Source organism: Molothrus ater, unplaced genomic scaffold, assembly GCF_012460135.2.
Source record: "Molothrus ater isolate BHLD 08-10-18 breed brown headed cowbird unplaced genomic scaffold, BPBGC_Mater_1.1 matUn_MA505, whole genome shotgun sequence".
Lineage (NCBI taxonomy): Eukaryota > Metazoa > Chordata > Aves > Passeriformes > Icteridae > Molothrus > Molothrus ater.
In genome coordinates, this window is record NW_023416570.1 from 244,939 (window position 1) to 316,305 (window position 71,367).

Consider the following 71,367-nt stretch of genomic DNA (forward strand, 5'->3'; position numbering starts at 1 on the left):
CATAAAACACAAAAGACAAGTGACACAATACACACCAGGACTGCTCTGCCCTGCGCACCTCAGCACTGTGATCCAAAGTCAGGCTTTGCTTTTATGGGGCCTAAGGGGCCGCTCCAGGGACACCGCCACCTCCAAAGGGGAAACAAAAACCCCTCCCAGTAATTCCCAAACCAGCACCCTGCTTTCATCCCCTCTGTGGGTCGTGGCCCTCTACTTATCTCTCGCACATCTGGGGATGCCGGTCTCGGGTGCGAAGAAAGGCCACCTCGTCAGCCGGGAAGCTCCTGCTGGCACCGGGCTGGTGTCTCTTAGACAGCTGTATTAAAGAAAACCAAACATCAGTGCCCAATCTCGGCAGCCCATCGGCCAAAACCCCACAAGTCTGCTACTCACCGTGCTCCTAAGAACGCTCAGCTGCTCGGGCCACACGCTTCGGGCACGCTCGGAGACCGAGGCCGTCGTCACAGGGGGTGCCTGGGTTAAGAGGAGATGAGGTGATTTGGCATGGCTGAAACCTGAGTGGACCCTCGCTCCTCCTCCCTACTTCCCCGACTCACCCCAACTCCTTGGCAGGTGCCCAAGGTCACCTGGATGGCACCTTTAAATAGAAAAGTTCTGGGCTTCATCACCAGGTCCTGTAACGCATCCACAGGGCTCACACGTGCAGGGAACCCGGTGCATCGGCCGGCTGGTGACGGGGGCTCGGCAGGCTCCGAGTGGATTGCCTAAACCACAAAAAAAGAGAATGGAAACTTAGAGCTGCACCAGACACTGAGAGCTGAGCAATAACAACTACTTCACTCCACTGCTCACCTTGACTGCTGGTACCCAGATTTACTTCCTAAAAAGAAAGACAAAGAACAGAGCTGTAACAGAGTCACCACAAACACTTCTGCTGCAGAGATAAACGGTGCCTCACCTGGTTGGGGGAAACCACTGACCCAGGATGGGGCCCTCTGGCACACATTTAATCCATCTGAATCTGAAAAAAAAAGTTAGGACAAGTTATCCTGCAACAGTCTGGCTCTTAAGAGCTCCAGATATCCTGTGTCCATCTACAAATCCCACCTAGAGTCCAACTACACCCCACATTACAAAGTCCAGGTCCCCGGGACTTCTCATATTGCACCACGCTATGCGGCAGGGCAGAGCAGCTCCGGCACAAATGTGTGTGCGCACACCCGTGACACAGGACAGACAGGACATGACAAACAACGGGGACACAACACGGACAGAAATCTCCTGGCAAGGAAAATGGCTGCGAGGACTGAGAGAATGCAAAAGGAGATGACCGAGACCGATGGTGAGCTGATGAGGCTCAGAGAAACCTGGAGGAAGAAGATGCTAACTGAATGATTTATTCCAAGAACTGCAAAGATGGATGCCCGAGAATCCTACGGCCAGAAGCCTCTACCTGCCCTCACGTTCTTTCAAGTCCAAGTCCGCCATAATGGATCCTGGCGGGGCATAGCTGTCCATACAGCTCAGAACAAGACCTGAAAAGACATCCGACCGGATGCTTCTAAAGAGACAAGAGAGTCTGATGCCTGTCTGAGATCCCGAGTCAAAAGTTCTATGGCCTGGGTGCCAGGCCGAGGAATGCAGAGAGCACAGATGCTAACAATGATGCCAGGGTTTCTGACAGGCCCCTCAAAGGGCTCAGGGAAAAGACATGACATATGCAAACAACACATAATACACAAAAGACAAGTGACACGATACACACCAGGACTGCTCTGCCCTGCGCACCTCAGCACTGTGATCCAAAGTCAGGCTTTGCTTTTATGGGGCCTAAGGGGCCGCTTCAGGGACACCGCCACCTCCAAAGGGGAAACAAAAACCCCTCCCAGTAATTCCCAAACCAGCACCCTGCTTTCATCCCCTCTGTGGGTCGTGGCCCTCTACTTATCTCTCGCACAGCTGGGGATGCCGGTCTCGGGTGTGAAGAAAGGCCGCCTCGTCAGCCGGGAAGCTCCTGCTGGCACCGGGCTGGTGTCTCTTAGACAGCTGTATTAAAGAAAACCAAACATCAGTGCCCAATCTCGGCAGCCCATCGGCCAAAACCCCACAAGTCTGCTACTCACCGTGCTCCTAAGAACGCTCAGCTGCTCGGGCCACACGCTTCGGGCACCCTCGGAGACCGAGGCCGTCGTCACAGGGGGTGCCTGGGCTAAGAGGAGATGAGGTGATTTGGCATGGCTGAAACCTGAGTGGACCCTCGCTCCTCCTCCCTACTTCCCCGACTCACCCCAACTCCTTGGCAGCTGCTGAAGGCCACCTGGATGGCACCTTGAAATAGAAAAGTTCTGGGCTTCATCACCAGGTCCTGTAACGCATCCACAGGGCTCACACGTGCAGGGAACCCGGTGCATCGGCCGGCTGGTGACGGGGGCTCGGCAGGCTCCGAGTGGATTGCCTAAACCACAAAAAAAGAGAATGGAGACTTAGAGCTGCACCAGACACTGAGAGCTGAGCAATAACAACTACTTCTCTCCACTGCTCACCTTGACTGCTGGTACCCAGATTTACTTCCTAAAAAGAAAGACAAAGAACAGAGCTGTAACAGAGTCACCACAAACACTTCTGCTGCAGAGATAAACGGTGCCTCACCAGGTTGGGGGAAACCACTGACCCAGGATGGGGCCCTCTGGCACACATTTAATCCATCTGAATCTGAAAAAAAAAGTTAGGACAAGTTATCCTGCAACAGTCTGGCTCTTAAGAGCTCCAGATATCCTGTGTCCATCTACAAATCCCACCTAGAGTCCAACTACACCCCACATTACAAAGTCCAGGTCCCCGGGACTTGTCATATTGCACCACGCTATGCGGCAGGGCAGAGCAGCTCCGGCACAAATGTGTGTGCGCACACCCGTGACACAGGACAGACAGGACATGACAAACAACGGGGACACAACACGGACAGAAATCTCCTGGCAAGGAAAATGGCTGCGAGGACTGAGAGAATGCAAAAGGAGATGACCGAGACCGAGGGTGAGCTGATGAGGCTCAGAGAAACCTGGAGGAAGAAGATGCTAACTGAATGATTTATTCCAAGAACTGCAAAGATGGATGCCCGAGAATCCTACGGCCAGAAGCCTCTACCTGCCCTCACGTTCTTTCAAGTCCAAGTCCGCCATAATGGATCCTGGCGGGGCATAGCTGTCCATACAGCTCAGAACAAGACCTGAAAAGACATCCGACCGGATGCTTCTAAAGAGACAAGAGAGTCTGATGCCTGTCTGAGATCCCGAGTCAAAAGTTCTATGGCCTGGGTGCCAGGCCGAGGAATGCAGAGAGCACAGATGCTAACAATGATGCCAGGGTTTCTGACAGGCCCCTCAAAGGGCTCAGGGAAAAGACATGACATATGCAAACAACACATAAAACACAAAAGACAAGTGACACAATACACACCAGGACTGCTCTGCCCTGCGCACCTCAGCACTGTGATCCAAAGTCAGGCTTTGCTTTTATGGGGCCTAAGGGGCTGCTTCAGGGACACCGCCACCTCCAAAGGGGAAACAAAAACCCCTCCCAGTAATTCCCAAACCAGCACCCTGCTTTCATCCCCTCTGTGGGTCGTGGCCCTCTACTTATCTCTCGCACATCTGGGGATGCCGGTCTCGGGTGCGAAGAAAGGCCACCTCGTCAGCCGGGAAGCTCCTGCTGGCACCGGGCTGGTGTCTCTTAGACAGCTGTATTAAAGAAAACCAAACATCAGTGCCCAATCTCGGCAGCCCATCGGCCAAAACCCCACAAGTCTGCTACTCACCGTGCTCCTAAGAACGCTCAGCTGCTCGGGCCGCACGCTTCGGGCACGCTCGGAGACCGAAGCCGTCGTCACAGGGGGTGCCTGGGTTAAGAGGAGATGAGGTGATTTGGCATGGCTGAAACCTGAGGGGACCATCGCTCCTCCTCCCTATTTCCCCGACTCACCCCAACTCCTTGGCAGGTGCCCAAGGCCACCTGGATGGCACCTTGAAATAGAAAAGTTCTGGGCTTCATCACCAGGTCCTGTAACGCATCCACAGGGCTCACACGTGCAGGGAACCCGGTGCATCGGCCGGCTGGTGACGGGGGCTCGGCAGGCTCCGAGTGGATTGCCTAAACCACAAAAAAAGAGAATGGAAACTTAGAGCTGCACCAGACACTGAGAGCTGAGCAATAACAACTACTTCTCTCCACTGCTCACCTTGACTGCTGGTATCCAGATTTACTTCCTAAAAAGAAAGACAAAGAACAGAGCTGTAACAGAGTCACCACAAACACTTCTGCTGCAGAGATAAACGGTGCCTCACCTGGTTGGGGGAAACCACTGACCCAGGATGGGGCCCTCTGGCACACATTTAATCCATCTGAATCTGAAAAAAAAAGTTAGGACAAGTTATCCTGCAACAGTCTGGCTCTTAAGAGCTCCAGATATCCTGTGTCCATCTACAAATCCCACCTAGAGTCCAACTACACCCCACATTACAAAGTCCAGGTCCCCGGGACTTCTCATATTGCACCACGCTATGCGGCAGGGCAGAGCAGCTCCGGCACAAATGTGTGTGCGCACACCCGTGACACAGGACAGACAGGACATGACAAACAACGGGGACACAACACGGACAGAAATCTCCTGGCAAGGAAAATGGCTGCGAGGACTGAGAGAATGCAAAAGGAGATGACCGAGACCGAGGGTGAGCTGATGAGGCTCAGAGAAACCTGGAGGAAGAAGATGCTAACTGAATGATTTATTCCAAGAACTGCAAAGATGGATGCCCGAGAATCCTACGGCCAGAAGCCTCTACCTGCCCTCACGTTCTTTCAAGTCCAAGTCCGCCATAATGGATCCTGGCGGGGCATAGCTGTCCATACAGCTCAGAACAAGACCTGAAAAGACATCCGACCGGATGCTTCTAAAGAGACAAGAGAGTCTGATGCCTGTCTGAGATCCCGAGTCAAAAGTTCTATGGCCTGGGTGCCAGGCCGAGGAATGCAGAGAGCACAGATGCTAACAATGATGCCAGGGTTTCTGACAGGCCCCTCAAAGGGCTCAGGGAAAAGACATGACATATGCAAACAACACATAATACACAAAAGACAAGTGACACAATACACACCAGGACTGCTCTGCCCTGCGCACCTCAGCACTGTGATCCAAAGTCAGGCTTTGCTTTTATGGGGCCTAAGGGGCCGCTTCAGGGACACCGCCACCTCCAAAGTGGACTGAAAAACCCCTCCCAGTAATTCCCAAACCAGCACCCTGCTTTCATCCCCTCTGTGGGTCGTGGCCCTCTACTTATCTCTCGCACATCTGGGGATGCCGGTCTCGGGTGCGAAGAAAGGCCACCTCGTCAGCCGGGAAGCTCCTGCTGGCACCGGGCTGGTGTCTCTTAGACAGCTGTATTAAAGAAAACCAAACATCAGTGCCCAATCTCGGCAGCCCATCGGCCAAAACCCCACAAGTCTGCTACTCACCGTGCTCCTAAGAACGCTCAGCTGCTCGGGCCGCACGCTTCGGGCACGCTCGGAGACCGAGGCCGTCGTCACAGGGGGTGCCTGGGCTAAGAGGAGATGAGGTGATTTGGCATGGCTGAAACCTGAGGGGACCATCACTCCTCCTCCCTACTTCCCCGACTCACCCCAACTCCTTGGCAGGTGCCCAAGGCCACCTGGATGGCACCTTGAAATAGAAAAGTTCTGGGCTTCATCACCAGGTCCTGTAACGCATCCACAGGGCTCACACGTGCAGGGAACCCGGTGCATCGGCCGGCTGGTGACGGGGGCTCGGCAGGCTCCGAGTGGATTGCCTAAACCACAAAAAAAGAGAATGGAAACTTAGAGCTGCACCAGACACTGAGAGCTGAGCAATAACAACTACTTCTCTCCACTGCTCACCTTGACTGCTGGTACCCAGATTTACTTCCTAAAAAGAAAGACAAAGAACAGAGCTGTAAAAGAGTCACCACAAACACTTCTGCTGCAGAGATAAACGGTGCCTCACCTGGTTGGGGGAAACCACTGACCCAGGATGGGGCCCTCTGGCACACATTTAATCCATCTGAATCTGAAAAAAAAGTTAGGACAAGTTATCCTGCAACAGTCTGGCTCTTAAGAGCTCCAGATATCCTGTGTCCATCTACAAATCCCACCTAGAGTCCAACTACACCCCACATTACAAAGTCCAGGTCCCCGGGACTTCTCATATTGCACCACGCTATGCGGCAGGGCAGAGCAGCTCCGGCACAAATGTGTGTGCGCACACCCGTGACACAGGACAGACAGGACATGACAAACAACGGGGACACAACACGGACAGAAATCTCCTGGCAAGGAAAATGGCTGCGAGGACTGAGAGAATGCAAAAGGAGATGACCGAGACCGATGGTGAGCTGATGAGGCTCAGAGAAACCCGGAGGAAGAAGATGCTAACTGAATGATTTATTCCAAGAACTGCAAAGATGGATGCCCGAGAATCCTACGGCCAGAAGCCTCTACCTGCCCTCACGTTCTTTCAAGTCCAAGTCCGCCATAATGGATCCTGGCGGGGCATAGCTGTCCATACAGCTCAGAACAAGACCTGAAAAGACATCCGACCGGATGCTTCTAAAGAGACAAGAGAGTCTGATGCCTGTCTGAGATCCCGAGTCAAAAGTTCTATGGCCTGGGTGCCAGGCCGAGGAATGCAGAGAGCACAGATGCTAACAATGATGCCAGGGTTTCTGACAGGCCCCTCAAAGGGCTCAGGGAAAAGACATGACATATGCAAACAACACATAAAACACAAAAGACAAGTGACACAATACACACCAGGACTGCTCTGCCCTGCGCACCTCAGCACTGTGATCCAAAGTCAGGCTTTGCTTTTATGGGGCCTAAGGGGCCGCTTCAGGGACACCGCCACCTCCAAAGGGGAAACAAAAACCCCTCCCAGTAATTCCCAAACCAGCACCCTGCTTTCATCCCCTCTGTGGGTCGTGGCCCTCTACTTATCTCTCGCACAGCTGGGGATGCCGGTCTCGGGTGTGAAGAAAGGCCACCTCGTCAGCCGGGAAGCTCCTGCTGGCACCGGGCTGGTGTCTCTTAGACAGCTGTATTAAAGAAAACCAAACATCAGTGCCCAATCTCGGCAGCCCATCGGCCAAAACCCCACAAGTCTGCTACTCACCCTTCTCCAAAGAACGCTCAGCTGCTCGGGCCGCACGCTTCGGGCACGCTCGGAGACCGAGGCCGTCGTCACAGGGGGTGCCTGGGTTAAGAGGAGATGAGGTGATTTGGCATGGCTGAAACCTGAGGGGACCATCACTCCTCCTCCCTACTTCCCCGACTCACCCCAACTCCTTGGCAGGTGCTGAAGGCCACCTGGATGGCACCTTGAAATAGAAAAGTTCTGGGCTTCATCACCAGGTCCTGTAACGCATCCACAGGGCTCACACGTGCAGGGAACCCGGTGCATCGGCCGGCTGGTGACGGGGGCTCGGCAGGCTCCGAGTGGATTGCCTAAACCACAAAAAAAGAGAATGGAAACTTAGAGCTGCACCAGACACTGAGAGCTGAGCAATAACAACTACTTCTCTCCACTGCTCACCTTGACTGCTGGTACCCAGATTTACTTCCTAAAAAGAAAGACAAAGAACAGAGCTGTAACAGAGTCACCACAAACACTTCTGCTGCAGAGATAAACGGTGCCTCACCTGGTTGGGGGAAACCACTGACCCAGGATGGGGCCCTCTGGCACACATTTAATCCATCTGAATCTGAAAAAAAAGTTAGGACAAGTTATCCTGCAACAGTCTGGCTCTTAAGAGCTCCAGATATCCTGTGTCCATCTACAAATCCCACCTAGAGTCCAACTACACCCCACATTACAAAGTCCAGGTCCCCGGGACTTCTCATATTGCACCACGCTATGCGGCAGGGCAGAGCAGCTCCGGCACAAATGTGTGTGCGCACACCCGTGACACAGGACAGACAGGACATGACAAACAACGGGGACACAACACGGACAGAAATCTCCTGGCAAGGAAAATGGCTGCGAGGACTGAGAGAATGCAAAAGGAGATGACCGAGACCGAGGGTGAGCTGATGAGGCTCAGAGAAACCTGGAGGAAGAAGATGCTAACTGAATGATTTATTCCAAGAACTGCAAAGATGGATGCCCGAGAATCCTACGGCCAGAAGCCTCTACCTGCCCTCACGTTCTTTCAAGTCCTCGTCCGCCATAATGGATCCTGGCGGGACATAGCTGTCCATACAGCTCAGAACAAGACCTGAAAAGACATCCGACCGGATGCTTCTAAAGAGACAAGAGAGTCTGATGCCTGTCTGAGATCCCGAGTCAAAAGTTCTATGGCCTGGGTGCCAGGCCGAGGAATGCAGAGAGCACAGATGCTAACAATGATGCCAGGGTTTCTGACAGGCCCCTCAAAGGGCTCAGGGAAAAGACATGACATATGCAAACAACACATAAAACACAAAAGACAAGTGACACAATACACACCAGGACTGCTCTGCCCTGCGCACCTCAGCACTGTGATCCAAAGTCAGGCTTTGCTTTTATGGGGCCTAAGGGGCCGCTTCAGGGACACCGCCACCTCCAAAGTGGACTGAAAAACCCCTCCCAGTAATTCCCAAACCAGCACCCTGCTTTCATCCCCTCTGTGGGTCGTGGCCCTCTACTTATCTCTCGCACATCTGGGGATGCCGGTCTCGGGTGCGAAGAAAGGCCACCTCGTCAGCCGGGAAGCTCCTGCTGGCACCGGGCTGGTGTCTCTTAGACAGCTGTATTAAAGAAAACCAAACATCAGTGCCCAATCTCGGCAGCCCATCGGCCAAAACCCCACAAGTCTGCTACTCACCGTGCTCCTAAGAACGCTCAGCTGCTCGGGCCGCACGCTTCGGGCACGCTCGGAGACCGAGGCCGTCGTCACAGGGGGTGCCTGGGCTAAGAGGAGATGAGGTGATTTGGCATGGCTGAAACCTGAGGGGACCATCACTCCTCCTCCCTACTTCCCCGACTCACCCCAACTCCTTGGCAGGTGCCCAAGGCCACCTGGATGGCACCTTGAAATAGAAAAGTTCTGGGCTTCATCACCAGGTCCTGTAACGCATCCACAGGGCTCACACGTGCAGGGAACCCGGTGCATCGGCCGGCTGGTGACGGGGGCTCGGCAGGCTCCGAGTGGATTGCCTAAACCACAAAAAAAGAGAATGGAAACTTAGAGCTGCACCAGACACTGAGAGCTGAGCAATAACAACTACTTCTCTCCACTGCTCACCTTGACTGCTGGTACCCAGATTTACTTCCTAAAAAGAAAGACAAAGAACAGAGCTGTAAAAGAGTCACCACAAACACTTCTGCTGCAGAGATAAACGGTGCCTCACCTGGTTGGGGGAAACCACTGACCCAGGATGGGGCCCTCTGGCACACATTTAATCCATCTGAATCTGAAAAAAAAGTTAGGACAAGTTATCCTGCAACAGTCTGGCTCTTAAGAGCTCCAGATATCCTGTGTCCATCTACAAATCCCACCTAGAGTCCAACTACACCCCACATTACAAAGTCCAGGTCCCCGGGACTTCTCATATTGCACCACGCTATGCGGCAGGGCAGAGCAGCTCCGGCACAAATGTGTGTGCGCACACCCGTGACACAGGACAGACAGGACATGACAAACAACGGGGACACAACACGGACAGAAATCTCCTGGCAAGGAAAATGGCTGCGAGGACTGAGAGAATGCAAAAGGAGATGACCGAGACCGATGGTGAGCTGATGAGGCTCAGAGAAACCCGGAGGAAGAAGATGCTAACTGAATGATTTATTCCAAGAACTGCAAAGATGGATGCCCGAGAATCCTACGGCCAGAAGCCTCTACCTGCCCTCACGTTCTTTCAAGTCCAAGTCCGCCATAATGGATCCTGGCGGGGCATAGCTGTCCATACAGCTCAGAACAAGACCTGAAAAGACATCCGACCGGATGCTTCTAAAGAGACAAGAGAGTCTGATGCCTGTCTGAGATCCCGAGTCAAAAGTTCTATGGCCTGGGTGCCAGGCCGAGGAATGCAGAGAGCACAGATGCTAACAATGATGCCAGGGTTTCTGACAGGCCCCTCAAAGGGCTCAGGGAAAAGACATGACATATGCAAACAACACATAAAACACAAAAGACAAGTGACACAATACACACCAGGACTGCTCTGCCCTGCGCACCTCAGCACTGTGATCCAAAGTCAGGCTTTGCTTTTATGGGGCCTAAGGGGCCGCTTCAGGGACACCGCCACCTCCAAAGGGGAAACAAAAACCCCTCCCAGTAATTCCCAAACCAGCACCCTGCTTTCATCCCCTCTGTGGGTCGTGGCCCTCTACTTATCTCTCGCACAGCTGGGGATGCCGGTCTCGGGTGTGAAGAAAGGCCACCTCGTCAGCCGGGAAGCTCCTGCTGGCACCGGGCTGGTGTCTCTTAGACAGCTGTATTAAAGAAAACCAAACATCAGTGCCCAATCTCGGCAGCCCATCGGCCAAAACCCCACAAGTCTGCTACTCACCCTTCTCCAAAGAACGCTCAGCTGCTCGGGCCGCACGCTTCGGGCACGCTCGGAGACCGAGGCCGTCGTCACAGGGGGTGCCTGGGTTAAGAGGAGATGAGGTGATTTGGCATGGCTGAAACCTGAGGGGACCATCACTCCTCCTCCCTACTTCCCCGACTCACCCCAACTCCTTGGCAGGTGCCCAAGGCCACCTGGATGGCACCTTGAAATAGAAAAGTTCTGGGCTTCATCACCAGGTCCTGTAACGCATCCACAGGGCTCACACGTGCAGGGAACCCGGTGCATCGGCCGGCTGGTGACGGGGGCTCGGCAGGCTCCGAGTGGATTGCCTAAACCACAAAAAAAGAGAATGGAAACTTAGAGCTGCACCAGACACTGAGAGCTGAGCAATAACAACTACTTCTCTCCACTGCTCACCTTGACTGCTGGTACCCAGATTTACTTCCTAAAAAGAAAGACAAAGAACAGAGCTGTAACAGAGTCACCACAAACACTTCTGCTGCAGAGATAAACGGTGCCTCACCTGGTTGGGGGAAACCACTGACCCAGGATGGGGCCCTCTGGCACACATTTAATCCATCTGAATCTGAAAAAAAAGTTAGGACAAGTTATCCTGCAACAGTCTGGCTCTTAAGAGCTCCAGATATCCTGTGTCCATCTACAAATCCCACCTAGAGTCCAACTACACCCCACATTACAAAGTCCAGGTCCCCGGGACTTCTCATATTGCACCACGCTATGCGGCAGGGCAGAGCAGCTCCGGCACAAATGTGTGTGCGCACACCCGTGACACAGGACAGACAGGACATGACAAACAACGGGGACACAACACGGACAGAAATCTCCTGGCAAGGAAAATGGCTGCGAGGACTGAGAGAATGCAAAAGGAGATGACCGAGACCGAGGGTGAGCTGATGAGGCTCAGAGAAACCTGGAGGAAGAAGATGCTAACTGAATGATTTATTCCAAGAACTGCAAAGATGGATGCCCGAGAATCCTACGGCCAGAAGCCTCTACCTGCCCTCACGTTCTTTCAAGTCCTCGTCCGCCATAATGGATCCTGGCGGGACATAGCTGTCCATACAGCTCAGAACAAGACCTGAAAAGACATCCGACCGGATGCTTCTAAAGAGACAAGAGAGTCTGATGCCTGTCTGAGATCCCGAGTCAAAAGTTCTATGGCCTGGGTGCCAGGCCGAGGAATGCAGAGAGCACAGATGCTAACAATGATGCCAGGGTTTCTGACAGGCCCCTCAAAGGGCTCAGGGAAAAGACATGACATATGCAAACAACACATAAAACACAAAAGACAAGTGACACAATACACACCAGGACTGCTCTGCCCTGCGCACCTCAGCACTGTGATCCAAAGTCAGGCTTTGCTTTTATGGGGCCTAAGGGGCCGCTTCAGGGACACCGCCACCTCCAAAGGGGAAACAAAAACCCCTCCCAGTAATTCCCAAACCAGCACCCTGCTTTCATCCCCTCTGTGGGTCGTGGCCCTCTACTTATCTCTCGCACAGCTGGGGATGCCGGTCTCGGGTGTGAAGAAAGGCCACCTCGTCAGCCGGGAAGCTCCTGCTGGCACCAGGCTGGTGTCTCTTAGACAGCTGTATTAAAGAAAACCAAACATCAGTGCCCAATCTCGGCAGCCCATCGGCCAAAACCCCACAAGTCTGCTACTCACCGTGCTCCTAAGAACGCTCAGCTGCTCGGGCCGCACGCTTCGGGCACGCTCGGAGACCGAGGCCGTCGTCACAGGGGGTGCCTGGGTTAAGAGGAGATGAGGTGATTTGGCATGGCTGAAACCTGAGTGGACCCTCGCTCCTCCTCCCTACTTCCCCGACTCACCCCAACTCCTTGGCAGCTGCTGAAGGCCACCTGGATGGCACCTTGAAATAGAAAAGTTCTGGGCTTCATCACCAGGTCCTGTAACGCATCCACAGGGCTCACACGTGCAGGGAACCCGGTGCATCGGCCGGCTGGTGACGGGGGCTCGGCAGGCTCCGAGTGGATTGCCTAAACCACAAAAAAAGAGAATGGAAACTTAGAGCTGCACCAGACACTGAGAGCTGAGCAATAACAACTACTTCTCTCCACTGCTCACCTTGACTGCTGGTACCCAGATTTACTTCCTAAAAAGAAAGACAAAGAACAGAGCTGTAACAGAGTCACCACAAACACTTCTGCTGCAGAGATAAACGGTGCCTCACCAGGTTGGGGGAAACCACTGACCCAGGATGGGGCCCTCTGGCACACATTTAATCCATCTGAATCTGAAAAAAAAAGTTAGGACAAGTTATCCTGCAACAGTCTGGCTCTTAAGAGCTCCAGATATCCTGTGTCCATCTACAAATCCCACCTAGAGTCCAACTACACCCCACATTACAAAGTCCAGGTCCCCGGGACTTCTCATATTGCACCACGCTATGCGGCAGGGCAGAGCAGCTCCGGCACAAATGTGTGTGCGCACACCCGTGACACAGGACAGACAGGGCATGACAAACAACGGGGACACAACACGGACAGAAATCTCCTGGCAAGGAAAATGGCTGCGAGGACTGAGAGAATGCAAAAGGAGATGACCGAGACCGATGGTGAGCTGATGAGGCTCAGAGAAACCTGGAGGAAGAAGATGCTAACTGAATGATTTATTCCAAGAACTGCAAAGATGGATGCCCGAGAATCCTACGGCCAGAAGCCTCTACCTGCCCTCACGTTCTTTCAAGTCCAAGTCCGCCATAATGGATCCTGGCGGGGCATAGCTGTCCATACAGCTCAGAACAAGACCTGAAAAGACATCCGACCGGATGCTTCTAAAGAGACAAGAGAGTCTGATGCCTGTCTGAGATCCCGAGTCAAAAGTTCTATGGCCTGGGTGCCAGGCCGAGGAATGCAGAGAGCACAGATGCTAACAATGATGCCAGGGTTTCTGACAGGCCCCTCAAAGGGCTCAGGGAAAAGACATGACATATGCAAACAACACATAATACACAAAAGACAAGTGACACGATACACACCAGGACTGCTCTGCCCTGCGCACCTCAGCACTGTGATCCAAAGTCAGGCTTTGCTTTTATGGGGCCTAAGGGGCCGCTTCAGGGACACCGCCACCTCCGAAGGGGAAACAAAAACCCCTCCCAGTAATTCCCAAACCAGCACCCTGCTTTCATCCCCTCTGTGGGTTGTGGCCCTCTACTTATCTCTCGCACATCTGGGGATGCCGGTCTAAGGTGCGAACAAAGGCCACCTCGTCGGCCGGGAAGGTCCTGTTGGCACCGGGCTGGTGTCTCTCAGACAGCTGTATTAAAGAAAACCAAACATCAGTGCCCAATCTCGGCAGCCCATCGGCCAAAACCCCACAAGTCTGCTACTCACCGTGCTCCTAAGAACGCTCAGCTGCTCGGGCCGCACGCTTCGGGCACGCTCAGAGACCGAAGCCGTCGTCACAGGGGGTGCCTGGGTTAAGAGGAGATGAGGTGATTTGGCATGGCTGAAACCTGAGTGGACCCTCGCTCCTCCTCCCTATTTCCCCGACTCACCCCAACTCCTTGGCAGGTGCCCAAGGCCACCTGGATGGCACCTTGAAATAGAAAAGTTCTGGGCTTCATCACCAGGTCCTGTAACGCATCCACAGGGCTCACACGTGCAGGGAACCCGGTGCATCAGCCGGCTGGTGACGGGGGCTCGGCAGGCTCCGAGTGGATTGCCTAAACCACAAAAAAAGAGAATGGAAACTTAGAGCTGCACCAGACACTGAGAGCTGAGCAATAACAACTACTTCTCTCCACTGCTCACCTTGACTGCTGGTACCCAGATTTACTTCCTAAAAAGAAAGACAAAGAACAGAGCTGTAACAGAGTCACCACAAACACTTCTGCTGCAGAGATAAACGGTGCCTCACCTGGTTGGGGGAAACCACTGACCCAGGATGGGGCCCTCTGGCACACATTTAATCCATCTGAATCAGAAAAAAAAAGTTAGGACAAGTTATCCTGCAACAGTCTGGCTCTTAAGAGCTCCAGATATCCTGTGTCCATCTACAAATCCCACCTAGAGTCCAACTACACCCCACATTACAAAGTCCAGGTCCCCGGGACTTCTCATATTGCACCACGCTATGCGGCAGGGCAGAGCAGCTCCGGCACAAATGTGTGTGCGCACACCCGTGACACAGGACAGACAGGACATGACAAACAACGGGGACACAACACGGACAGAAATCTCCTGGCAAGGAAAATGGCTGCGAGGACTGAGAGAATGCAAAAGGAGATGACCGAGACCGATGGTGAGCTGATGAGGCTCAGAGAAACCTGGAGGAAGAAGATGCTAACTGAATGATTTATTCCAAGAACTGCAAAGATGGATGCCCGAGAATCCTACGGCCAGAAGCCTCTACCTGCCCTCACGTTCTTTCAAGTCCAAGTCCGCCATAATGGATCCTGGCGGGGCATAGCTGTCCATACAGCTCAGAACAAGACCTGAAAAGACATCCGACCGGATGCTTCTAAAGAGACAAGAGAGTCTGATGCCTGTCTGAGATCCCGAGTCAAAAGTTCTATGGCCTGGGTGCCAGGCCGAGGAATGCAGAGAGCACAGATGCTAACAATGATGCCAGGGTTTCTGACAGGCCCCTCAAAGGGCTCAGGGAAAAGACATGACATATGCAAACAACACATAATACACAAAAGACAAGTGACACGATACACACCAGGACTGCTCTGCCCTGCGCACCTCAGCACTGTGATCCAAAGTCAGGCTTTGCTTTTATGGGGCCTAAGGGGCCGCTTCAGGGACACCGCCACCTCCGAAGGGGAAACAAAAACCCCTCCCAGTAATTCCCAAACCAGCACCCTGCTTTCATCCCCTCTGTGGGTTGTGGCCCTCTACTTATCTCTCGCACATCTGGGGATGCCGGTCTAAGGTGCGAACAAAGGCCACCTCGTCGGCCGGGAAGGTCCTGTTGGCACCGGGCTGGTGTCTCTCAGACAGCTGTATTAAAGAAAACCAAACATCAGTGCCCAATCTCGGCAGCCCATCGGCCAAAACCCCACAAGTCTGCTACTCACCGTGCTCCTAAGAACGCTCAGCTGCTCGGGCCGCACGCTTCGGGCACGCTCAGAGACCGAAGCCGTCGTCACAGGGGGTGCCTGGGTTAAGAGGAGATGAGGTGATTTGGCATGGCTGAAACCTGAGTGGACCCTCGCTCCTCCTCCCTATTTCCCCGACTCACCCCAACTCCTTGGCAGGTGCCCAAGGCCACCTGGATGGCACCTTGAAATAGAAAAGTTCTGGGCTTCATCACCAGGTCCTGTAACGCATCCACAGGGCTCACACGTGCAGGGAACCCGGTGCATCAGCCGGCTGGTGACGGGGGCTCGGCAGGCTCCGAGTGGATTGCCTAAACCACAAAAAAAGAGAATGGAAACTTAGAGCTGCACCAGACACTGAGAGCTGAGCAATAACAACTACTTCTCTCCACTGCTCACCTTGACTGCTGGTACCCAGATTTACTTCCTAAAAAGAAAGACAAAGAACAGAGCTGTAACAGAGTCACCACAAACACTTCTGCTGCAGAGATAAACGGTGCCTCACCTGGTTGGGGGAAACCACTGACCCAGGATGGGGCCCTCTGGCACACATTTAATCCATCTGAATCAGAAAAAAAAAGTTAGGACAAGTTATCCTGCAACAGTCTGGCTCTTAAGAGCTCCAGATATCCTGTGTCCATCTACAAATCCCACCTAGAGTCCAACTACACCCCACATTACAAAGTCCAGGTCCCCGGGACTTCTCATATTGCACCACGCTATGCGGCAGGGCAGAGCAGCTCCGGCACAAATGTGTGTGCGCACACCCGTGACACAGGACAGACAGGACATGACAAACAACGGGGACACAACACGGACAGAAATCTCCTGGCAAGGAAAATGGCTGCGAGGACTGAGAGAATGCAAAAGGAGATGACCGAGACCGATGGTGAGCTGATGAGGCTCAGAGAAACCTGGAGGAAGAAGATGCTAACTGAATGATTTATTCCAAGAACTGCAAAGATGGATGCCCGAGAATCCTACGGCCAGAAGCCTCTACCTGCCCTCACGTTCTTTCAAGTCCAAGTCCGCCATAATGGATCCTGGCGGGGCATAGCTGTCCATACAGCTCAGAACAAGACCTGAAAAGACATCCGACCGGATGCTTCTAAAGAGACAAGAGAGTCTGATGCCTGTCTGAGATCCCGAGTCAAAAGTTCTATGGCCTGGGTGCCAGGCCGAGGAATGCAGAGAGCACAGATGCTAACAATGATGCCAGGGTTTCTGACAGGCCCCTCAAAGGGCTCAGGGAAAAGACATGACATATGCAAACAACACATAATACACAAAAGACAAGTGACACAATACACACCAGGACTGCTCTGCCCTGCGCACCTCAGCACTGTGATCCAAAGTCAGGCTTTGCTTTTATGGGGCCTAAGGGGCCGCTTCAGGGACACCGCCACCTCCGAAGGGGAAACAAAAACCCCTCCCAGTAATTCCCAAACCAGCACCCTGCTTTCATCCCCTCTGTGGGTTGTGGCCCTCTACTTATCTCTCGCACAGCTGGGGATGCCGGTCTAAGGTGCGAACAAAGGCCACCTCGTCGGCCGGGAAGGTCCTGCTGGCACCGGGCTGGTGTCTCTCAGACAGCTGTATTAAAGAAAACCAAACATCAGTGCCCAATCTCGGCAGCCCATCGGCCAAAACCCCACAAGTCTGCTACTCACCGTGCTCCTAAGAACGCTCAGCTGCTCGGGCCGCACGCTTCGGGCACGCTCAGAGACCGAAGCCGTCGTCACAGGGGGTGCCTGGGTTAAGAGGAGATGAGGTGATTTGGCATGGCTGAAACCTGAGTGGACCCTCGCTCCTCCTCCCTATTTCCCCGACTCACCCCAACTCCTTGGCAGGTGCCCAAGGCCACCTGGATGGCACCTTGAAATAGAAAAGTTCTGGGCTTCATCACCAGGTCCTGTAACGCATCCACAGGGCTCACACGTGCAGGGAACCCGGTGCATCGGCCGGCTGGTGACGGGGGCTCGGCAGGCTCCGAGTGGATTGCCTAAACCACAAAAAAAGAGAATGGAAACTTAGAGCTGCACCAGACACTGAGAGCTGAGCAATAACAACTACTTCTCTCCACTGCTCACCTTGACTGCTGGTACCCAGATTTACTTCCTAAAAAGAAAGACAAAGAACAGAGCTGTAACAGAGTCACCACAAACACTTCTGCTGCAGAGATAAACGGTGCCTCACCTGGTTGGGGGAAACCACTGACCCAGGATGGGGCCCTCTGGCACACATTTAATCCATCTGAATCTGAAAAAAAAAGTTAGGACAAGTTATCCTGCAACAGTCTGGCTCTTAAGAGCTCCAGATATCCTGTGTCCATCTACAAATCCCACCTAGAGTCCAACTACACCCCACATTACAAAGTCCAGGTCCCCGGGACTTCTCATATTGCACCACGCTATGCGGCAGGGCAGAGCAGCTCCGGCACAAATGTGTGTGCGCACACCCGTGACACAGGACAGACAGGACATGACAAACAACGGGGACACAACACGGACAGAAATCTCCTGGCAAGGAAAATGGCTGCGAGGACTGAGAGAATGCAAAAGGAGATGACCGAGACCGATGGTGAGCTGATGAGGCTCAGAGAAACCTGGAGGAAGAAGATGCTAACTGAATGATTTATTCCAAGAACTGCAAAGATGGATGCCCGAGAATCCTACGGCCAGAAGCCTCTACCTGCCCTCACGTTCTTTCAAGTCCAAGTCCGCCATAATGGATCCTGGCGGGACATAGCTGTCCATACAGCTCAGAACAAGACCTGAAAAGACATCCGACCGGATGCTTCTAAAGAGACAAGAGAGTCTGATGCCTGTCTGAGATCCCGAGTCAAAAGTTCTATGGCCTGGGTGCCAGGCCGAGGAATGCAGAGAGCACAGATGCTAACAATGATGCCAGGGTTTCTGACAGGCCCCTCAAAGGGCTCAGGGAAAAGACATGACATATGCAAACAACACATAATACACAAAAGACAAGTGACACAATACACACCAGGACTGCTCTGCCCTGCGCACCTCAGCACTGTGATCCAAAGTCAGGCTTTGCTTTTATGGGGTCTAAGGGGCCGCTTCAGGGACACCGCCACCTCCAAAGTGGACTGAAAAACCCCTCCCAGTAATTCCCAAACCAGCACCCTGCTTTCATCCCCTCTGTGGGTCGTGGCCCTCTACTTATCTCTCGCACATCTGGGGATGCCGGTCTCGGGTACGAAGAAAGGCCGCCTCGTCAGCCGGGAAGCTCCTGCTGGCACCGGGCTGGTGTCTCTCAGACAGCTGTATTAAAGAAAACCAAACATCAGTGCCCAATCTCGGCAGCCCATCGGCCAAAACCCCACAAGTCTGCTACTCACTGTGCTCCGAAGAACGCTCAGCTGCTCGGGCCACACGCTTCGGGCACGCTCGGAGACCGAGGCCGTCGTCACAGGGGGTGCCTGGGTTAAGAGGAGATGAGGTGATTTGGCATGGCTGAAACCTGAGGGGACCATCACTCCTCCTCCCTACTTCCCCGACTCACCCCAACTCCTTGGCAGGTGCCCAAGGCCACCTGGATGGCACCTTGAAATAGAAAAGTTCTGGGCTTCATCACCAGGTCCTGTAACGCATCCACAGGGCTCACACGTGCAGGGAACCCGGTGCATCGGCCGGCTGGTGACGGGGGCTCGGCAGGCTCCGAGTGGATTGCCTAAACCACAAAAAAAGAGAATGGAAACTTAGAGCTGCACCAGACACTGAGAGCTGAGCAATAACAACTACTTCTCTCCACTGCTCACCTTGACTGCTGGTACCCAGATTTACTTCCTAAAAAGAAAGACAAAGAACAGAGCTGTAACAGAGTCACCACAAACACTTCTGCTGCAGACACAAATGGTGCCTCACCTGGTTGGGGGAAACCACTGACCCAGGATGGGGCCCTCTGGCACACATTTAATCCATCTGAATCTGAAAAAAAAGTTAGGACAAGTTATCCTGCAACAGTCTGGCTCTTAAGAGCTCCAGATATCCTGTGTCCATCTACAAATCCCACCTAGAGTCCAACTACACCCCACATTACAAAGTCCAGGTCCCCGGGACTTCTCATATTGCACCAGGCTATGCGGCAGGGCAGAGCAGCTCCGGCACAAATGTGTGTGCGCACACCCGTGACACAGGACAGACAGGACATGACAAACAACGGGGACACAACACGGACAGAAATCTCCTGGCAAGGAAAATGGCTGCGAGGACTGAGAGAATGCAAAAGGAGATGACCGAGACCGAGGGTGAGCTGATGAGGCTCAGAGAAACCTGGAGGAAGAAGATGCTAACTGAATGATTTATTCCAAGAACTGCAAAGATGGATGCCCGAGAATCCTACGGCCAGAAGCCTCTACCTGCCCTCACGTTCTTTCAAGTCCAAGTCCGCCATAATGGATCCTGGCGGGGCATAGCTGTCCATACAGCTCAGAACAAGACCTGAAAAGACATCCGACCGGATGCTTCTAAAGAGACAAGAGAGTCTGATGCCTGTCTGAGATCCCGAGTCAAAAGTTCTATGGCCTGGGTGCCAGGCCGAGGAATGCAGAGAGCACAGATGCTAACAATGATGCCAGGGTTTCTGACAGGCCCCTCAAAGGGCTCAGGGAAAAGACATGACATATGCAAACAACACATAATACACAAAAGACAAGTGACACAATACACACCAGGACTGCTCTGCCCTGCGCACCTCAGCACTGTGATCCAAAGTCAGGCTTTGCTTTTATGGGGTCTAAGGGGCCGCTTCAGGGACACCGCCACCTCCAAAGTGGACTGAAAAACCCCTCCCAGTAATTCCCAAACCAGCACCCTGCTTTCATCCCCTCTGTGGGTCGTGGCCCTCTACTTATCTCTCGCACATCTGGGGATGCCGGTCTCGGGTGCGAAGAAAGGCCGCCTCGTCAGCCGGGAAGCTCCTGCTGGCACCGGGCTGGTGTCTCTTAGACAGCTGTATTAAAGAAAACCAAACATCAGTGCCCGATCTCGGCAGCCCATCGGCCAAAACCCCACAAGTCTGCTACTCACCCTTCTCCGAAGAACGCTCAGCTGCTCGGGCCGCACGCTTCGGGCACGCTCGGAGACCGAAGCCGTCGTCACAGAGGGTGCCTGGGTTAAGAGGAGATGAGGTGATTTGGCATGGCTGAAACCTGAGTGGACCCTCGCTCCTCCTCCCTACTTCCCCGACTCACTCCAACTCCTTGGCAGGTGGCCAAGGCCACCTAGATGGCACCTTGAAATAGAAAAGTTCTGGGCTTCATCACCAGGTCCTGTAACGCATCCACAGGGCTCACACGTGCAGGGAACCCGGTGCATCGGCCGGCTGGTGACGGGGGCTCGGCAGGCTCCGAGTGGATTGCCTAAACCACAAAAAAAGAGAATGGAAACTTAGAGCTGCACCAGACACTGAGAGCTGAGCAATAACAACTACTTCTCTCCACTGCTCACCTTGACTGCTGGTGTCTGGACTTACTTCCTAAAAAGAAAGACAAAGAACAGTGCTGTAACACAATCACCATTTACACTTCCTCAGCAGAGACAAATGGTGCCTCACCTGCTCGGGGGAATCCCCTCACCCAGGATGGGGGGCTCTGCCCTGGATTTTATCCTTCTGCACCTGAAAGAAAGTTAGGATGAAAGTCAAAGAGCTGCAGGATAACTTAAGAGCTCCAGATATCTTGTGTCCATCTACACATCGCACCTAGAGTCCAACTACACCCCACATTACAAACATCAAGTCCCCGGGACTTCTCCTACTGCACCAGGCTATGCGGCAGGGCAGAGCAGCTCCGGCACAAATGCGTGCGTACACCGGTGACACGGGATGGACGGGACGTGACAAACAATGGGCACGAGACACGGACGGAAATCCCTTGGAGAGGAAAATGGCTGCAAGGACTGAGAGAATGCAAAAGGAGATGATCGAGGTGAGACCGATGGTGAGATGGTGAGGCTCAGAGAACCCTGGAGGAAGAAGATCCTAACTGAATGATTTATTTCAAGAACTGCAAAGATGAATGCCCAGGAATCCTATGGTCAGAATCCTCTCCCTAACATCAGATTCTTACAAGTCCTAATCCACCATAATGGATCCTGGCAGGGCATAGCTATCCATACAGCTCAGAAAAAGACCTGACAAGACAAGACATCTGACTGGATGCTTCCAAAGAGAGAACTTTTGATTGCGGAGCTCAGACAGGTATCAGAATCGCATCTATGGCCTGGGTGCTGGGGCAAGGAATGCTGAGATCACAGATGCTAAGAATGATGCCAGGGTTTCTGCTAGGCCCCTCAAAGGCCTAAGGTAAAAGACCCGAGATATGCAAACAACACATAATGCACGATAGACAAGTGACACGATACACGTCGGGACTGCTCTGCCCTGTGCACCTCAGCACTGTGATCAAAAGTGAGACTTTCCTTTAATGGGCCTAAGGGCCCACTTCTTGGCTACCCTCATCTCCAGAGCTGACTCAACACCCCCCCCCCCCAGAGAGTCCCAACCCAGCACCCCACTTTCAGCCCCTATGTGGGTTGCAGCCCTCTACTTATCTCTCGGACGGGTGGGTGTGCCGATGCGTGTCAGCTTCAATAGGAAGCGGATGCACCGTCTGGGAAGTCCCTGCTGACACGGGCTATTGTTCTCTTAGTCTGCCAAGAGAAAGGAAACCAAACGTGAGTGCACGATCTTAGCAGCATGGCAGCCAAAACACGACAAGTCTGCTACTCACCCTTCTCCTAAGAATGCTCGGCTCCTCGGGCTGCACGCTTCGGGCTCGCTTGGAGGCCGACGCCGTTGTCGCAGGGTGCGCCTGGGTAAAGTGGAGACGAGGTGATTTGCCATTGCTGTGACCTGAGTTGAGCCTCCCCCCTCCTCCCTACCTCCTCCGCTCACCGCAACTCCTCGGCCGCTCCCGAGGGCTCCTCGGATGGGACCGTGAAATAGAAAATTTGAAGGCTTCATCATCACGGAGTCCTGTAATACTTCCATGGAGCTCATATTTGCAGGAAACCCGGTGCATCGGCCGGTTGGTGACAGGGGCCGGACATACGCCGAGTCGATTGCCTAAATTGCACAAACGAGAATGGATGCTTGTAGTTGCACCAGAGAGTGAGACTCGAGCAATAACCACTGCTTCTGTACGCTACTCAATGCTCACCTTGCCCACTCAGCCTTGACTGCTGCTCTCTGCTTTGACTTCCTAAAAAGAAAGACAAAGAACAGTGCTGTAACACAGACACCATTTACACTTCCTCGGCAGAGACAAATGGTGCCTCACCTGCTCGGGAGAAACCCCTCACCCGGGATGGGGCCCTCTGGCATAGATTTAATCTATCTGAATCTGAAAAAGAGTTAGGACAAAAGTCAAAGGGCTGCGGGATAACTTAAGAGCTCCAGATATCTTGTGTCCATCGACAAATCCCACCTAGAGTCCAACTACACCCCACATTACAAATTCCAAGTCCCCGGGACTTCTCCTGTTGCAGCAGGTTATGCGGCAGGGCAGAGCAGCTCCGGCACAAACGCGTGCAGACACCCGTGACACCGAACGCGACAAACCAGGGGACGTTAAACATGACACATTAGGCTTGTGGTGAGAGCCTCGAGGGGAAAAGGGAGAGATATCTGACCAAAGGGACCCCAAAGACACACTAGGTAACACGGTACACCAGACAACATGACGTGGACCGGAACTGCTCTGCCCTGCCCACCTGCACGCTGCCATCAAATGTGGAGTCTCTCCCTTGAGCTGTCCTAAGAGGCCTTTTGGAGAAGATTGCTTTTCCCTCTGCTAATTTTTCAATCTATCCCAAGAACTCCCAACCCTCTACTCTCCCATCTCTGGGCCGTGGCCCCTGACTTATCTTTTGGATGATCGGTGATGTGAATCCACGTTGCACCTGAAATGAGTCTGCCTCGGAGGGCCCCGTGATCGCCTCTTAGCCTCTCTCGGTCAGCTACAATAAAGAAAACCAAAACCAATGTATGAGTTATGTGGGCCAAATCCCAGCGAGTCAGCTACTTGCCCTCTCCTGAGTGTGCCTGGCTCCTTCAGGCTCCAGCTTCATCCTGATTCCAAGGGTGTGACCTTTATTATCAGTGGCACCTGGGTTAGAGAAAAGCAAAGTTAAATGGCATTCCTGTGAGTGCAGTGGATGACCTTGTGTGAGGAAGACATGGGAATGCCTCTGCTATGCTTCTGAAAAGCCTTGTGTGGGGGGGCCCTCAGATAAACACCCTTTCTCACCCTGCTGCCTGCAAACCCCCCTGCCCCCCAATAACTCCTAACGGGATACCTGCTCACCCTCCCTCTCCCAGTCACAACCCTCAACTCACCTGAAGCCTCAATCTCAAACATCATTTTTGACACTGGGCAGATGCCTCCTGTGACATGATGAATCTGCTGAAAGAAGTGCTGTGCTTGACACAACCTGGGATCTCTGGAAGCTGTGCACCTCCTAAAAACAATAAAAACACAAAACAAGAACAAAACCAGAAATTGCAAATGCGCTTTATCACCCCTAAACACAAAATCCGAAATCGTCACCTTAAATACTCCCTGTATTCCATGCTGTTTTCTTCACAGGATTTTCTCTGTTGCTTTAGATGCCCAGAAACACCTGCTGAAAACAGGCTGAGATAAGCTGAAAGAGCCTCTTCACTGAAGTAACAGGAGAGCTCTTACCCCAGCACATCCCAGAGAGGGAATGAAGCCCCTCAGCAAAGGCTGGGGTTAATATACCCCGATGGTGCCCACCTCCCATTCCCATGATGCCTGGGAAAAGGGAGGGGGCTAATCCCACCAAATATAAAAGCCCCCAGAGCAGCTGCAGCTGTTTGGCGCCTCTGACTCAAATTCAAAGGGAATAAAGGCCTTGTTATAGAAGAAAGCTCTTCAGAAAAATAGCAGTGCTTTCTTTTTTGACACAACTACTTGGAGCAGAAGAATAGAAAAATGGTAAAACATAAAGCATTGTGTTTAGGTAGCATACCTAGATAAATTGGGTAATTTGCTGTTAACTTACATAATTATTCTGTGTTTAACAAAAGCCATCTAATAAATTAACACCCAAAACTCCAGCAGCCCAGCTGGCCCTACCAAATCTCTCTGTTGATACATACAGTAAACAAAACCAAAATCCCAGTAATACCTACCAGAAGTCTAGGAAAGAAACCTCTTGAAATTAATCCTACCTCAAATACAAACCAACCCGTCCAGAAAGTGAGCTTCACTCAAAAAACTATTTACACAGAGTTAATAAGACCAAGAAATAAAACAACACACCATCTACCACCAACGAATACAACAGTGAAGGAAAAAACCCACGTTTTTTTCTTTTTTTTTAATTTCAACTAACTTCCTTTATTAGCTAGAACCAAAGATTTTGCCAGGGCTGTAACAACAACAACTTCTTTTTCTTCTTTTCCTTCTGGAATGTCCCTTCTCCTTCCCAAATTCCTTACAACTTCTGAGTTTAAATCCAAGCCAAAAGCAAAATTCGTGCACTTGTGAGTCCGGTGCTCCTGTCAGATTCTGTCTCACTCCACATCTTCTTACGCTTTCAGTCTGAACGCTGTCCTGCCCTGATGAGTTTGACAGAAGAATTGGCACATGTTAAGAGAGCATTTCCCTCCCTCCCTCCCTCCCTCCCTCCCCAGAGCTGGTTTCCTTAGTGCATTTCAATCGATCCCAAGCCCGCAATGATGCGCGCTCACCTCAAGGCTCACAGCAAGCACGCAGCAGCTCAGGCTGACTTGGCTCCAGGGCTCCGTGCCTTGGATAGCTGAGAAAACTTCCCATGAGCCTCTGTCCCAAGACATTGGAATGCAATTTCCCTGCGCATTTGGTGGCAGCTTTGGGTCCCTCTGGGGGACGGCACCCAGCGTGACCCCCGCCCCTCGCCCGCCCCCCACCTGCTCCTGCACCGCAGTGGGGCTCCCTCTCCTGGGCACCTTGGGGTGCCCCCAACGGCATCAGAGCCCCGAGTCTTCACCCCCCCCCCCCCCTTTTCCTGACCCCCAAAGAAGGCTCAGAACGAATCCGACTGCCCTGGACAGCAGCGCAGCGCTTCCCCCAAGCCCTTCCCACACGTGCATGGCCCCAGCAAGGGATTCTGCTGCAACAAGAAAGCGGGGGCAGCCCCCAGAAGGCTTGAGGTTCCTGCCCAGCCTCGCTGTCACGGGCCGGGGGCAGCGAGAGAGGGAGCGGCACAGACGGCGGGGACGGCCCGGCACAGGGCGGGGGCCGCTCTCAGCGCGATGCCGGCAAAGCCGCAGCTCCGGCGCTGTCGGCCGGGCTGCTTGAGCGGCACGGGGGGATCCGCCGAGAGCCTCCGGCCCCGCGCGGGGACTCCTGCAAGGGCCCAGGGCCGCCGGGCTCCGGCCCTCGGGGCTTTATTCTCCGGCAGCCCGAGCCCCGCGGCTGCGGGGCAAAGAAGGAAAGGGGGCACGGGAAGAGAGGAGCGAGAGCAGGGCATGAGAAAGGGCGGCGAGGGAGCTCGGGCTGCGCAGGAAAGCGGGACGGGAAGGGAGTAGCGGGCTAGGGACAGGACAGGAAGGAGCCGGGTTTGTGGGGGGAGAGGGAATGGGGGAAAGGGAGCGAGAGAAGGCGAATACGGGGAGAAGGAAGGAGGGCTAGAGAGAGGGACAGGCGGGGAAGCCCCCCAGAGCCCCGGCTGCACCCCGAGCCCGGCCCGGCGCCTCGCCCTGCCCGGGATGCTGCGCTCGGCGGAGCTCGGCTCGCTCCGGAGACGCTCGGCTCGAGTCGGCTCTTGTCGCCTCAACTCGGCTCTTGGCGCCTGCATTCGCCTCTTCGGCAGAGCTCGCCTCGCTTCGGCCCAACTCCCAGCCGCTCTGTGCCTTCGGCGCGCCTCGGCTCCGCTCGCCCCGGTTCGCTCGAGGCCGTCAGGGTCGGCCGCTCTCGCCTTGCTTCGGCCGAGCTCGTGCGATTCCCCCGAAGGCGGCGTCGTTCGGTTGTGTTTTTAGAAATATCTTTCTCTATCGATTGTATCTTTCTATAGTTAGATTTATATTTCTAGAATACTTCTATTAATCCAAATAAAAACCCCATCTCTAACCAAAAAAATACACGAAAACACCTTCTTTTAAACGGTATCGAAATATTTTTATACTTTGTATAGTTATACTCACATTTATATATATGGTTTCTTTTGATGCAATCTATTAATAATTATCTATAATAGCTATAAAATTCTAGACATGTATTTAAAGTATTATTTATATTATGTATCGTATCTACTGCTGCAACTGATTTTTTCTTCTAGTTTTAAACTTTATCTGTACGTATTTATGATATATTTCTAGACTTAGATTTCTACCTTCATATTCTTTGTATTTATCATTTTTATCATCAAAACCCTGCCTACTGACAAGTAAAAAAAACCGCTTTAACGATTTAAAAAATATTTTTATATTTATAATTTTCCTCTTTCTATTTATCATTTGCTCTCTAGTACGTGATAACATACCTGCTCCTGCACCGCAGTGGGGCTCCCTCTCCTGGGCACCTCGGGGTGCCCCCAACGGCATCAGAGCCCCGAGTCTTCACCCCCCCTTTTCCTCTAGTTAGAAACTACACTGGAACTTTTTTCTGGAAACAAAGACACGACCTAAATCCTCTCCCCATGTCCTAGACAGATAGATGTTCAGTTCTTAGTTGACTGGGCAGCAGTTTCTTCAATAGAACGAGAAACAATATGGAAACGTTTTAGCTACAAGCAAATAGGCAAATCTGAACAAGGTCCTGGTGGCCAGCCGCCGCAGTTATTTTGAAGCCATTTTTTAAACAATCAAGTACTGATCCCACAAAAAATAAAGCAAAAAGCTGACTACTGGCTAAGAAAGAAGGAAAAATTAACTTTTGACAACAACAACATTCCAAGGACACAGGCTTTTTTCCAATCTCATACCTTATTACTACCTCTCTTGGGAATTCTCATCGTGGATCCCAAAAGGAATAAATCCCTCAGCGTGTCCTAAAGCACCAAGGAGCTACCTACAAGTGAAGGTGGCTACTTTCAGTGCAGACACAGCTGATGACACAGCAGTAGCGCAGTTCTATGCTGCCCAGGGATAATACTGTCTCCTCTTCTCCAGCAGCTGACTCTCTCCTGCCATGGTTTCTGTAAATGCATCAGAGCACGACCTTAAACACAAACAGGCAAGAAAACACCATCAGAAGTCTTTCATTAAGCACTACAAGAAGGGTTCCAAGCAGAGACCAACAGAATTTCAAGGAAGCAGTATGCAATTAAACCACCTCAGACTCGTTCAAGTATCCGGCAGGTAGATGGAACCAAAATGGAACCATTCAGAAACGACAAAGAAAACCTCCCCAAGTATTTATACAGGAGTCCTTAACGTCAGAAATGGGATGACAGGTTATGTTCAGATAAGATGAATGTTTATTTGGATGTAGAAATAAACTTCTCTCATGGTCCTTTGCCAAAAAATAGAACCTACAAGTGAACACCTACACCTGCCTAAAAAGACCTAACGAGCCCCTGGCAGCCACCGGCATCAAAGCACAGGGGATGTTTCTAATCCAGGCTAAGGAGAACAATATCACCTTTTGTTCTCTCCAGTTTGTTTCCTCTGCAGTCCTATTTGCTTCTTATGATTTTTACACTCTCTGTATCTTCTCGGGCAGCGCTGAGTCTGACGACCGGGATACGAGACTCCTTCCCTGCCCTACGGAGAGAACCAGGAAAAAAAGTTAAAAAAAGAACAGGGCAGTTTGAAGTTAATACTTCCGACGAGAAGCAGCACCTGACAAACAGAGTGAACAAAGCGTGACACCTCCCTGGGGACAGAAGACTTACAAACTCTCCGGGATTTACAATCCTAGTAACCAAGCCCTTCAGCACAGCAGCCAAGTGTCCCATTAGGTGGTGCTGCACCAAGGAATGATCCGAGAGGTTCCAAAGAGTGAAACGCACGTTATTTTCCAAAGACGTAAAATCGTGCAAAATAACAAAACTACAATAGATCTAAACTACAGGGCAAGAGTACAAGTGTTAACTTGAGGAGCTGGAACCATCCAGGTGAGCAACTGCTAACTGGATCCTCAACAGAGTTTGAGGAACCCTCCAGGATACAGAAGGGTTTTCCCCAGCAATGTCACAGGCTGAGTTTTGATAGAAGTACACTTGCCAGATGCTCAGAAACGTCACCCATCCTCCTCCGGGTGTCCTGAGAGAGCTGCGAATGGCTCTCACGTGGTTTGAGCTGGTTCTGTAAGGGCTCAGGGTGAATTTCACCAGATGCAACCAAACTGGGCAACACCCAGTGGGACAGAAGGAACCCAAAGCTTGTTTTACCCAAAGCTTGGGTAAGCAGAGCTCCAGCAAATACTGAGGAAACGGACAGAACAGGGTAACAAATAATAAACATACCTTTTTTTTTTTTTTTTTTTTTTTTTTTCAGATGAGCAAAACAATTAAGGAGAAGGTGGAAAACTCACCATGACTGAACATTTCATCACCTGTAAGCTGACCATCCTTAGCATAGAGGATTCCAAATTTAAAATTCACCGATCCCTGGAAAATAAAACCAAATATTATTTGGTAAACAGTCAAACAGAAGACATAACAATTTGGGTCCTCTAATCTTTGCATACATCCTACACATCAGAACATACATTTTATACTATCTCCTACTACACGATAATTTACCTTTAAACTTTGATAGTATAGCATAAAACCATTAACTTAGATGGGTGATCAATTATTATTAAGTTGGTGCTTCAAGTTATTTTTGCTGTCAGGTTCAAAAAAACATTACTTCTTTTTACTGTAACGAGCAATTGATTTAGAAGTCATCAAAAGCCCATCAAAATACAAAGCTGTACTCACCGGACGGGTCTGTGAGCAAGAAGTAGTTAGGCTTGTACTCACCTCTTGCCCTTCAACAACCAATAAATCCTGTCAACAAAAACAGCATCTTTAGCCCCCTCCTATTAAAGATTCTACAAGGATGATGGTTTTATTTGTGTTTAGAAGTTTGGATTTGAAATGGCCAGTTCAATGGATAAAGTGACAGTTTAAGTAGTATTAGATTATTATTATTATTATTATTATTATTAGCTACTGGAAGAAACAAACCAGTAGTATCTATACTTAATTACTTCTATTTCCAGGAAATCATAAAGAAAAAGAACCAAACAAAAAAAAGTCACTTCCTACCTTTTGTATCTCAGGATGAAAAATGTCTCTTGGGCTCTTCTCCAGTTTCTCCAGACTCCTGGCACTGAAATGCAAATGAACGAGTGCTTTAGAGGAGGGCAAGTGCACATTCCAACCCCGAACCACCAACCGATTGCAGTTACAGCGCTTACAAAATGAATCGTTCCCAGAGCCTCTGGGAAATGGAACGGTTGGTGCAACTGCCATTTCTTCCCCAAAATACTAACTTCCAACACTTCCTAAACTTAGTTTGCATTTTAAAAACAGAAATTAGGGAGACTCAGGGTGGAGATCAGGTTGAAATTGATTTCCTTCTAAAGCACAGGGCTCTGTTCCATCACCCTTCACTTTGGCTCCACACAGAATCACGGGGAGCATTTTAGGAGGGCCCAAGAACCAATTCTATTTCTCTCTTTTTTCTAGTTCTCTCTCTTCCTAAATCATTCAAGGCAAGTCAAATGAAAAAGGACAAGTTCAGCATCAAATTCACACTTTTTCCCTTTGTCTGCTCAAGAACAGGCTTTTAAACCACTTCTTGCTGCCTTCAACGATTAAGACTTGCAAAACAGTTTCGCAAGTTTGATAGGTTTATCATAAAAACCACAGAACGCAAGCTCTGAATTACAGGAAAAGGTACACAGGCAAATATCTCAGCTGATGGTGGCTTATTTGTAAACACATACCTTAACGGAGATTGCACTGAGAATGTTTCAGTGGGACTCTAAGGGAAAAGTATTTTCTGAGTACCCTGTAAACAAGAAAAGCTAGGATATATTACAGGACATACCCACTTGTTCTGCATATTCAAATAGGATTATCAATAAAAACATTTAAGAAGGAAGAAAACCAAGGTAATTTTACTCAGCTATATTTGCTGCCGATTTAGAGAAAAAAAAAAAAAAAAAAAAGTCACGGGTGCTGCAAAGAAAAAAAAAAAGTGAACCAGAAACGCCTACAGTAGAACTTTAAAACAATTGCTTGGATAAAAGCAGCTCATGGAACATGAAGTAGAAAAAAAGCGAAACCAGTATCAGACCTGCCTATTTTCTTACCATTGCACAAGAAAAATCCGACAAGCGGTATAAAGTCACTGCCTAAAACCGATCCTAGGATGTAACCAAGAACAATTGAGGCATTTGCTAATCTAAACGGAAACCTCTTCCGGACCCTAGTGTCAAATCACACGTTTTGTCTTGCAGCAGCTCGAGGCTGGAGAGCATTTCTCCTGGGGGTCGGGAGGGTAGGGGCACAAGGGGCTGAGTTTGCGGATCGCACCTGTGCCAGCAGAAGGATCCAGCCCGCGCGCTCCTTGCGCTCGCCATTCTCCGGGCCATCGCTGTGTTTTACTGCTCAGCGATGCCGCTCCATCTGTTTGCGTGGAAGAAAGAGCCACGAGCACTGAGGCACTCAGCAGCCGTGTCATTCCAGCCGCTCGTCCGCCCCCGCCCGCAGCAGCGGCAGCAGCCCGAGGGACACGGCTGCAGCTCGGCGGCTCCCGCGCCTCCGCCAGCCGCCGCACAGTGACCGCGGCAGCGCCCGGCGCCGCTCGCCCGGGGCGGCTCCTGCAGCTCCCGGCCCGCGGCAGCAAAGCACCGCCTGGCGCTCCGCCATCGGCGGGCGGCAGCGCGCCCCGCCCGAGCTGAGCCCCCGCCACCGGGACCGCTGAGCGAGGCCGAGGCACCGGGCGGACGCCCCTTCCGCGCCGCTCGGCTCCGTGCGGGCGGCCGGCCGGAGGCTTCGCCCCTCCAGCGTCGCTGCCGCGGCTCCGTCCCGCGCGGGAGAGGCGCCGGGAGCACCCCGCGCCCGGCGCGCGGCCGCCTCGGCCCGCCAGCCATTCATATGGCGCGTCGGCCGTTGCGTCAGACGCCGCGCTTTACGGCCGCAGGGCCTGCCGGGAGTTGTAGTCTCGGACTGACAGCCACCGCTCCGTTTTCCGCCACCGGGAGCTGCGGTCCCGCCGGGGGATCAAACGGCTCCTTCGCTCCTGGGCGCGGAAGCACCTTAGGAAGCACCGCCCCTCCCGAATGTCCTTTCTTTTCCACTCCAACTCTTTTTTCTTTTTTTCACCCCCTTTTCCACTTTCGCTCTTTCTTTTTCACTCTCACCCTTTTCCTTTTTCATTTTTTTTTCTTCCTTTCTCTTCCTTCTTTTTTTTTTTTCTTCCTTTCCTTTTTCCTTTTCTTTCTTTCTGTCTGTCTTTCTCTCTCTCGTTCTTTCTTTCTCTGGCTCTCTTCCTGTCTCTCTCTCTCTCTCTCTCTCTCTCTCTCTTTCTTTCTTTCTTTCTTTCTTTCTTTCTTTCTCTCTTTCTCTCTTTCTCTGGCTCTCTTCCTGTCTCTCTCTTTCTCTCATTCTGTCTGTCTTTCTGTCTTTCTCTCTGTCTCTCCTTCTTTCTCTCTTTCTCTCATTCTGTCTGTCTTTCTGTCTTTCTCTCTGTCTCTCCTTCTTTCTCTCTTTCTCTCATTCTGTCTGTCTTTCTGTCTTTCTCTCTCTCTCTCCTTCTTTCTCTCTTTCTCTCATTCTGTCTGTCTTTCTGTCTTTCTCTCTCTCTCCTTCTTTCTCTCTTTCTCTCATTCTGTCTGTCTTTCTGTCTTTCTCTCTCCTTCTTTCTCTCTTTCTCTCATTCTGTCTGTCTTTCTGTCTTTCTCTCTGTCTCTCCTTCTTTCTCTCTTTCTCTCATTCTGTCTGTCTTTCTGTCTTTCTCTCTGTCTCTCCTTCTTTCTCTCTTTCTCTCATTCTGTCTGTCTTTCTGTCTTTCTCTCTCTCTCCTTCTTTCTCTCTTTCTCTCATTCTGTCTGTCTTTCTGTCTTTCTCTCTCCTTCTTTCTCTCTTTCTCTCATTCTGTCTGTCTTTCTGTCTTTCTCTCTCCTTCTTTCTCTCTTTCTCTCATTCTGTCTGTCTTTCTGTCTTTCTCTCTGTCTCTCCTTCTTTCTCTCTTTCTCTCATTCTGTCTGTCTTTCTGTCTTTCTCTCTGTCTCTCCTTCTTTCTCTCTTTCTCTCATTCTGTCTGTCTTTCTGTCTTTCTCTCTGTCTCTCCTTCTTTCTCTCTTTCTCTCATTCTGTCTGTCTTTCTGTCTTTCTCTCTGTCTCTCCTTCTTTCTCTCTTTCTCTCATTCTGTCTGTCTTTCTGTCTTTCTCTCTGTCTCTCCTTCTTTCTCTCTTTCTCTCATTCTGTCTGTCTTTCTGTCTTTCTCTCTGTCTCTCCTTCTTTCTCTCTTTCTCTCATTCTGTCTGTCTTTCTGTCTTTCTCTCTGTCTCTCCTTCTTTCTCTCTTTCTCTCATTCTGTCTGTCTTTCTGTCTTTCTCTCTGTCTCTCCTTCTTTCTCTCTTTCTCTCATTCTGTCTGTCTTTCTGTCTTTCTCTCTCTCTCCTTCTTTCTCTCTTTCTCTCATTCTGTCTGTCTTTCTGTCTTTCTCTCTGTCTCTCCTTCTTTCTCTCTTTCTCTCATTCTGTCTGTCTTTCTGTCTTTCTCTCTCTCTCCTTCTTTCTCTCTTTCTCTCATTCTGTCTGTCTTTCTGTCTTTCTCTCTGTCTCTCCTTCTTTCTCTCTTTCTCTCATTCTGTCTGTCTTTCTGTCTTTCTCTCTCTCTCCTTCTTTCTCTCTTTCTCTCATTCTGTCTGTCTTTCTGTCTTTCTCTCTGTCTCTCCTTCTTTCTCTCTTTCTCTCATTCTGTCTGTCTTTCTGTCTTTCTCTCTCTCTCCTTCTTTCTCTCTTTCTCTCATTCTGTCTGTCTTTCTGTCTTTCTCTCTGTCTCTCCTTCTTTCTCTCTTTCTCTCATTCTGTCTGTCTTTCTTTCTCTCTGTCTCTCCTTCTTTCTCTCTTTCTCTCATTCTGTCTGTCTTTCTGTCTTTCTCTCTGTCTCTCCTTCTTTCTCTCTTTCTCTCATTCTGTCTGTCTTTCTGTCTTTCTCTCTTTCTCTCATTCTGTCTTTCTCTCTGTCTCTCCTTCTTTCTCTCTTTCTCTCATTCTGTCTGTCTTTCTCTCTGTCTCTCCTTCTTTCTCTCTTTCTCTCATTCTGTCTGTCTTTCTGTCTTTCTCTCTGTCTCTCCTTCTTTCTCTCTTTCTCTCATTCTGTCTGTCTTTCTGTCTTTCTCTCTGTCTCTCCTTCTTTCTCTCTTTCTCTCATTCTGTCTGTCTTTCTGTCTTTCTCTCTGTCTCTCCTTCTTTCTCTCTTTCTCTCATTCTGTCTGTCTTTCTGTCTTTCTCTCTGTCTCTCCTTCTTTCTCTCTTTCTCTCATTCTGTCTGTCTTTCTGTCTTTCTCTCTGTCTCTCCTTCTTTCTCTCTTTCTCTCATTCTGTCTCTCTTTCTGTCTTTCTCCCTGTCTCTCTTTCTTTCTCTCTGTCTCTCTGTCTTTCTCCCTGTCTCTCTTTCTTTCTCTCTGTCTCTCTTTCTTTCTCTCTTTCTCTCATTCTGTCTCTCATTCTGTCTCTCTTTCTTTCTCTCTTTCTCTCTCACTCTTTCTTTCTTTCTCTCTTTTTCTCTCTCTATTTCTAATCTTGGCTTTCCATTCTAGCTTTAGAATAAAAAAGCAGCAGTAGAAACATTCAGGCTACCGGGGAGTGCAAAAAACCCCAAAACGGTAATGATTTTAGGAAAACTATTTCCTCCATGGGAGCCTGAAATTTTCTACAGCTGCAGGTGACATAGAGCTTTTATTTCTTCTTCTAGATAGTTGATACTTAATACTCTATTTCTACAGCGCCCCCTGCCGTCTGCATGGGCGCACTGCAGGCACAGCGCCCCCTGCCGTCTGCATGGGCGCACTGCAGGCAGAGTGCCGCCTAATGACGTCACCTCGTCAACACGGCGCCCCGCCCCGGCCACGCCCCCAGCGCCCCTTGGAAAGACCCCAAGGCGTAGGCGTTTTGCCAGCTGCCTGATCAAAATGCCGACACCCACCTCGAGCCCTAGAAACGATTTCCCGCGACGCCGAACCCTGCAGGCGAACCGGAATGCCATCATCGCAATCGAAACGCCACAGAAAATCTCGTCGGGGCCGCGGCGGCGTCGGTGTTCTGTGCAGGCAGTCCGGATAGACACACCGGGGTCCTCCGGTTTCCCGCCCTTTTGGCCGCCATGTTGAGAAGGTCAAACAAACTCCCGCGACATTGGTGACGCGCCACTCCCAACATGGCGGCCGTGGGAGGACCCCCCTCGGCCGAGAGAGGCGGTTACTCAGATGCCGGTCAGAAAACCGCCGAAATACGCCCGCCCGCCGCGCCGCTGACCGCACAGCCCGACTCGAGTACACCTAAAACGCCACAAAAATTCCGCCGGCGCCGCGGCGGCGTCGGTGCTCCGTGCAGGCAGTCCGGATAGACACACCGGGGTCCTCCGGTTTCCCGCCCTTTGGGCCGCCATTTTTAGAAGGTCAAACAAACTCCGCCACGCGCCACGCCCAAGAGGGCTGCCTGGCGGCGGCGGGCTGCAGTACCGCGCTCTGCCCACAAGGCGGCAGCACTGCCGCCCACCCCAGCCGGAGGCGCCGCGCGCCTTGGGGCTGCGGGCAGCCAAGGCGGCAAAAAAGAACAGGGGCGATTCCCCCCCGCAAAAAACTCCTCTAAAAATAAATGCCAAAAACCTGCCTCTTACCAAACAAGAACCAAATAAGCCCCCTTTCTTTCAAGCCTTCTTGAAATAAATTTTATAGTTCTAGTTTTCCTAGTTCTATTCACACGCATATTTATACCGGACATTGATGTGTTACGTCGTTTATACAATCTATTATGCCTATTCCTATTATCTGTATTTATTCATATTTTGTGGTTTTATCAATATCATTATATATTGATTGCATATTTCTATACTTTGATTTAGATTTCTATCATACTTTTATTATTCCAAAAAAAATCCCATCTCTAACCAAACAAATACCAAAAAACCCTTCTTTTAAACTATATTGAAATCGTTTTATATTTATAGCTTGCATAATTATATTCACTTTTATAGTCACAGTTTATACCGATGCATTCTCTTCATAATTACATATCACATATATATTATTCCCATCATATAGATAAATTATTATTTTTATTATGTACCAAATCTACTGCTACAACTTTTTTCTAATATTTTCAATTTTTATATCCATCTTGATGTATTCATGAGATATTTTTACAAGTAGATTTCTACCTTTCTATCATTTGTATTTGTAGTTTTTATCATAAAAACCCTGCTTTTGCCAAGTAAAAAACAAAACCTTCCTTTCTTTTAAACTACTTTTAATAATATTGTTGTATTTACATTTACCATATCTATAATGTTTTAGATATTATATCATAGTGATGTACTAGATTTATGGCTATTTCCTATAATAGATCATAATAAGATATATACAGTATCACTTGTATTACGTGTTGTATGGATTTATGTCACTTTAGATTTACAATCCTTTAATAATTTTATATATATATATCTGCATAGATTCGCAACACATTTCTATATTTAAAATTTCCTTTGAGCTGTGTTTATATTTATCATCTCTATTGATATATCTATAAACATACACAACGCTCTATTAAAAAATACAATATCTTATTGGAATATATCATGACTTATGTTACCTGTTAAATTTTAAATATAGATCGAATAGATCAAAATAAAAGTTTATTCCCATTTCTGCACATCTACTTGTTTTGTTTAAAGATAGCTATCCTTAGAATTTTACATTTAAAATCCAATTCCTAAATACAAGGACAAAACAAACAGCATCGAATTCCCACCAATGTCTTCCAAAACCATCAAGATACCTCCACCAGCCAAACAACTGCCAGCGAAAAAAACACACAACACTCTTTTCACTGACAGTTCTCATCACATCAGAAAAATGGAACCAAACGAAAAGAAAACCCTGGAGAAACACACGCAGCAAATCACAAAAGCCTCTAAAAAAACCCAAACCAACTCGCTCAACTCCAATCAGTGCCACTGACCCTGAACGTCATTTTAAAAACTAACCAAAATTCTACATCTACACTAACTCAAAGAATAAGCAATACTCTGTCAAAAGAACTTTAGAAAGCGAACTAATGAACGAAATAGAAAAAAAAAAACCAAAAAATCTCAACCACTAAAACATAAGAAAATAACTACCCAAATTAAAAAAAAACAAAACAAAACAAAACAACAAAACAACAAAAACAAACAACTACTTAAAAAGACCCACCATATAAATACCCACGTTCCCAAAAATAAAACTGATCAACAACCACCAAATACGTCGAAGGACAACAAAAAACGAAAAGAAAAAAAAAAGAAAGGAAAAAACCAAAAGAAAATACATTTGTAAAACAAAAGTCCCCCAAACCAAATCAACTTTAATTTACAACAAAAAAATTATTCCCAGCTGAAGAATAAACGCATAGAGCCTCATTCGATCAAAATAAAAATACCACCCAGAAATAAACACAAAGCCTAAAGAGAAACGTAACCATTAACAATATCTCCCAAATGATCCCGTAACAATACAACATACACTACAATCAAACAAACCAAATCAATAAAAGCCCTGGAAGACGATAAACACGAACGCAATTAGAGAGATTTTAAAAACCCCGCTGCTATTAACGACACGACGCCACCTCGAACCCACCGAAACAAACGCTACACGCCCACGCTAATAAAAGCCACCGCGACAGAATTAAAATCCGAGCCGCTGCTTCGCGCAACGACCCGTAGAAACCATTGCACGCCTTTAAAAACAGAATAGCCCGGCAAAAAAAAATATCCGACTACAGAACTCGATTCAAACCAAACCTTTATCGTCACCACCTGAACCGAGAACCGTACCGGTCAGGAAGAACGCCAGAGCCCTTAGCGCACACCCACTGCGACCCACACAAAACCGTGCGATCGATCCCTACAGAGCACCTCCGAACCACGACACCCAAGAACTTGCGGCAGCCGAACCCCGCGCTGCCGGCCCCGGACGGAGCGCGGCTCCCGGCGGCAAAGCGGCTCCTCCGGCGCGCAGGGGCGGCGCCGCCCCGGAGACCCCCCCGCCCCCGCCCGCTCCCCCTGCCCGGGGGACCCCGGCGGCGCCCGAGCCCCGCGCCCGGAGCGGACAGAGCGGCGGGCACCGGCCGGGCCGGCGCAGCAGCGCCCGCGCTGCCTCTGCCGCCCTCGGCCGGCCCGGCGCCAGCCGCCCTCGGCTCCGCACGGCGGCTCGCACCGGCAGAGCGGCTCGGCCGCTGCCGCGCCAAATTCCCCGTGCGCCTCGGCAACCGCCCGGGCCGGGCCGGCAGCGCTCCCGAGCGGCAACGCTCCGGGCCGGGCCGCGGCCACAAGAAGCGCCCTCAAATGCAGCGGCACAGCCCCGACTGCAGCCCTGCAAACGCTGCCAGAGCTGCGGCTTCCCGCAACTGAACCCCGAAACTGACGCCGCGGGCGGCGCTCACCTCGCTTCAACAAGGGCAAAGAAATGGGTTCTCCCCTTCAAGTTCATCCCCTGGGAGAGCAGAAAAGAAGGGGCTTTCCTCCAATGAAATCCTTCAAGCCGTGTGGAAAGGGGGATTTGGACCTCAATTCAAACCCTTGCAAAGGAGGGACACCAGCGCTGTCCCCTCCATTTAAACCTTAGGATGATGAAAATGGGCTGGCTGCCTTCAAATCAAACCCCTCAGATGACAACAATACTTTGCCCATTCCCGTTCAAATGGAACGCAGGGATTCCCTGTCACCCCTGGGATACCCCTAACAGCCGGGAAAAGGCAGGTTTTCCTTCAATCAACACCCTTCGAACCGCAGGTGAAGGCGGATCCCTCCCAGTTCGAACACAGACAATATTAGGAGAGTAGCTGCTTGCCTCTCCTTCTTTTGTCTTCACAAGCTCCGTTTTTGGTCCTGGGGAACCGGGGAGGGGGGACTGCCAAGATCAAATCGAAAAGGGAAAGGACCAAAGTCCCCGCTCCAAATCCACACGCGCTCACCCGTTCGGCTGCTGCTTCCCGGCACAAAGATTCGTCCCTCGGCACCTCCTTGAAGCGATGCTCCGCGTCTCCAAGCGCGCATCCAGCTGTTCGCCCAGATGCTGCGAGAAGCTCTCGCAGTCCTTCCATGAGACAGCCCCGGGAGCCCCCCATGAACCCCTCTTCTCAGCAGCTCCATGCAAAAGGGAGCTGAGGCGAAGCCTCCCCCTAAAATTGCCTCCCCCCCCCCCCCCCCCCCCCCCCCCCCCCGGCAGGAGCCGGCCCCTCATCATCCTCACAGCTCACACCTGGGGCTGCTTCGAGCCCCTCATCATCCTCACAGCTCACACCTGGCGCTGATGCCACTCTCCAACAGCGCCTCTCCCCGTCCAGCACACAGCCCGCTTCTCACAGACACAGAGCCAACAGACATCTGCTCCGGGTGCTGGCTGTTCTTAGTCCGTCTGCTTCCACAATTCAGACACGGACGTGCGCTGATGGCACTGAGGGAAAGCATTCCAGTGCACAAAACTGTCATTCTGGTAGCACGCTTTGAGACGCCTTCAGAAAAAGCAGAATCAGCGCCACCTCCTAAGAGCCCTGCTGAGGAACCCCGCCCTCCTTGGGACACCCAATGCAGCAGTGGAAAAAGACAATAGAAATACAGCAGCCTTTCAAGAAAGCCTTCACACAGTAATAGTGGGACCCGGTCACATTTCTTCTTTCCTTGCTCTCTGGAATGACATCAATACGAAGTACAAAACCCACACGAAACCCAAGGCAGAGCTGGGATTTTACACGTCTTCCTTTTGGCTCTCGGGATGACAAGCGCCTCTTCCGGGACTGCGACACGATTTGGGCGCTGGCAGAGAACGGAGGCAAAAGGTGCCAGAGAGCCCCTTCTATCGCCTTCAGCCCCTGCAGCTGTTCTGAGGGTTCCAGGGCACAGCTCGGTCCGTTCCTAGATCAAAACCTCACGGCAATATCTTCAGAACTACTACCCATCTCCAGTCGGAAACTTCTACATTCCTGGAAACAAATGAGTGCGTAGAGAGGGTTTCTCCCCAGCTGAGTTTAGAGACCAATTCCTATTCTTTAGCAATACCTAGAAAACCGAACGCCTTGCCAGGTTTTAGCATCCTACACCCACTCACCCCTCCCTCCCTGTGCATTTGGTGGCAGCTTTGGGTCCCTCTGGGGGACGGCACCCAGCGTGACCCCCGCCCCTCGCCCGCCCCCCACCTGCTCCTGCACCGCAGTGGGGCTCCCTCTCCTGGGCACCTTGGGGTGCCCCCAACGGCATCAGAGCCCCGAGTCTTCACCCCCCCCCCCCCCCCTTTTCCTGACCCCCAAAGAAGGCTCAGAACGAATCCGACTGCCCTGGACAGCAGCGCAGCGCTTCCCCCAAGCCCTTCCCACACGTGCATGGCCCCAGCAAGGGATTCTGCTGCAACAAGAAAGCGGGGGCAGCCCCCAGAAGGCTTGAGGTTCCTGCCCAGCCTCGCTGTCACGGGCCGGGGGCAGCGAGAGAGGGAGCGGCACAGACGGCGGGGACGGCCCGGCACAGGGCGGGGGCCGCTCTCAGCGCGATGCCGGCAAAGCCGCAGCTCCGGCGCTGTCGGCCGGGCTGCTTGAGCGGCACGGGGGGATCCGCCGAGAGCCTCCGGCCCCGCGCGGGGACTCCTGCAAGGGCCCAGGGCCGCCGGGCTCCGGCCCTCGGGGCTTTATTCTCCGGCAGCCCGAGCCCCGCGGCTGCGGGGCAAAGAAGGAAAGGGGGCACGGGAAGAGAGGAGCGAGAGCAGGGCATGAGAAAGGGCGGCGAGGGAGCTCGGGCTGCGCAGGAAAGCGGGACGGGAAGGGAAAGCCCGGGACGAGGGTACAGGGAGGCTGGGCAGAGGAAGGAGAGAGGGGGAACAGAAGGGAGTAGCGGGCTAGGGACAGGACAGGAAGGAGCCGGGTTTGTGGGGGGAGAGGGAATGGGGGAAAGGGAGCGAGAGAAGGCGAATACGGGGAGAAGGAAGGAGGGCTAGAGAGAGGGACAGGCGGGGAAGCCCCCCAGAGCCCCGGCTGCACCCCGAGCCCGGCCCGGCGCCTCGCCCTGCCCGGGATGCTGCGCTCGGCGGAGCTCGGCTCGCTCCGGAGACGCTCGGCTCGAGTCGGCTCTTGTCGCCTCAACTCGGCTCTTGGCGCCTGCATTCGCCTCTTCGGCAGAGCTCGCCTCGCTTCGGCCCAACTCCCAGCCGCTCTGTGCCTTCGGCGCGCCTCGGCTCCGCTCGCCCCGGTTCGCTCGAGGCCGTCAGGGTCGGCCGCTCTCGCCTTGCTTCGGCCGAGCTCGTGCGATTCCCCCGAAGGCGGCGTCGTTCGGTTGTGTTTTTAGAAATATCTTTCTCTATCGATTGTATCTTTCTATAGTTAGATTTATATTTCTAGAATACTTCTATTAATCCAAATAAAAACCCCATCTCTAACCAAAAAAATACACGAAAACACCTTCTTTTAAACGGTATCGAAATATTTTTATACTTTGTATAGTTATACTCACATTTATATATATGGTTTCTTTTGATGCAATCTATTAATAATTATCTATAATATCTATAAAATTCTAGACATGTATTTAAAGTATTATTTATATTATGTATCGTATCTACTGCTGCAACTGATTTTTTCTTCTAGTTTTAAACTTTATCTGTACGTATTTATGATATATTTCTAGACTTAGATTTCTACCTTCATATTCTTTGTATTTATCATTTTTATCATCAAAACCCTGCCTACTGACAAGTAAAAAAAAACGCTTTCTTTAACGATTTAAAAAATATTTTTATATTTATAATTTTCCTATTTCTATTTATCATTTGCTCTCTAGTACGTGATAACATACCTGCTCCTGCACCGCAGTGGGGCTCCCTCTCCTGGGCACCTCGGGGTGCCCCCAACGGCATCAGAGCCCCGAGTCTTCACCCCCCCTTTTCCTCTAGTTAGAAACTACACTGGAACTTTTTTCTGGAAACAAAGACACGACCTAAATCCTCTCCCCATGTCCTAGACAGATAGATGTTCAGTTCTTAGTTGACTGGGCAGCAGTTTCTTCAATAGAACGAGAAACAATATGGAAACGTTTTAGCTACAAGCAAATAGGCAAATCTGAACAAGGTCCTGGTGGCCAGCCGCTGCAGTTATTTTGAAGCCATTTTTTAAACAATCAAGTACTGATCCCACAAAAAATAAAGCAAAAAGCTGACTACTGGCTAAGAAAGAAGGAAAAATTAACTTTTGACGACAACAACAACATTCCAAGGACACAGGCTTTTTTCCAATCTCATACCTTATTACTACCTCTCTTGGGAATTCTCATCGTGGATCCCAAAAGGAATAAATCCCTCAGCGTGTCCTAAAGCACCAAGGAGCTACCTACAAGTGAAGGTGGCTACTTTCAGTGCAGACACAGCTGATGACACAGCAGTAGCGCAGTTCTATGCTGCCCAGGGATAATACTGTCTCCTCTTCTCCAGCAGCTGACTCTCTCCTGCCATGGTTTCTGTAAATGCATCAGAGCACGACCTTAAACACAAACAGGCAAGAAAACACCATCAGAAGTCTTGCATTGAGCACTACAAGAAGGGTTCCAAGCAGAGACCAACAGAATTTCAAGGAAGCAGTATGCAATTAAACCACCTCAGACTCGTTCAAGTATCCGGCAGGTAGATGGAACCAAAATGGAACCATTCAGAAACGACAAAGAAAACCTCCCCAAGTATTTATACAGGAGTCCTTAACGTCAGAAATGGGATGACAGGTTATGTTCAGATAAGATGAATGTTTATTTGGATGTAGAAATAAACTTCTCTCATGGTCCTTTGCCAAAAAATAGAACCTACAAGTGAACACCTACACCTGCCTAAAAAGACCTAACGAGCCCCTGGCAGCCACCGGCATCAAAGCACAGGGGATGTTTCTAATCCAGGCTAAGGAGAACAATATCACCTTTTGTTCTCTCCAGTTTGTTTCCTCTGCAGTCCTATTTGCTTCTTATGATTTTTACACTCTCTGTATCTTCTCGGGCAGCGCTGAGTCTGACGACCGGGATACGAGACTCCTTCCCTGCCCTACGGAGAGAACCAGGAAAAAAAGTTAAAAAAAGAACAGGGCAGTTTGAAGTTAATACTTCCGACGAGAAGCAGCACCTGACAAACAGAGTGAACAAAGCGTGACACCTCCCTGGGGACAGAAGACTTACAAACTCTCCGGGATTTACAATCCTAGTAACCAAGCCCTTCAGCACAGCAGCCAAGTGTCCCATTAGGTGGTGCTGCACCAAAGAATGATCCGAGAGGTTCCAAAGAGTGAAACGCACGTTATTTTCCAAAGACGTAAAATTGTGCAAAATAACAAAACTACAATAGATCTAAACTACAGGGCAAGAGTACAAGTGTTAACTTGAGGAGCTGGAACCATCCAGATGAGCAACTGCTACCTGGATCCTCAACAGAGTTTGAGGAACCCTCCAGGCAACAAAAACAGCATCTTTAGCCCCCTCCTATTAAAGATTCTACAAGGATGATGGTTTTATTTGTGTTTAGAAGTTTGGATTTGAAATGGCCAGTTCAATGGAGAAAGAGACAGTTTAGGTAGTATTACATGATGATGATGATGATGATGATTATTATTATTATTATTATTATTAGCTACTGGAAGAAACAAACCAGTAGTATCTATACTTAATTACTTCTATTTCCAGGAAATCATAAAGAAAAAGAACCAAACAAAAAAAAGTCACTTCCTACCTTTTGTATCTCAGGATGAAAAATGTCTCTTGGGCGCTTCTCCAGTTTCTCAAGACTCCTGGCACTGAAATGCAAATGAACGAGTGCTTTAGAGGAGGGCAAGTGCACATTCCAACCCCGAACCACCAACCGATTGCAGTTACAGCGCTTACAAAATGAATCGTTCCCAGAGCCTCTGGGAAATGGAACGGTTGGTGCAACTGCCATTTCTTCCGCAAAATACTAACTTCCAACACTTCCTAAACTTAGTTTGCATTTTAAAAACAGAAATTAGGGAGACTCAGGGTGGAGATCAGGTTGAAATTGATTTCCTTCTAAAGCACAGGGCTCTGTTCCATCACCCTTCACTTTGGCTCCACACAGAATCACGGGGAGCATTTTAGGAGGGCCCAAGAACCAATTCTATTTCTCTCTTTTTTCTAGTTCTCTCTCTTCCTAAATCATTCAAGGCAAGTCAAATGAAAAAGGACAAGTTCAGCATCAAATTCACACTTTTTCCCTTTGTCTGCTCAAGAACAGGCTTTTAAACCACTTCTTGCTGCCTTCAACGATTAAGACTTGCAAAACAGTTTCGCAAGTTTGATAGGTTTATCATAAAAACCACAGAACGCAAGCTCTGAATTACAGGAAAAGGTACACAGGCAAATATCTCAGCTGATGGTGGCTTATTTGTAAACACATACCTTAACGGAGATTGCACTGAGAATGTTTCAGTGGGACTCTAAGGGAAAAGTATTTTCTGAGTACCCTGTAAACAAGAAAAGCTAGGATATATTACAGGACATACCCACTTGTTCTGCATATTCAAATAGGATTATCAATAAAAACATTTAAGAAGGAAGAAAACCAAGGTAATTTTACTCAGCTATATTTGCTGCCGATTTAGAGAAAAAAAAAAAAAAAAAAAAGTCACGGGTGCTGCAAAGAAAAAAAAAAAAGTGAACCAGAAACGCCTACAGTAGAACTTTAAAACAATTGCTTGGATAAAAGCAGCTCATGGAACATGAAGTAGAAAAAAAGCGAAACCAGTATCAGACCTGCCTATTTTCTTACCATTGCACAAGAAAAATCCGACAAGCGGTATAAAGTCACTGCCTAAAACCGATCCTAGGATGTAACCAAGAACAATTGAGGCATTTGCTAATCTAAACGGAAACCTCTTCCGGACCCTAGTGTCAAATCACACGTTTTGTCTTGCAGCAGCTCGAGGCTGGAGAGCATTTCTCCTGGGGGTCGGGAGGGTAGGGGCACAAGGGGCTGAGTTTGCGGATCGCACCTGTGCCAGCAGAAGGATCCAGCCCGCGCGCTCCTTGCGCTCGCCATTCTCCGGGCCATCGCTGTGTTTTACTGCTCAGCGATGCCGCTCCATCTGTTTGCGTGGAAGAAAGAGCCACGAGCACTGAGGCACTCAGCAGCCGTGTCATTCCAGCCGCTCGTCCGCCCCCGCCCGCAGCAGCGGCAGCAGCCCGAGGGACACGGCTGCAGCTCGGCGGCTCCCGCGCCTCCGCCAGCCGCCGCACAGTGACCGCGGCAGCGCCCGGCGCCGCTCGCCCGGGGCGGCTCCTGCAGCTCCCGGCCCGCGGCAGCAAAGCACCGCCTGGCGCTCCGCCATCGGCGGGCGGCAGCGCGCCCCGCCCGAGCTGAGCCCCCGCCACCGGGACCGCTGAGCGAGGCCGAGGCACCGGGCGGACGCCCCTTCCGCGCCGCTCGGCTCCGTGCGGGCGGCCGGCCGGAGGCTTCGCCCCTCCAGCGTCGCTGCCGCGGCTCCGTCCCGCGCGGGAGAGGCGCCGGGAGCTCCCCGCGCCCAGCCCGCTCCCCCGGCGCGCGGCCGCCTCGGCCCGCCAGCCATTCATATGGCGCGTCGGCCGTTGCGTCAGACGCCGCGCTTTACGGCCGCAGGGCCTGCCGGGAGTTGTAGTCTCGGACTGACAGCCACCGCTCCGTTTTCCGCCACCGGGAGCTGCGGTCCCGCCGGGGGATCAAACGGCTCCTTCGCTCCTGGGCGCGGAAGCACCTTAGGCAGCACCGCCCCTCCCGAATGTCCTTTCTTTTCCACTCCAACTCTTTTTTCTTTTTTTCACTCTGTTTTTCACCCCCTTTTCCACTTTCGCTCTTTCTTTTTCACTCTCACCCTTTTCCTTTTTCATTTTTTTTCTTCCTTTCTCTTCCTTCTTTTTTTTTTCTTCCTTTCCTTTTTCCTTTTCTTTCTTTCTCTCTTTCTCTCTTTCTCTCTCTCTTTCTCTCTTTCTCTCTTTCTCTCTTTCTTTCTTTCTTTCTTTCTCTTTCTGTCTCCCTTTCTCTATTTCTTTCTCTCTCTCTCTTTCTCTCTCTTTCTTTCTGTCTCTCTATTTCTTTCTTTCTTTCTCTCGCTCTCTTTCTGTCTCCTTCTTTCTTTCTGTCTCTCTCTATTTCTTTCTCTCTCTTTCTCTCGCTCTCTTTCTGTCTCTATTTCTTTCTCTCTCTTTCTTTCGCTCTCTTTCTTTCTCTTTCTGTCTGTCTTTCTCTCTTTCTCTCGCTCTCTTCCTGTTTCTCTCTTTCTTTCTGTCTGTCTTTCTCTATTTCTTTCTCTCTCTCTTTCTTTCTTTCTCTCGCTCTCTTCCTGTCCCTCTCTTTCCTTCTTTCTGTCTGTCTTTCTCTATTTCTTTCTCTCTCTCTTTATTTCTTTCTCTCGCTCTCTTTCTGTCTCTTTCTTTCTGTCTCTATTTCTTTCTCTCTCTCTTTATTTCTTTCTCTCGCTCTCTTTCTGTCTCTCTCTTTCTGTCTCTATTTCTTTCTCTCTCTCTTTCTTTCTCTTTCTCTCTTTCTGTCTCTATTTCTTTCTCTCTCTCTCTCTCTCTCTTTCTTTCTTTCTTTCTTTCTCTCTTTCTCTCTTTATTTCTTTCTCTCTTTCTTTCCCTGTATTTCTAATCTTGGATTTCCATTCTAGCTTTAGAATAAAAAAGCAGCAGTAGAAACGTTCAGGCTACCGGGGAGTGCAAAAAACCCCAAAACTGTAATGATTTATGGAAAACTATTTCCTCCATGGGAGCTGAAATTTTCTACAGCTGCAGGTGACATAGAGCTTTTATTTCTTCTCCTAGATAGTTTGTACTTAATACTCTATTTATACAGCGCCCCCTGCCGTCTGCTTTGGCGCACTGCAGGCACAGCGCTCCCTGCCGTCCGCATCGGCGCACTGCAGGCGCAGCGCCCCCTGCCTTCTGCATGGGCGCACTGCAGGCACAGCGCCCCCTGCCGTCTGCATGGGCGCACTGCAGGCACAGCGCCCCCTGCCGTCTGCGCCGGCGAACTGCAGGCACAGCGCCCCCTGCCGTCTGCGCCGGCGCACTGCAGGCAGAGTGCCGCCTAATGACGTCAGCCCGTCGACACGGCGCCCTGTCCCGGACACGCCCACTCGGGAGGCCGTCGCGATCTTGTGCGGCATTCCGTGACGGCCACGGCGCTGCCAGCCTATATGGCACAATTTTACAGCAGTCGCGCTTTACGGCACCTTTTACGACAGTCGCGCTTTACGGCCCCCTTTGCGACAGTCGCGCTTTACGGCACCTTTTACGACATTCGTGCTTTACGGCGCCTTTTACGACAGTCGAGCTTTACGGCAGTTTTACGACAGTCGCGCTTTACGGCACTACCCTTTATGGAACTTTTATGGTACTTTACAGCACTTTACGGTTTTTATTTTGTTTTTAATTTATTTTAAATTTATTTTAATTTTTTAATTTTATTTTTTACTTAATGTTTATTTTAAATTTTTCTATTTTTAAAGCTTTTTATTTTATTTTAAAAATTTTATTTATTTTTTATTTTTAATTTTTCTATTTTTAAAGCGTTTATTTTATTTTTTAATTTTATTTTTTATTAAATTTTTATTTTTAATTTTTCTATTTTAAAAGATTTTATTTAATTTTTTAAATTTAATTTTTTATTATTTATTTTTCTATTTTTAAAGGTTTTTAGTTTTTTTTATTTAGTGCTGCCCAGACCAACTCAAGCTGGTGATTGTGGTGGTGTTTGAGGGTCTTGCATTACGGCACTACCTTTTATGGAACGATTACAGCACTTTTCAGCACTTTACAGTTTTTATTTTGTTTTTCATTTATTTTAAATTAATTTTGTTTTTTTTAATTTTACTTAATTTTTATTTTTAATTTATATATTTTTAAAGCATTTTTATTTTTTTAATTTTATTTTTTATTTACTTATTATTTTTAATTTTTCTATTTTTAAAGCTTTTTTTAAATTTTATTTTTTATTTAATTTCTATTTTTACTTTTTCTATTTTTAAAGCTTTTATTTTATTTTTTTAATTTTATTTTTTATTTTTAATTTTTCTATTTTTACAGCTTTTATTTTATTTTTCTATTTTTTATTTACTTAGTTTTAATTTTTCTATTTCTAAAGCTTTTTATTTTAATTTTTTAATCTTATTTTTTATTTTAGTTTTAATTTTTCTATTTTTAAAACATTTCTTTTTTATTTTTATTTTTTATTTAATTTTTATTTTTAATTTTTGTATTTTTAGAGCTTTAAATTTATTTTTTAATTTTATTTCTTATTTTTCTATTTTTATAGCTTTTATTTTATTATTCTAATTTTATTTTTTATTTATTTTTTATTTTTAATTTTTCTATTTTTAAAGCGTTTATTTTATTTTTTAATTTTATTTTTTATTAAATTTTTTTTTTTAATTTTTCTATTTTAAAAGATTTTATTTAATTTTTTAAATTTAATTTTTTATTTTTTATTTTTCTATTTTTAAAGGTTTTTAGTTTTTTTTATTTAGTGCTGCCCAGACCAACTCAAGCTGGTGATTGTGGTGGTGTTTGAGGGTCTTGCATTACGGCACTACCTTTTATGGAACGATTACAGCACTTTACAGCACTTTACAGTTTTTATTTTGTTTTTCATTTATTTTAAATTAATTTTGGTTTTTTTAAATTTTATTTAATTTTTATTTTTAATTTTTTTATTTTTAAAGCATTTTATTACATTTTATTTGGTGCTGCCCAAACCTGCTGTAGTGCATTTTTATACTTTGTAATACTTTGAAGTAATTTTGTTTTGTATCCCCATATTTTTCCCAAATGGTTTAACCCAAACTGTACCCCCCTCCCTTTACCTGTGTTATCCCTCTCCCGGGATGAGATCATCCCCAAACCCCCTCCCTGCCTCTCTGTCAATCACTCAGCCTCCCATCCCTCCATGCAGAAGTTTCAGTCCAAGTCGTCAAGTGATCAGCCAGAGGCTAGGGGTCAGCCCCCCAGGCCTTGCCCCATACGCTGTCCTATATGTCTGGATCCCCCAGCATCCATCCCTTAGGGTCACTTAATGGTTGGTAGGATGTTATCTACTTTTGGTTTCCACCTCCCTTTAAAGGGGACCTTGACACATCTCCCGGGGCTCTCGGCAGGAGGCCCCTGAGGTGCAGGAGCTCCTTTGGGACTCCTAATAAAACCTTGCATTAACCCCTGCTAAGAGTCGGCCCTTTATCATCTACCGCTGTCTCTGGTGTCTCTTGTGCTGCACAGGGGCCCAGCCCAGGTGCCCTCAGCACCCTCGGGGCACACACAGAGAGTGTCTCCCCCCAGCCCAGGTGCCCTCAGTACCCTCGGGGCACAGAGAGTGTCTCACCCCAGCCCAGGTGCCCTCAGCACCCTCAGGGCAAAGAGAGTGTCTCCCTGCCAGCCCAGGTGCCCTCAGCACCCTCGGGGCACAGAGAGTGTCTCCCCCCGCCCAGGTGCCCTCAGTACCCTCGGGCTCGGGGCACACACAGAGAGTGTCTCCCCCCAGCCCAGGTGCCCTCAGTACCCTCGGGGCACACACAGAGAGTGTCTCCCTGCCAGCCCAGGTGCCCTCAGCACCCTCGGGGCACAGAGAGTGTCTCCCCCAGCCCAGGTGCCCTCAGTACCCTCGGGGCACACACAGAGAGTGTCTCCCCCCAGCCCAGGTGCCCTCAGCACCCTCGGGGCACAGAGAGTGTCTCCCCGCTCTCGGCCGTGTCAGGGCTGCCCCCCCGGTGTCTGCCGACTCGGGACCAGCCGAGGGTTACTGAGAGGCTCGCACAAACCCGCTCGGCCGCTGATTGTGGTGATGAGGGTCCCCAAGACGAGGGAAGAGACGAGAATCTTGACTCCACCTTTCAGAAGGCTGAAATATTATTTTATGATCTCTATTATATTAAAAGAAAATGAGATAGTAGAACTATACTAAAAGAGCAAGGAGACATCAGAGAGCTGGAAAGGAATGAATAATAAAAACCTGGGACTGCTCACAGCCCCGACGCAGCTGGACCATGATTGGTCATCAAGTAGAAACAATGCACAGGAGACTAATCTAAGATGCCCCTGTTGCTAAACCATCTCCAGGCCACACTCCACAGCCAGCAGATTGTTACTGGTTCCATTTCTGTTCTGAGGCTTCTCAGGAGAAAAATCCCAGCGAAAGGATTTTCATCAAACACGTCAGTGCCAGGTGATGGCACAGGCAGCATCGGCCGGCCGAGGTCACTGTGTCATCCCTGCCAGCCCAGGTGTCACAGCAAGGAGGAGAGAGTTCACCCTGTGCTCACCCTGCAATACAGCGCAATACAACACAACACACATATTAACACAAGATGATAACCTTTTTCTATTTTCATTACATGTGGATTTATTGTTATAGGAAACCCAAACCAACAAAAGCACACAAAAAACAACACTCATCTACCATTAACACCCCCTTCAAATGACACACGAAGTCACCATCCCTCTCATCACAACTGCTAAATTACACCCCAGCAATCATTGGTCCTTGGGAACGTGGTTCCCGGGAGCCTCAAAAAAATCCTCCTGCTTGACAAAAAAACCCCGGTCCCTGGATGGTCCGCACCCAAACTTTGGTGATGAACGTCGCCTCACAGACTGACCGGGACCGAGGAAAAAAAAAAAAAACCAGCCGGGGGGGGGGGGGGGGGAACCCAGCTGGGGATTTTTTATTCTAAATTTAAAAATGAGTTGAAAAACTTGAAAAGCAAAAGTCACACACACAAGGTTAAATCCAGTCAGCATGCGCTGACACATGCAGAGACGAGCAGACGCAGACAGACACAGACACGTGCTCTCACACACGCTCACACGCTCTTCCCACTTACACGCTCGCTGCGGCCCTTACTCGAGACACTGAAGAACGGGCTGCGACACATCTTCTGGCTGCGCTCCTTGACGTCAAATGGTAGATTCTGGGGAAATCGGCAGCCTCAGGGACCTGTGAGACGACAGGAAGCGGTCAACGAGTGGCTATCTGACAGCTAGGACTTGTCTCCACTCTGGACCAATAAGTTTTCTACCCAAAATCCCATAAAAGACAGATGAACAGTAAAGTTTTTATAACTCTTCTACCTAACTGTGACTATGTGCCCTGGCAGGGCAGCTCCAACCATAAGTGGTACAATATAAGTACACACAACAATGTAAGTCGATGCATACAGTGCAAGTGTACATAGAGTGTAGGTACATACAGTATAAGCCAGCACAGGTACACACAATATAAAAGCCAGGACTTGAGATAACTCGCTGGAAGATGAATTCTTGAGTCCTATACCCTTGAGAAGATGGAACCTATAGAAGTACTGCAGTCACATGAGGAGGGTGTAAGACACTCCCTCTAGCAGTCCAAGAGAATGGCATGGAAAAAAGGCACTACCAAAGCTGGTAGTGAGAAGGAAGATGGATGAGAACATCTTGTCCGTTTGAGACATTCCTGTCTCAAAGAGTAAAAATGTAAAGATGCCAGAATAAGGGATATCCAGAAAGGAACGTGAGTAGAATACGGCCTATATGGCACAGAATAGTGCCGATAAAGCATCGAGACGTAACAAAGGCCTATGACATGGAAGACAACGGACACAGACACGGACAACATAACATAGACATGGGTGACATAACACAGAGACAAGTGGCAACTGCCTGGCACTGTCCCCGTAGGGACCCGAGATTCCTAGTGCAAGATGAGCCAGAGGCTGATGATGCCAAAGGAAAGGAAGCCCTATGACGAGAGCACGTGATGATGAAACGGAACTCGTTAAAACAAGTTAGTGCCAAAGCAGTTAAGAGGATGCTCGAGAGGCTCAGTGAGCCTAGAGAAGGAAGCCGACTGCTGGGTGACCGTGGCGATAGCTCCGGACCTGAAGGCGAGCTCCTCGGGGGAAAGATCCGTGACGACATTGAGTCGAGGAAGGCGGACGACAAAAAGTACGCGAAAATGTGGAGATGGGTCGGAACTGCCCTGCCCGGCAAAGGCTCTGGCGAGGCTGAGGGGAAACCCTCTCCCTTTACTTCCAGAGAGCCTGTCCCACTACAGACCTCTCCACCAAGCTGACATCAAATTGCCCTCTGCGACAGTAAAGGTTTTTACCCTTCTCCCAACCACTGGCCCCGACACTTAGCTTTTGGAAAAGGAGCAGACAAAATCCATCCTCGGTCGGACGTGGATGATGAAACGTGCTCCGTGTGTGCCTCGGTGCTGTCCTTCCCAACCTTTGGCTACGAGCCTCCTCAGGGTACCTAAGACAAAACAGAAAACCTGACTATTGCCCTCAAAAGCAGTAATCCCCAGGGCTCCTCCACACCCCTGCCCCAGCTCACCTCAAATCTTGATTTGACTCCAGAGGGTGCCCCGAAGATACCTGCGAAAAGAAAAGGGACACGCTTAGCATGCTGCTGTGTAACGCTCACCTAGGAGTCAGCCTGCCTAAACTCCGACTCACCTGCCCTCCTCTGTTCCTTGGCATGCCTAGGGCAGTGACAGCACCTGCAAAGAAACAAAGCAGAAAAGCATGCTGAGACACTGTGAAAACACAACCTCCCAAATCTGACAAGGATGCCACAACAATACCTTAAGCTGCACACACCTGGAATGGGCATGCTCGGCCAGGATAGATGGCAAGCGGACCACCTAAAATAGAAAAAAAAAAGTGGAGATGCTTAGAGCTGCACCAGAAACTGAGACATCAGCAAAAACAACTGCTTCTGTACACTACTCAATGCTCACCTCACTCACTCGGCCTTGACTGCTGCTCTCTGCTTTGACTTCCTAAAAAGTGAGACAAAGAAGACTGCTCTAACAGCCATCATTTATGCTCCCTCTGCAGAGACAAACAGTGACTGACCTGCTCGGGGGAATCCCCTCACCCGAGATGGGGGGCTCTGCCCTGGATTTTATCCTTCTGCACCTGAAAGAAAGGACAAAAATCAAAGAGCTGCAGGATAACTTAAGAGCTCCAGACATCTTGTGCCCATCTACAAATCCCACCTAGAGTCCAACTACACCCCACATTACAAACATCGAGTCCCCGGGACTTCGCCTATTACACCAGGCTATGCAGCAGGGCAGAGCAGCTCCAGCACAAATGTGTGTGCAGATACCTGTGACACAGGACAGGACAAACAACGGGGACACAACAGGAACAGAAATCTCTGGGTAAGGAAAATGACAGCGAGCACCGAGAGGACGCAAAATTAGAAGACCAAGGTGAAACTGATGGCGGGCTGATGAAGTTCAGAGAACCCTGGAGGAACAAGATGCTAACTGAATGATTTATTCCAAGAACTGCAAAGATGGATGCCCGAGAATCCTACGGCCAGAAGCCTCTACCTGTCCCCACATTCTTACAAGTCCTAATCTGCCATAATGGATCCTGGCAGGGCATAGCTGTCCGTACAGCTCAGAACAAGACCTGAAAAGACATCTGACCGGATGCTTCGAAAAAGAGTTGCTATTCTGATACCTGTCTGAGCTACCAAGTTAAAAGTTCCATGGCATCGGTGCCAGGGCAAGGAACGCTGAGAGTACAGATGCTAAGACTGGTGCCAAGGTTTCTGACAGGCCCCTCAAAGGGCTATGATAAAAGACATGAGATATCCAACAACACATAATACACAAAAGACAAGTGACACAATACACACCGGGACTGCTCTGCCCCGCTCACCTCAGCACTGGGATCAAAAGTCAGGCTTTGCTTTTATGGGGCCAAAGGGGCCGCTTCAGGGACACTCCTCACCTCCAAACCTACTCACCTCCAAAGCGGACTCAAACCCCCCGCTCCCAGTAATTCCCAAACCAGCACCCTGCTTTCATCCCCCCTGGGGGTCGTGGCCCTCTACTTCTCTCTCAGACATCCGGGGATGCCGGTCTCAGGTGCGAAGAAAGGAAACCTCGTCAGCTGGGAAGCTCCTGCTGGCACCGGGCTGGTGTCTCTTAGACAGCTGTATTAAAGAAAACCAAACATCAGTGCCCAATCTTGGCAGCCCATCGGCCAAAACCCCACAAGTCTGCTACTCACCCTTCTCCTAAGAACGCTCAGCTGCTCGGGCCGCATGCTTCGGGCACGCTCGGAGACCGAGGCCGTCGTCACAGGGGATGCCTGGGTTAAGAGGAGATGAAGTGATTTGGCATGGCTGAAACCTGAGGGGACCATCACTCCTCCTCCCTACTTCCCCGACTCACCCCAACTCCTTGGCAGGTGCCCAAGGCCACCTGGATGGCACCTTTAAATAGAAAAGTTCTGGGCTTCATCACCAGGTCCTGTAACGCATCCACAGGGCTCACACGTGCAGGGAACCCGGTGCATCGGCCGGCTGGTGACGGGGGCTCGGCAGGCTCCGAGTGGATTGCCTAAACCCCAAAAAAAGAGAATGGAAACTTAGAGCTGCACCAGACACTGAGAGTTGAGCAATAACAACTACTTCTCTCCACTGCTCACCTTGACTGCTGGTACCCAGATTTACTTCCTAAAAAGAAAGACAAAGAACAGAGCTGTAACAGAGTCACCACAAACACTTCTGCTGCAGAGATAAACGGTGCCTCACCTGGTTGGGGGAAACCACTCACCCAGGATGGGGCCCTCTGGCACACATTTAATCCATCTGAATCTGAAAAAAAAGTTAGGACAAGTTATCCTGCAACAGTCTGGCTCTTAAGAGCTCCAGATATCCTGTGTCCATCTACAAATCCCACCTAGAGTCCAACTACACCCCACATTACAAAGTCCAGGTCCCCGGGACTTCTCCTATTGCACCAGGCTATGCGGCAGGGCAGAGCAGCTCCGGCACAAATGTGTGTGCGCACACCCGTGACACAGGACAGACAGGACATGACAAACAACGGGGACACAACACGGACAGAAATCTCCTGGCAAGGAAAATGGCTGCGAGGACTGAGAGAATGCAAAAGGAGATGACTGAGGAGAGACCGAGGGTGAGCTGATGAGGCTCAGAGAAACCTGGAGGAAGAAGATGCTAACCGAATGATTTATTCCAAGAACTGCAAACATGGATGCCCGAGAATCCTACGGCCAGAAGCCTCTACCTGCCCTCACGTTCTTTCGAGTCCTAGTCCGCCATAATAGATCCTGGTGGGGCAGAGCTGTCAACACAGCTCAGAACAAGACCTGAAAAGACATCCGACCGGATGCTTCTAAAGAGACAAGAGAGTCTGATGCCTGTCTGAGATCCCGAGTCAAAAGTTCTATGGCATTGGTGCCAGGCCGAGGAATGCAGAGATCAGATACTAACAATGATGCCAGGGCTCCTGACAGGCCCCTCCAAGGCCTAAGATAAAAGACATGACATATCCAAACACACATAATACACAAAAGACAAGTGACACGATACACACCGGGACTGCTCTGCCCTGCGCACCTCAGCACTGTGATGAAAAGTCAGGCTTTCCTTTTATGGGGCCTAAGGGTGTCCGCTTCATGGACACCCCCATCTCCAAAGGAGACTCAAAAACCCCTCCCGGTGGGTCCCTACCCTGCACCCCGCTTTCATCCCCTCTGTGGGTTGTACGCCTCTACTTATCTCTCAGACATCTGGGGATGCAGGTCCGTGTCAGGTGCAAAAGAAGGCAGCCTCAACATCTGGGAAGTTCCTGCTGGCACTGTTGTTCAACAACTCCCTGTTGTTTCTTAGTCAGCTACATGAAAGAAATGCAAATATCAATGCATGATCGCTGCAGCACACTGGCCAAAACCCAACAATTCTGCCACTCACCGTTCTCCTAAGCATGCCCGGCTCCTGGGGCCACACCCTTCGGCCGCGCTCCGAGGCTGATGAAAACACAGGAACGGATGCTTAGAGTTGCACCGGAAAGTGAGACTGGAGCAATAACAACTGCTTCTGGACGCTACTCAATGCTCACCTTGCCCACCTCACCTTGACTGCTGATATCCAGCTTTACCTCCTAAAAAGAAAAAGAACAGAGCTGCAACAGAGTCACACTTTACACTCCCCCTGCAGAGACAAATGGTGACTGACCTGCTCGGGGGAACCTCCTCACCCGGGATGGGTGGATGGATTTTGCCCTGGATTTTATCCTTCTGCGTCTGAAAGAAAGTGAGGACAAAAGTCAAAGGCCTGCAGGATAACTTCACAGCTCCAAACATCTTCTGTCTATCTAGGAATATCATCTAGACTCTGCAAACACCCCACAAACTGCGAGTCCCTGGGACTTGTCCTCTTGCAGCAGGCTATGCGGCAGGGCAGGGCAGAGCAGCTCCGGCACAAACATGTGCAGACACCCGTGACACAGAACGTGACAAACAGGGGGACGATAAACACAACACATCATGCTTGTGGTGAGGGTCTCGAGGGGAAAAGGCAAAAGGGACCCCAAAGACTCACTAGGTAACACGGTACGCCGGACAACACGACGGGGACCGGAACTGTTCTGCGCTGCCTGCCTGAAAGCTGCCATCAAAATCAGAGCCTCTCCCTTCAGCTGTCCTAAGAGGCCCCTTGGAGGAGATTGCTTTTCACTCTGCTATTTTTAAAATCTGTCCCAAGAACTCCCAACCCGCTACTCTCCCATTGTCCCATCTCCAGGCCGTGGCCCCGACTTATCTTTTGGATGATCAGTGATGAGGATCCACGTTGCACCTGAAATGAGCCTGCCTCGGAGGGCCCCGTGATCGCCTGTTAGCCTCTCGGTCAGCTACAATAAAGAAAAACAAAACCAATGTATGAGTACAGAGTTATGTGGGCCAAATCCCAGCAAGTCAGCTACTTGCCCTCTCCTGAGTGTGCCTGAGTCCTTCAGGCTCCAGCTTCATCCTGATTCCAAGGCTGTGGCCGTTATTATGAGTGGCACCTGGGTTAGAGAAAGGCAAAGTTAAATGGCATTCCTGTGAGTGCAGTGGGTGACCTTGTGTGCTGTAAGACGTGTGAATGCCTCTGCTCGGCTTCTAAAAGGCCTGGGGTGGGGGGCTCAAATAAACACCCTTTCTCACCCTGCTGCCTTCAAAATCACCCCCCCAACAATAACTCCTAACGGGATACCTACTCAGCCTCCCTCTCCTAGTCACAATCCTCAACTCACCTGAAGCCTCAGTCTCAAACATCATCTTGGACACTGGGCAGATGCCTCTTGGGACACGATGAATCTGCTGAAAAAAGTATTGTAGCTGACACAACCTGCAGCCTCTGGAAGCTGCACTCCTCCTCCTAAAAAAAAAACAGAACAAAATCAGAAATTACAAATGCACTTTACCACCCCTAAACACAAAACCCAAAATTGTGAACTTAAATACTTGCTGTATTCCAGGCTGTTTTCTTCACAGTATCTTCAAAGCCTCTGTTGCTTTAGATGCCCAGAAACACCTGCTGAAAACAAGCTGAGGTAAGCTGAAAGAGCCTCTTACCTGAAATGAGAGGAGAGCTCTTATCCCAGCACATCCCAGAGGGGGAATGAAAGCCCTGGGCCAAGGCTGGGGTTAATATACCCCTGATGGTGCCCGCCTCTCGTTCCCATGGCACCCAGGAAAAGGGAGGGGGCGAATCCCACCGGGTATAACAACCCTCAGAGCGACTGCAGGTGTTTGGCGTTTCTAATTTGATTTCAAGGGGAGTAGAGGGCTTGTTATAGAAGAAAACTCTCCAGAAAAATATCAGTGCTTTTTTTTTTGCAACATCTATTTGGAGCAAAAGGGTACAAAACTGGTAAGAAATAAAAGTTTCTGTTTAGACAGCATAACTAGATAAATTAGGTGATTTGCTATTAACTTTCCTAAACATTCCTTAGTGGCTACTAAGTAGTATTTCACGTGTGACTAAGCTGGGTGGAGAAAATTGTCTAAGTCTCCTTGGGACCTCTAATTAGGCCTAACTACTTTATAAGTAAAAATAAGAAAAATAAAAGCTTCCCAGGCAGTGTAAGGGTTAAGTGCGTGCCCGGCTTACCCTGCTCTGAGATACTTGGTCCTATGGCACAGAAAGAAGAGCCCTGAAATGTAGTTTTAAACCCTTAAAATGCTGAAAAAAGCAGAGCTTCCTTCCAGTGAACCCCTTAAACAGAGGAAATGGGGCAGCTACCTCTACTGAAACTAATACAATGGCAAATAAATAGCTTCTGCCCTTTAATTTATTCTCCTTAAGTACTGGGAAAAGAGGGGTTTTCCTCTCCAGTGGAATCCAGAGGTTTTCCTCTCTCTTTAAATCTCTCCAGTGATGAAAAAAGAGGGATTTTTCCCTCAGTTCAAACTCTTAAGATGGAGGGTATAGCTGGGCTTCTCCCTCAATTTAGGCCTCAGGACAACAAAAAGGGGCTGGCTACCCTTAATTCAAACCCATAAGAAACATTATCAAGGTTTTCCCCTTCTACTTAAACAGGAAAATAATCAAAAATGAGGACTCCCTGTCAATTAATACCCCGAACAGCACAGAAAAGGCAGGGATTCTTTCAACTGAGACCACTAAAATTGCAGGGGAAGCAGAGTCCCTCCCAGTTTGAACACAAAAAATAAAGGAAAAGGAAGCTTTTTCCCTTTTTTCTAAACCCTTTTTCTCCTAATAACCCCTCTCCTTTCTGGGAGTGCTGTGGAGGGCCTGGGGGCTCTGGGAGGGACTGGCACAGTAAAAGGGGAAAGTTGAAAGCCCTCTCCTGGAACCCCACATGCTGCCTGGCCTGCTCAGATGCTGCCCCTTGGCAAAAGGGCTCTTCCCTTGGCATGGGGTGCCTTGGGTGGCTGGGGCGCCCGGGTAAAACAGTCATGAAAACACCCTAAAAATTATTGAAAAAGCCCTAAAGGTATCCTAAACATTTCCAGAGAATTCCTAAAAAACTCCTGAAAAAAAACCCCTAAAATATCCCTAAAAATCCCTGAAAAATCACCTGAAAGACCCTAAAAAACAGTTTAACCCCTACCTGTAACACTGTGGCCTCCAAACACCATCTCTACCTATTAATCTGGGTAACTGCAAGACCCTCAAACACCACCCCAATCACCAGCTTGAGTTGGTCTGGGCAGCACCAAATAAAATAAAAAAAAAAGCTTTAAAAATAGAAAAATTAAAAATAAAAATTAAATAAAAAATAAAATAAAAAATAAAATAAATGCTTTAAAACTGGGAAAATAAAAAAAATTAGAAAATTTAAAAAATAAAAAGCTTTAAAAACAGAAAAATTAAAACTAAAAATTAAAAAAAAATTTTAAAAAATAAAAGAAATGCTTTAAAAATAGAAAAATTAAAACTAAAAATAAATAAAAAAAAAAAAATTAAAAAATAAAATAAATGTTTAAAAATAAAAAAATTAAAACTAAAAATTAAATAAAAAATAAAAAGAGCTTTAAAAATAGAAAGATCAAAAATAAAAAGTAAATAAAAAATAAAAAATAAAAAATGTTTAAAAATAAAAAAATCAAAACTAAAAATTAAATAAAAAGGAAAATTTAAAAAATAAAATAAAAGCTTTAAAAATAGAAAAAGCAAAAAATAAAAATTAAATAAAAAAGAAAATTAAAAAGATAAAATAAATAGTTTAAAAATAAAAAATTAAATTAAAAAATAAAATAAAAGCTTTGAAAATAGAAAAAATTTTAAAAATTAAATAAAAAATAAAAAAATCTTTAAAAACAGAAAGATCAAAAATAAAAATTAAATAAAAAATAATAAAAAAATGCTTTAAAAATAAAAAAATTAAAACTAAAAATTAAATAAAAAGGAAAATTAAAAAAATAAAATAAATAGTTTAAAAATAAAAAATTAAAACTAAAAATGAAATAAGAAAATAAATTTGAAAAATAAAATAAATGTTTAAAAATAAAAAAATTAAAACTAAAAATTAAATAAAAAATAAAAAGAGCTTTAAAAATAGAAAGATCAAAAATAAAAATTAAATAAAAAATAAAAAAAAAAGTTTTAAAAATAAAAAAAACAAAACTAAAAATTAAATAAAAAGGAAAATTAAAAAAATAAAATAAAAGCTTTAAAAATAGAAAAAGCAAAAAATAAAAGTTGAATAAAAAATAAAATTAAAAAGATAAAATAAATAGTTTAAAAATAAAAAATTAAAACTAAAAATGAAATATAAAATAAAATTAAAAAATAAAAAAAAGGTTTAAAAATAGAAAAATTTTAAAAAATTAAATAAAAAATAAAAAAAATATTTAAAAACAGAAAGATCAAAAATAAAAATTAAATAAAAAAAATTAAAAAATGCTTTAAAAACAGAAAGATCAAAACTAAAAATTAAATAAATAAGAAAATTAAAAAAATAAAATAAATAGTTTAAAAATAAAAAATTAAAACTAAAAATGAAATAAAAAATAAAATTAAAAAATATAATAAATGTTTAAAAATAAAAAAATTAAAACTAAAAATTAAAAAAAAAATTAAAAAGCTTTAAAAATAGAAAGATCAAAAATAAAAATTAATTAAAAAAAATGTTTAAAAATAAAAAATCAAAACAAAAATTAAATAAAAAATAAAATTAAAAAAATAAAATAAATGCTTTAAAAATAGAAAAAGCAAAACATAAAAATGAAAGAAAATATAATATTAAAAAGATAAAATAAATAGTTTAAAAATAAAAAATTAAAACTAAAAATGAAATAAAAAATTAAATAAAAAATTAAAAAAAGCTTTAAAAATAGAAAGATCAAAAATTAAAATTAAATAAAAAATTAAAAAAAGCTTTAAAAATAAAAAAATCAAAACTAAAAATTAAATAAATAATAAATTTTTTAAAAAAGCTTTAAAAATAGAAAAAAGCAAAAAATAAAAATGAAATAAAAAATAAAATTAAAAGATAAAATAAAAAGCTTTAAAAATAGAAAAATCAAAAATAAAAACTAAATAAAAAATAAAAAATAAAATAAATGCTTTAAAAATAAAAAAATCAAGTCTAAAAATAAATAAAAACTAAAAAAATAAAATAAATGCTTTAAAAAAAGATAAAGCAAAAATAAATATGAAATAAAAAATAAAATTAAAAAAATAAAATAAATAGTTTATAAATAAAAAATGAAAACTAAAAACTAAAAAATAAAATTAAAAAAATAAATGCTTTAAAAAAATAAATCAAAAATTAAAATTAAAAAATTAAAAAATAAAATAAAAAGCTTTAGAAATAGATAAATCAAAAATAAAAATTAAATCAAAAATAATAAGAAAAAAAGCTTTAAAAAAACCCCTCAAAACTAAAAATTAAGAAAAAAATAAAAATAGAAAAATTTTTAAATGCTTTAAAAATATAAAAATTTAAACTAAACATTAAATAAAAAGGAAAATTAAAAAATAAAATAAATGCTTTAAAATAGAAAAGTTAAAACAAAAAAAAATTAAAAAAAGCTTTAAAAATAGGAAAATTTAAAAAAATTAAATAAAAATTAAATTTTAAAAAAATTAATTAAAAATAATTAAAAAACCAAATAAAATCCGTAAAGTACTGTAAAGTACCGTAAAAGTTCCATAAAAGGTAGTGTCGTAAAGCGCGACTGTCGAAAAAACGCACCTTTTACGACAGTCGCGCTTTACGGCACATTTTACGACCCTTTTGCGACAGTCGCGCTTTACGGCACCTTTTACGACACTTTTGCGACAGTCGCGCTTTACGGCACCTTTTACGACAGTCGCGCTTTACGGCACCTTTTACGACACTTTTACGACAGTCGCGCTTTACGGCACCTTTTGCGACAGTCGCGCTTTACGGCAGTTTTACGACAGTCGCGCTTTACGGCACCTTTTGCGACAGTCGCGCTTTACGGCACCTTTTACGACACTTTTGCGACAGTCGCACTTTACGGCAGTTTTACGACAGTCGCGCTTTACGGCACCATTTGCGACAGTCGCGCTTTACGGCAGTTTTGCGACAGTCGCGCTTTACGGCACCTTTTACGACAGTCGCGCTTTACGGCAGTTTTACGACAGTCGCGCTTTACGGCACCTTTTGCGACAGTCGCGCTTTACGGCACCTTTTGCGACAGTCGCGCTTTACGGCACCTTTTACGACAGCCGCGCTTTACGGCACCTTTTACGACACTTTTGCGACAGTCGCACTTTACGGCACCTTTTACGACAGCCGCGCTTTACGGCACCTTTTACGACACTTTTGCGACAGTCGCACTTTACGGCACCTTTTACGACAGTCGCGCTTTACGGCACCTTTTGCGACAGTCGCGCTTTACGGCAGTTTTACGACAGTCGCGCTTTACGGCACCTTTTGCGACAGTCGCGCTTTACGGCACCTTTTACGACACTTTTGCGACAGTCGCACTTTACGGCACCTTTTACGACAGTCGCGCTTTACGGCACCTTTTGCGACAGTCGCGCTTTACGGCAGTTTTGCGACAGTCGCGCTTTACGGCACCTTTTGCGACAGTCGCGCTTTACGGCACCTTTTACGACAGTCGCGCTTTACGGCAGTTTTACGACAGTCGCGCTTTACGGCAGTTTTACGACAGTCGCGCTTTACGGCACCTTTTGCGACAGTCGCGCTTTACGGCACCTTTTACGACAGCCGCGCTTTACGGCACCTTTTACGACACTTTTGCGACAGTCGCGCTTTACGGCACCTTTTGCGACAGTCGCGCTTTACGGCAGTTTTACGACAGTCGCGCTTTACGGCAGTTTTACGACAGTCGCGCTTTACGGCACCTTTTACGACACTTTTGCGACAGTCGCACTTTACGGCACCTTTTACGACAGTCGCGCTTTACGGCACCTTTTGCGACAGTCGCGCTTTACGGCAGTTTTACGACAGTCGCGCTTTACGGCACCTTTTGCGACAGTCGCGCTTTACGGCACCTTTTACGACACTTTTGCGACAGTCGCACTTTACGGCACCTTTTACGACAGTCGCGCTTTACCGCACCTTTTGCGACAGTCGCGCTTTACGGCAGTTTTGCGACAGTCGCGCTTTACGGCACCTTTTACGACACTTTTGCGACAGTCGCACTTTACGGCACCTTTTACGAGAGTCGCGCTTTACGGCACCTTTTGCGACAGTCGCGCTTTACGGCAGTTTTACGACAGTCGCGCTTTACGGCACCTTTTGCGACAGTCGCGCTTTACGGCAGTTTTGCGACAGTCGCGCTTTACGGCACCTTTTGCGACAGTCGCGCTTTACGGCACCTTTTACGACAGTCGCGCTTTACGGCACCTTTTGCGACAGTCGCGCTTTACGGCAGTTTTACGACAGTCGCGCTTTACGGCACCTTTTACGACAGTCGCGCTTTACGGCACCTTTTACGACAGTCGCGCTTTACGGCAGTTTTACGACAGTCGCGCTTTACGGCACCTTTTACGACACTTTTGCGACAGTCGCACTTTACGGCACCTTTTACGACAGTCGCGCTTTACGGCACCTTTTACGACAGTCGCGCTTTACGGCAGTTTTGCGACAGTCGCGCTTTACGGCACCTTTTACGACACTTTTGCGACAGTCGCACTTTACGGCACCTTTTACGACAGTCGCGCTTTACGGCACCTTTTGCGACAGTCGCGCTTTACGGCAGTTTTACGACAGTCGCGCTTTACGGCACCTTTTGCGACAGTCGCGCTTTACGGCACCTTTTACGACACTTTTGCGACAGTCGCACTTTACGGCACCTTTTACGACAGTCGCGCTTTACGGCACCTTTTGCGACAGTCGCGCTTTACGGCAGTTTTGCGACAGTCGCGCTTTACGGCACCTTTTGCGACAGTCGCGCTTTACGGCACCTTTTGCGACAGTCGCGCTTTACGGCACCTTTTGCGACAGTCGCGCTTTACGGCAGTTTTACGACAGTCGCGCTTTACGGCACCTTTTACGACAGTCGCGCTTTACGGCACCTTTTGCGACAGTCGCGCTTTACGGCAGTTTTACGACGTTTTATGGAAATTTTACGGCACTTTACAGCACTTTAGAGTTTTTATTTTGTTTTTCATGTATTTTTAATTAATTTTATTTTATTAATTTTGGGTTTTTTTAAATTTTTCTATTTTTAAAGCTTTTTATTTTATTTTTTTAATTTTTTTGTTTTTTTTATTTTTCTATTTTTAAAGCTTTTTATTTTATTTTTAAAATTTTTTAAAATATAATTTTTAAATTTAATTTTTCTTTTTTTAAAGCATTTATTTTTTTAATTTTGTTTTTTATTTAATTTTTATTTTTCTATTTTTAAGCCTTTGTATTTTTTATTTTTTATTTCTTTTTATTTTTAAACCTTTTTATTTTTAAAATTTTTTTAATTTTTTTTATTTTTAAAACATTTATTTTATTTTTTAAATATTTATATTTAATTTTTAATTTTTCTATTATTAAAGGGGTTTTTTAAATTTTATTTTAAATTTTTTTAAATTTTTCTCTTTTTAAACTATTGTTTTAATTTTTTTTATTTTTATTTTTCATTTTTCTATTTTTTAAGATTTTTATTTTGTTAATTTTTATTTAATTTTTATAATTCATTTTTTTATTTTAAAGGATTTATTATATTTTTTAATTTTGTTTTTTATTGAATGTTTATTTTTCTATTTTTAAAGCATTTATTTGATTTTTAATTTTTTTTATTTAAGTTTTAATTTTTCTATTTTTAAAGCTTTTTTAAAATTTTTTAAATTTGTTTTTATTTTTAATTTTTCTATTTTAAAATAATTTTATTTTATTAATTTTTTATTTAATTTTTATATTTAATTCTTTTATTTTTAAAGCATTTATTATATTTTTTAATTTTGTTTTTTATTGAATGTTTATTTTTCTATTTTTAAAGCATTTATTTGATTTTTAATTTTTTTATTTAAGTTTTAATTTTTCTATTTTTAAAGCCTTTTTAAAATTTTTTTAATTTGTTTTTATTTTTAATTTTTCTATTTTAAAAGCATTTTATTTTATTAATTTTTTATTTAATTTTTATATTTAATTCTTTTATTTTTAAAACATTTATTATATTTTTTAATTTTGTTTTTTATTGAATGTTTATTTTTAATTTTTCTATTTTAAAAGCATTTATTTGATTTTTAAAATTTTTTTATTTAATTTTCAATTTTTCTATTTTTTAACCTTTTTTAAATTTTTTTAATTTGTTTTTGTTTTTAATTTTTCTATTTTTAAAGCTTTTAATTTTTTAAATTTTATTTTTAATTTTTTATTTTTAAGTTTTCTATTTTTAAAGCATTTATTTTTTTAATTTCGTTTTTTATTTATTTTTCTATTTTTAATTTTTGTATTTTTAAAGCATTTATTTTTTAATTTTGGGGTTTTTTTAATTTTTATATTTATTTTTTCTATTTTTAAAGCATTTATTTTTTAATTTTGGGGTTTTTTTAATTTTTATATTTATTTTTTCTATTTTTAAAGCATTTATTTTTTAATTTTATTTTTTATTTCTATTTTTATTTTTAAAATTTTCTATTTTCAAAGGTTTTGATTTTTTAAATTTTATTTTTTATTTATTTTTATTCTTAATTTTTTTATTTTTAAAGCATTTATTTTTTTAATTTTATTTTTTATTTAATTTTTATTTTTAATTTTTCTATTTTCAAAGCTTCTTTATTGTTAAATTTTATTTTTAATTTACTTTTTATTTTTAATTTTATATTTTGAAACCTTTTTTATTTTTTAATTTTATTTTTTATTTCTATTTTTAATTTTTCTATTTTTAAACCCTTTAATTTTATTAATTTTTAATTTAATTTTTATATTTATTTTTTCTATTTTTAAAGCATTTATTATATTTTTTAAATTTTGTTTGTATTAAATTTTTATTTTCAATTTTTATATTTTTAAAGCATTTATTTTATTTATTTAATTTTATTTTTTATTTAATTGTTATTTTTCATTTTTCTATTTTTAAAGCACTTTTTAAATTTTATTTTTATTTAATTTTTATTTTTAATTTTTCTCTTTTTAAAGCATTTTATTTTTTAATTTTATTTTTATTTTTTATTTCTAATTTTTCTATTTTTAAAGCATTTATTTTTTTAATTTTGTTTTTAATTTAGTTTTTATTTTTAATTTTTCTATTTTTAAAGCTTTTTATTTTATTTTATTTGGTGCTGCCCAAACCTGCTGTAGTGCATTTTTATACTTTGTAATACTTTGAAGTAATTTTGTTTTGTATCCTCATATTTTCCCCAAATGGTTTATCCCAAACTGTACCCCCCTCCCTTTACCTGTGTTATCCCTCTCCCGGGATGAGATCATCCCCAAACCCCCACCCTGCCTCTCTGTCAATCACTCAGCCTCCCATTCCCTCCATCCAGAAGTTTCAGTCCAAGTCCTCGAGTGATTAGCCAGAGGCCAGGGGTCAGCCCCCCAAGCCTTGCCCCATACGCTGTCCTATATGTCTATCCCCCAGCATCCATCCCTTAGGGTCACTTAATGGTTGATAGGATGTTATCTACTGTCGGTTTCCACCTCCCTTCAAATGTAACCTTGGCACAGCTCCCGGGACTCTCGGCAGGAGCCCCCTGAGGTGCAGGAGCTCCTATGGGACTCCTAATAAAACCTTGCATTAACCCCTGCTAAGAGTCGGCCCTTTATCTTCTACTGCTGTCTCTGGTGTCTCTTGTGCTGCAAAGGCGACCAGGCCAGGTGCCCTCAGCACCCTCGGGGCACACACAGAGAGTGTCTCCCCCCAGCCCAGGTGCCCTCAGTACCCTCGGGGCACACACAGAGAGTGTCTCCCCCCAGCCCAGGTGCCCTCAGCACCCTCGGGGCACACACAGAGAGTGTCTCCCCCCAGCCCAGGTGCCCTCAGTACCCTCGGGGCACAGAGAGTGTCTCCCCCCAGCCCAGGTGCCCTCAGTACCATCGGGGCACAGAGAGTGTCTCCCCGCTCTCGGCCGTGCCGGGGCTGCCAACTCAGGACCGGCCGAGGGTTCCTGAGGGGCTCGCACAAACCCACTCGGCCGCTGATTGTGGTGGTGTTTGAGGGTCCTCCAGGACAAGGGAGGAGATGAGAATCTTGACTCCCCCTTTCAGAAGGCTGAAATATTATTTTATCATCTCTATTATATTAAAAGAAAATGAGATATTAGAACTACACTAAAAGAGCAAGGAGACATCAGAAAGCTGGAAAGGAATGAATAATAAAAACCTGGGACTGATCACAGCCCCGACACCGCTGGACCATGATTGGTCATCAAGTAGAAACAATGCACAGGAGACCAACCCAAGATGCCCCTGTTGCTAAACCATCTCCAGCCCACACTCCACAGCCACCAGATTGTTATTGGTTCCATTTCTGTTCTGAGGCTTCTCAGGAGAAAAATCCCAGCGAAAGGATTTTCATCAAACACGTCAGTGCCAGGTGATGGCACAGGCAGCACCGGCCGGCCGAGGTCACTGTGTCATCCCTGCCAGCCCAGGTGTCACAGCAAGGAGGAGAGAGTTCACCCTTTGCTCACACTGCAATACAGAGCAATACAACACAACACACACATTAACACAAGATGATAACCTTTTTCTATTTTCATTACTTGTGGATTTATTGTTACAGGACACCCAAAACAACAAAAGCACACAAAAAACAGCACTCATCTACCATTAACATCCCTGTCACATTACACACAAACTCACCGTCCCTCCCCTCACAACTGCTAAATTACACCCCAGCAATCCTTGGTCCTCAGGAACATGGTTCCCAGGAGCCTCCAAAAAATCCTCCTGCCTGACGAAATACCCAGTCCCTGGACGGTGCGCGCCCAAACTTTGGCGATGAACGTCGCCTCGCAGACCGACCGGGACCGGGGAAAAAAAAACCCAGCCGGGGGGCAAAAAAAAAAAAGAAAAAAAAAACCCAGCCGGGGGTGGCGGTGGGGAACCAGGCTAGGGATTTTTTACTCTAAATTTACAAATGAGTTGAAAAACCTGAAAAGCAAAAGTCACACGGTTAAATCCAGTCAGCATGCACTCACACACTCAGAGATGAGCAGACAGACAGACACAGACACATGCTCACGCACTCCTCCCATTTAAACGTTCCCTGCGGCTCTTACTCGAGACGCTGAAGAACGCGCTTCCACGCTTCTTCTGGCTGCCGCTCCTCGATGTCAAATGGTAGATTCTGGGGAAATCGGCAGCCTCAGGGACCTGTGAGACGACAGGAAGCGGTCAACGAGTGGCTGACAGCTAGGACTTGTCCCCGCTCTGGACCAATAAATTTTCTACCCAAAATCCCATAAAAGACAGATGAACAGTCAAGTTTTTATAACTGTTCTACCTAACTGTGACTATGTGCCAGGGCAGGGCAGCTCCGACCATAAGTGGTACAACGTAAGTACACACGATATAAGCCGATGCATACAGTGCAAGTGTACATGGAGTGTAAGTACATACAGTATAAGCCAACATAGGTACACACAATATAAGTACATACAGTATAAGCCAGCATAGGTACAAGCAATGTAAGCACATACAGTATAAGCCAGGACTTGAGGTAACTCTCTGGAAGATACTAATTCTTGAGCCCTATACCCTTTGAGAAGATAGAACCTATAGAACTTCTGCAGTCACATGAGGAGGGTGTAAGACGCTTCCTCCAGAAGTCCAAGAGAATGGCGTGGAAAAAAAGGCACTACCAAAGCCGGTAGTGAGAAGGAAGACGGATGAGAACATCTTGTCCCTTTGAGACATTCCTGTCTCAAAGAGTAAAAATGTAAAGATGCCGGAATAAGGGATATCCGGAAAGGAACGTGACTAGAATATGGGCAACGTGGCACGGAATAGTGCCAATAAAGCATCGAGACGTGACAAAGGCCTGTGACACGTAAGACAATGGACACAGACTACATAACACAGACACAGACGACATAACATAGACACAGACGACATAACACAGAGACGAGTGACAACTGCCTGGCACTGTCCCCGTAGGGACCCGAGATTCCTAACGCAAGATGAGCCAGAGGCTGATGATGCCAAAGGAAAGGAAGCCCTATGACGAGAGCACGTGATGATGAAACGGAACTCGTTAAAACAAGTTGGTGCCACAGCAATTAAGAGGATGCTCGAGAGGCTCGGCGAGCCTAGAGAAAGAAGCCGACTGCCGGGTGACCGTGGCCGTAGCTCCGGACGTGAAGGCGAGCTCCTCGGGGGAAAGATCCGTGACGACGTCGAGTCGAGGAAGGCGGACGACACAAAGTACGCGAAAATGTGGAGATGGGTCGGAACTGCCCTGCCCGGCAAAGGCTCTGGCGAGGCTGAGGGGAAACCCTCTCCCTTTACTTCCAGAGAGCCCGCCCCCCTACAGACCTGTCCCCTAAGCTGACATCTGATTGCCTCCTGTGAGAGTAAAGGTTTTTACCCTTCTCCCAGCCACTGTCCCCGACACTTAGCTTTTGGAAGAGGAGCGGACAAAATCCATCCTCGGTCGGACGTGGACGTTGAGATGCTCTCCGTGTGTGCTTCGGTGCTGCCGTTTCCAAGCTTTGGCTACGAGCCTCCTCAGGGTACCTAAGACAAAACAGAAAAGCTGACTATTGCCCTCAAAAACAGTAATCCCCGGGACTCCTCCACACCACTGCCCCGGCTCACCTCAAATCTTGATTTGACTCCAGAGGGTGCCCAGAAGATACCTGCGAAAAGAAAAGGTACACGCTTAGCATGCTGCTGTGTAACGCTCACCTAGGAGTCAGCCTGCCTAAACTCCGACTCACCTGTCCTCCTCTGTTCCTTGGCGTGCCTAGGGCAGCGACAGCACCTGCAAAGAAACAAAGCAGAAAATTTGCTGAGATACTGTGAAAACACAACCTCCCAAATCTGACAAGGATGCCACAACAATACCTTAAGCCTGCACACACCTGGCACGGATATGCTCGGCCAGGATAGATGGCAAGTGGACCAGCTAAAAGACAACAAAAACAAGAGGAGATGCTTACAACTGCACAAAAACTGAGACATCAGCAATAACAACTGCTTCTGTACGCTACTCAATGCTCACCTCACCCACTCGGCCTTGACTTCCTAAAAAGAGAGACAAAGAACACCGCTGTAACAGCCACCATTTATGCTCCCTCTGCAGAAACAAACAGTGACTGACCTGCTCAGGGCAATCCCCTCACCCAGGATGGGGGGCTCTGCCCTGGATTTTATCCATCTCCATATGAAAGAAAGTTAGGACGAAAGTCAAAGGTCTACAGGATAACTTAAGAGCTCCAGATAACTTGTGTCCATTGACACATCGCACCTAGAGTTCAACCACACCCCACATTACAAACTTCAAGTACACAGGACTTCTCATATTACACCAGGCTATGCGGCAGGGCAGAGCAGCTCCGGCACAAATGTGTGTGCAGACACCCGTGACACAGGACAGGACGTGACAAACAACGGGGACACAACAAGGACAGAAATCTCCTGGCAAGGAAAATGGCTGCGAGGACTGAGAGAATGCAAAAGGAGATGACCGAGGGGAGACCGAGGGTGAGCTGATGAGGCTCAGAGAAACCTGGAGGAAGAAGATGCTAACTGAATGATTTATTCCAAGAACTGCAAAGATGGATGCCCGAGAATCCTACGGCCAGAAGCCTCTACCTGCCCTCACGTTCTTTCAAGTCCTTGTCCGCCATAATGGATCCTGGCGGGGCAGAGCTGTCCATACAGCTCAGAACAAGACCTGAAAAGACATCCGACCGGATGCTTCTAAAGAGACAAGAGAGTCTGATGCCTGTCTGAGCTCCCGAGTCAAAAGTTCTATGGCCTGGGTGCCAGGCCGAGGAATGCAGAGAGCACAGATGCTAACAATGATGCCAGGGTTTCTGACAGGCCCCTCAAAGGGCTCAGGGAAAAGACATGACATATGCAAACAACACATAAAACACAAAAGACAAGTGACACAATACACACCAGGACTGCTCTGCCCTGCGCACCTCAGCACTGTGATCCAAAGTCAGGCTTTGCTTTTATGGGGCCTAAGGGGCCGCTTCAGGGACACCGCCACCTCCGAAGTGGACTGAAAAACCCCTCCCAGTAATTCCCAAACCAGCACCCTGCTTTCATCCCCTCTGTGGGTCGTGGCCCTCTACTTATCTCTCGCACATCTGGGGATGCCGGTCTCGGGTGCGAAGAAAGGCCACCTCGTCAGCTGGGAAGCTCCTGCTGGCACCGGGCTGGTGTCTCTTAGACAGCTGTATTAAAGAAAACCAAACATCAGTGCCCAATCTCGGCAGCCCATCGGCCAAAACCCCACAAGTCTGCTACTCACCCTTCTCCTAAGAACGCTCAGCAGCTCGGGCCGCACGCTTCGGGCACGCTCGGAGACCGAGGCCGTCGCCACAGGGGGTGCCTCGGCTAAGAGGAGATGAGGTGATTTGGCATGGCTGAAACCTGAGGGGACCATCACTCCCCCTCCCTACATCCCCGACTCACCCCAACTCCTTGGCAGGTGCCAAGGCCACCTGGATGGCACCTTGAAATAGAAAAGTTCTGGGCTTCATCACCAGGTCCTGTAACGCATCCACAGGGCTCACACGTGCAGGGAACCCGGTGCATCAGCCGGCTGGTGACGGGGGCTCGGCAGGCTCCGAGTGGATTGCCTAAACCACAAAAAAAGAGAATGGAAACTTAGAGCTGCACCAGACACTGAGA

At 47.4% G+C, this 71,367-nt stretch overlaps 5 long non-coding RNA genes across 10 annotated transcripts; all 5 read right to left on the reverse strand.

Annotated features, from left to right (window-relative positions):
* Positions 1 to 22,264: 22,264 nt before the first annotated feature.
* On the reverse strand, positions 22,265 to 22,856 carry LOC118701014 (uncharacterized). Its single transcript, XR_004982404.2, has 4 exons — positions 22,813 to 22,856; positions 22,548 to 22,718; positions 22,384 to 22,464; positions 22,265 to 22,303 (listed from the first exon to the last, which is right to left on the reverse strand). It is a non-coding gene; the product is annotated as an uncharacterized LOC118701014 (long non-coding RNA).
* A 3,897-nt stretch (positions 22,857 to 26,753) lies between these two features.
* On the reverse strand, positions 26,754 to 31,670 carry LOC118701008 (uncharacterized). Of its 6 annotated transcripts, XR_008509054.1 has the most exons (7): positions 31,133 to 31,666; positions 30,541 to 30,605; positions 29,858 to 29,921; positions 29,528 to 29,596; positions 29,137 to 29,212; positions 28,243 to 28,364; positions 26,754 to 27,819 (listed from the first exon to the last, which is right to left on the reverse strand). It is a non-coding gene; the product is annotated as an uncharacterized LOC118701008 (long non-coding RNA). The 6 variants fall into 6 exon arrangements; XR_008509053.1 differs by having other exon boundaries at positions 28,243 to 29,212; positions 31,133 to 31,670; XR_004982395.2 differs by having other exon boundaries at positions 28,243 to 29,212; positions 29,570 to 29,596; positions 31,133 to 31,669.
* Positions 31,671 to 41,252: 9,582 nt separating this feature from the next.
* LOC118701009 (uncharacterized) lies at positions 41,253 to 43,217 on the reverse strand. The gene is made up of 2 exons (XR_004982398.2): positions 42,749 to 43,217; positions 41,253 to 42,325 (listed from the first exon to the last, which is right to left on the reverse strand). It is a non-coding gene; the product is annotated as an uncharacterized LOC118701009 (long non-coding RNA).
* A 321-nt stretch (positions 43,218 to 43,538) lies between these two features.
* Positions 43,539 to 45,435, reverse strand: LOC118701004 (uncharacterized). Its single transcript, XR_004982388.2, has 3 exons — positions 44,825 to 45,435; positions 44,232 to 44,296; positions 43,539 to 43,612 (listed from the first exon to the last, which is right to left on the reverse strand). It is a non-coding gene; the product is annotated as an uncharacterized LOC118701004 (long non-coding RNA).
* Positions 45,436 to 49,685: 4,250 nt separating this feature from the next.
* On the reverse strand, positions 49,686 to 50,714 carry LOC129047102 (uncharacterized). The gene is made up of 2 exons (XR_008509059.1): positions 50,678 to 50,714; positions 49,686 to 50,117 (listed from the first exon to the last, which is right to left on the reverse strand). It is a non-coding gene; the product is annotated as an uncharacterized LOC129047102 (long non-coding RNA).
* Between the last annotated feature and the right edge of the window lie 20,653 nt (positions 50,715 to 71,367).